At 37.6% G+C, this 72,089-nt stretch overlaps 3 protein-coding genes and 1 long non-coding RNA gene across 4 annotated transcripts; 2 read left to right on the top strand and 2 right to left on the bottom strand.

The window, feature by feature from the left end:
- Nucleotides 1-8,679: 8,679 nt before the first annotated feature.
- LOC133856793 (uncharacterized) lies at nucleotides 8,680-9,486 on the top strand. The gene has a single exon (XM_062291841.1). The coding sequence runs from the start codon at nucleotides 8,680-8,682 to the stop codon at nucleotides 9,484-9,486; it is 807 nt and encodes a 268-aa protein (XP_062147825.1).
- Nucleotides 9,487-28,549: 19,063 nt separating this feature from the next.
- On the top strand, nucleotides 28,550-29,338 carry LOC133856954 (uncharacterized). Its single transcript, XR_009898264.1, has 2 exons — nucleotides 28,550-28,657; nucleotides 28,873-29,338. It is a non-coding gene; the product is annotated as an uncharacterized LOC133856954 (long non-coding RNA).
- Nucleotides 29,339-31,119: 1,781 nt separating this feature from the next.
- LOC133856953 (serine/arginine-rich splicing factor SR45) lies at nucleotides 31,120-47,267 on the bottom strand. The gene is made up of 13 exons (XM_062292017.1): nucleotides 46,956-47,267; nucleotides 45,647-45,715; nucleotides 36,403-36,491; nucleotides 35,820-35,866; nucleotides 35,637-35,717; nucleotides 35,379-35,544; nucleotides 35,064-35,289; nucleotides 34,916-34,969; nucleotides 33,689-33,805; nucleotides 33,105-33,171; nucleotides 32,991-33,022; nucleotides 31,371-31,440; nucleotides 31,120-31,216 (listed from the first exon to the last, which is right to left on the bottom strand). The coding sequence occupies exons 1-12, from the start codon at nucleotides 47,177-47,179 to the stop codon at nucleotides 31,371-31,373; spliced, it is 1,242 nt and encodes a 413-aa protein (XP_062148001.1). The 5' UTR covers nucleotides 47,180-47,267; the 3' UTR covers nucleotides 31,120-31,216.
- Nucleotides 47,268-52,341: 5,074 nt separating this feature from the next.
- Nucleotides 52,342-53,057, bottom strand: LOC133858093 (chaperone protein dnaJ 20, chloroplastic-like). Its single transcript, XM_062293537.1, has one exon. It carries the CDS (start codon nucleotides 53,012-53,014, stop codon nucleotides 52,544-52,546), a length of 471 nt encoding a protein of 156 aa, XP_062149521.1. The 5' UTR covers nucleotides 53,015-53,057; the 3' UTR covers nucleotides 52,342-52,543.
- Nucleotides 53,058-72,089: the final 19,032 nt, after the last annotated feature.

Raw genomic sequence — 72,089 nt, forward strand, 5'->3', positions numbered from 1 at the left:
CAAATGCATATACAGTTGTATTGTGATAGTAGTAATTATGTATTGAGTTCTATGGCGGAGAGAATGATGATGAAGTATAATAAGTATTGGGGAGATTTTAATAAGGTTAATGTGTTTATGTTTCTGTCATACTTGATCCACGAATCAAATTGGGGTCATTGAAATTTTGGTTCAAGGATGTTCTTAATGAAGAGCAATGTACTAATATAGTGAAAAAATTGAAGCACTACCTTCATAAATTATATGATCACTTCGATGGAGAGACTTCATCTCAAGTTGAACATGGTAGTGCATGCCTTCAAGGTTCCTCAATGACAGAAAAAACTGAGAACCTTTTACTTCACTTCATGAACAAGTTTCATAAGTACCTAACTTTAAAAAGTGATATTCATAGCAAATCGGAGATAGATTGGTATTTGATGGAGGAGGTTGAAAAACCGACTGTGAATTTTGATATTTTAAACTGGTGGAAGCTAGGTGAACTCAACCAAATTCCCAGTACTTGTCCAAATAGCACGTATTGTGTTGGCCATTCTCATTACTATAGTTGCTTCAGAGTCGGCGTTTAGCACTGGAGGGCATGTGTTGGATCCTTTTTGAAGTTTATTGGCCCCTAAAAATGTTGAAGTATTGGTATGTGCACATAATTGGTCAAGATCAAAACCCCTGAGCAGTGGCAATGGTTATGACGTAGGGATGGTTGATGATCCTGAAAGTTATAAGCTCGATTCAGGTAAGATTTCTATTACTTACTTCTTAATTTATTTTGATATTTAGTATTTACAAATTCTAATTATCGGTTTCAATTGAGACTGTAATTCTTTTCTTTTCTTCTTCTTCTTCTTTTTTTTTTTTTTTTTTTGTTTCATTCTTTGTAGAAATAACTTTGAAGAGAATCAATATGTTGCTTGAGGAAGATTAATGACTTGAAGACTGAAGTTGCCTTTTTTCATTTTGCTATTATCTTTTATTTTATTTTTAATGTAACTTAAGTTTTATGTGTGCTACTAGTTTGGTTTGTTTGTGTTTTACAATTTTACTGCTAAATTTGTTTGTGTTGTACTGTGGTACTGCTGGAGCTATAACTTAAGTTTTTAAGTGTGCTGCTACTACAGCCTGGCTAGTGGCTGCCTGGTAGATTTGTTTGTCTTTGCTACTTAGCTTGGCCGTTGCTTGTTTGGGTGGGTTGCTTTTGCTTGTTATGTTTTTGTATGTTTTAATTAGGATTCAGTTTGATAGATACTGAAGATTTCATGTTAGAATTATTGATCTAATAATCTGTAATTTGTTGATTTCATTAAGTGGATGCTGAAATTGTAATCTGTTGATTTCATTGAATTAGTTTTGTTAGAATTATTGATCTGTTGATTAAATTATTAAATCTGAATGCTGATTTATTAAAAAAAATGTTTTAATTATTGAAATGGGCTTTTAGTTTAGTTTACACGGTTAATTAGGTTTATATTTACAAAAAGAATAATTTTTTTTTTATAACAGCAAAAACCAGTATTATTTTTTTTTATTTTTTACAAATCAATACAAAAATTTACGTAATTACCACTCAATTTAACCCGCCCCGTGCCGCAAACCCACCCTCCGCGCCCCGCCCCACGAGCCCCAGCCCTGCCCAGACCCACACCGCACAAATACCTCTAATAAATTGAGGGTTGCAGGTTCACTATACCCAACCCGCAGGGGCGCAGGGCAGGGCCAAAAAGGGCAAAAAAATCGCCCCGTACCCACCCTTAATTTTTAGATTCAATTAATTTGCAAGTGTTTTTACTTCAGGTCTTTACCATTTCATAAACTCACTAGGATATAATTTTAAACCCGTTTAAGTTTTAGTCCATATCATAATTAATGTTAATTTCTTAATAACATTATTACACTGATGATATTATTATACTAAATAATATTGTGTCAAATAATATTTTGCACAATAAATATTACGCAATAATATTATATAACAATAATATTATTCCACTAAATATTTTCATATACTAATATTAGGAATATTATTATCCCAATTAATTCATATTTAGGTTTGTCTATTTAATTATTAAGCAATATTATTATAGCCTAATAATATTTCACTTTTTATTAAATCAGAGTTTATAGAACTAATGAATATTTATCTTTATAAATATCCATTAATATCAGAGTCATTTTATTTAGTCTTAAATTCTAATTTAAGACGCTCAATTCTGGGGTTTAAAATCTGGGGTGCTACACTAGGGTTCTATTTGACACCTTATTAACTAATAACACCAACTCATAGAGAAGTCTTAGAGTTAGATACACAAATCTTTAATTTACAACACTAAAAGAAAATGTAGAGTTTTAGTCTTACCTTGATTCAACCCGCTTCGAAGTTTCTCAACACAAAATCCTAACCCATAGCTTGAATAGGGTTTAGAACTCTATTAAGCACAAAAGCTCTTAGTGTCTACCCGTCCGGACACGATAATGCCTTGTCCAGACGCCAGTCTAAAATTCAGACTCAACCAAATTTCTAAGTGTTCTTTGTCATTCTTTATTTAATCACTTAATTAGTATAATTCGCATTAAAACTTTCATTTAAGATCTTGGACATTACATAAAATATTGTTTTATATAGAAGATATACTATTAATAGAGAATTATCCATATATGATAAACAAAACAAAATCGCTCTTAGCATCCAAGTTTGAAATGAAAAATATGGGTTCAACTACCTGTGTCTTAGGAATAAGAATTTATTGAGATAGAGATTCTAGGTTACCATACTTAGATCAAGAAAATAATAATAATAATAATAATAATCTAGAAAAGGTGCTTAAAAGGTATAGCATGGACAATTGAAAATGATTAAGCACGCTTGTATGCGAAGATCAAAATTTAAGCAAGAATATTTGTCCATAAGATGAGGCAAAAATTGAAAAAATTAGAACAATTCCCTATGCCCAAGCTATGGGTAACCTTATGTATGCCATGATAAGTACTAGACCTAATATTTGTCATGCAGTGTGACTTGTAAGCAGATACCAATCCAATCTAGGAATGATACATTGGCAATCCATAAAGCGAATATTTAGATATTTGCATGGTACCAAAATTAAACTTAAAGTTTTCTGTTGGATTAAGTGATCGATAAACCACAAGATACAGATATGCATACTTTGCAGGGGATTTCAGATTGTAGAAAGTCAACAAGCGAATATGTGTTCTTGTTTGGTGGAACATTTGTTTCTTGGTTAAGTAAGAAACATAATGGTGTTGCAATATCCAAAATGGAAAGAAAAGTACATAGCGTGCAACACAATGGTAAGTAATGTCGTTTGGATTAAAAAAAAAAAAATCGATAGTTGAAATTTAGGTACATCTATCAGACCAGTCAATTTGTTTTTTGACAATAAGTTTGTTATCTCGTTAATAAAAAATGGATTGCATAGCTCCAAAGGCAAACACAATGATTTAAGTTATCGCTATATTCAAGATAGAGCAGAAAGAGAAGAAATTAAATTTGACTTTATTCCCTCAATCAAGATGGAGGTCAATCCTATGACCAAGGGGTCAACTCTGGATAAGTATGGGGTGCATGTGGTAGCAATGGGACTAAGAGAGACCAGTTGATAGCTACATGGGTTAGCGCATAATCGAAATGATTCAGTGACGCCAGGATGAATGATGCTATGCAATTATCACTACAAGAAATTTTATCATTAGCGGCGAGCGCATTATGGCCGGTAAGAGTACATTATTAGCGGCCAAATTTACAAGTGGTCACTAATTATACCCAATTAGCGGCGAGAAATATCGCACCGCTAATAATTGCCACTAATCATGCACTATTAGTGGCAACATCAATGTGGCCGCTAATAATCGACGCTAATACACAAAAACATTAATATTAGCGTCGAATTTCACGTCGCCGCTAATATGTGGTACCTAATACTTTGGCGGGAATTTTGGGAAGCTATTAGCAGCGACATTGATCGCTGCTAATAATAAATACATTAGCGGCGACGACCTAAAGTCGCCGCTAATAATGTCTAATTAGTAGCCACTTTATGAGGTGGCCTCTAATAGTATACTATTAACGACAACATTTGTCTTCGTCTTTGCCGCTAATACTTAACGAAAAAAAATTAAGAAATAAAATTATTATCAATCTATCGGTGTTTGTGTGAAGTTATTAGCTGCGGCCCAAAGGTTGCCACTAAAAATGTTCATTAGCGGCCACTTTTTTAGGTGGCCGCTAATAATATACTATTAGCAGCGATGCGAATGCCGTCGCTAATAATTCTTTAGTGTGAAGATATTAGCGGCGACGATTTATTCGCCGCTAATAATCTCCCATCAACGACCACCTTTAAAGTTGCCGCTAATAATGTGTTATTAGCGGTCATTTTTATAAGTTCCGCTAATAGTTAACAGAAATATATATATATATATATATAATATAATAATAATAAAAGTGGTATTGTATCGAATATCCGATCAATCCTAATGCATTAGTCCAATAAATCGTGGTAGAGTTCGATCGATCAAATTCAACATAGTAAAGGTTCGATTGACCATCTTATCGATCATAGTTTACTAGTCTGATCGATCATGATAGGATAATTGATCGATAGAAGATTCGATTGATCTTAATGCATTACTTCGATGGATTTAACATTAGATCGATCCTAGTTCATTAGTCTAATCAACCGTGATAGAGTTTGATCGATCAAATTAGCATCAATAAATCCGATCGATCCTAATACATTAGTCCGACCAATCGTGGTAGAGTTCGATTGATCAAATTCAAACCTTCACTAGTGAAGGTTCGATCAAATATCAGATCAATTCTATTGTACTAGTCCGATCGATCCTAGTATGATAATATGATTGACAGAGGATCCGATCGACCCTAGTGCATTACTTCGAACGATCGAACATCAGATCGATCCTAGTACGTTAGTCTGATCAATCATGGTAGAGTTCAATCGATCAAATTTGACATAGTGAAGGTTCAATCAAACGTCTAATCAATCATAGTATACTGGTTCGATCGATCACGATAGGATAATATGATCGATAGAAGATCGGATAGATCTTAGTGCATTACTTAGATGAATCCAACATCAGATCGATCCTAGTGCATTAGTCGGATCAATCGTGATAAAGTTTGATCAATCTATCAAATTTGACATAGTGAAGGTTCGATCGAACGTCTAATCGATCATAGTGTACTAGTTCGATCGATCATGATATGATAATATGATCGATAGAATATCCGGTTGATCGTAATGAATTACTTCGATGGATCGAGCGTCTAATCGATCATAGTTTACTAGTCTGATCGATCATGATAGGATAATACAATCGATAGAAAATCCTATCGATCCTAATGATTACTTCGATGGATTTAACATTAGATCAATCCTAATTCATTAGTCCGATCAATCGTGATAGAGTTCGATCGATCAAATTAGCGGCGACACATCCGATCGATCCTAATACATTAATTCGATCAATCATGGTAGAGTTCGATCGATCAAATTCAACATAGTGAAGGTTCGATCAAATATTGGATCAATCCTATTGTACTAGTCCGATCGATCCGAGTATGATAATATGATCGACAGAGGCTCCGATCGACCTTAGTGCATTAATTCGAATGATCGAACATCAGATCAATCCTATTGCATTAGTCTCAAACAAACATCAAATCGATCATAGTGTACTAATCCAATTGATCGATTCTATAGTACAAAAATCATGTTTAATTGTTAGGATTATATTTGGGTTGATTTTTTAGGACTTTGGTAGGGGATAACCGAATGGTTGTTCTTGAATTTTGTTTATGGGCTGAATGGCTTTGGAAAAATTGAGCACCGAATGGTGCGTTGATGAAGAAAAGAAAATAGTATCAGTTGCTATAATTTTCACTTAGGTCCAATTTTCACTTTAGTTTTGTGAAGATTATAGTTGATTTGGAGTGGTTTATGAAGGAATTTAATCCATGGAAACTAGAAGGGTAAGGTTTGAAGCTTTTCTTTATAGTTTCATTATACCCATTGGATTTGTAGCTTGAAATCATATTGATTTGTGAAACTTCTAGCTTGAAAAGTATTGTCTTTTAATTTTAATTTTGTCAGGACTGTAGAACAATGGATATAACCAATGAGCTAGATCATTCATTTGAATTTTGAAGTTAGAGATCTCCCGTGCTGTTTAGGAGGAAAAGAATTAAACACATAATATATAGGCAAAAGACAACCTTTTCATTGTCAACATTATGTTCAAATGCAAAAAAAATAAAAATAAAAAATAAAAAAAAAATAAAAAATAAAAAAAAAAAAATTCCCTATACATGTTTATCAAGGTTAAAGAACTTTGCAATGGAGTAAAATTATATAATAATTTATTTTTTTTAAATGTATGTAGGATGGCAAGAGAGAAAGATGGGCTAAAAATTGCGGTGCTAAAGGGCTCAAGTGAGTGATGGTAAGTTATTTCAATCTCATTCTCATTTACTTATTGGTGGAAGTATTGTAAGATGTAGCAAGTAGGAGGCTCATTTCAAGGTAAGAGATTAAGACAAATATTTCTTTTAAGAACTTTGAATAGTAAACTTCCCTTGACATGTTTATCAAGGTTAAAGAACTTTGAGTAAACAAAGCGAGTAAAATTATATAACAATTTTTTTTTAAAATGTATGTAGGATGGCAAGAGAGAAAGATAGGCTCAAAATTGCGGTGTTAAAGGGCTCAAGTGATCGATGGTAAGTTATTTCAATCGCATTGTTATTCACTTATTGGTGGAAGTACTGTAAAATGTAGCAGCGGGAGGCTTACATGGAGTTATAAGGATGAGTACAAATTATTTGGAGTGTTTGGCTATTGGCTATATATGTTCAATGGTTGTTGGTTGTTATAACTGTTGGTTGGATATATGGTTCCCAGTTTTGCCAAGTGTCTTAACATTTCACTATTTACAGTTGTGGTTTTGGTGATTTTGTGGCTAGTTTGAACAAGAATATGCCTTTATTATTTATATGTGAATTTTGTTCAATACTCGGTAACTTCATTGTAGTGTACATAAAAAAAAAAAAAATAAATAAAAGTAACTTCATTATTGTGAGCAACAAATGGAAATGTGATATATCTATGTCATCTTAATGCATATCATCAAAATGCACATGTAGGAGTCATGCAAATGTTAACGTATAAGCTGGAGCTCCCTTATCTAGATTCTCTTTCCCTCACAAATGGATTTCTCTTTCACCCCTATTTGGGTTCAGATTCATGATATGCCGTTAGGATGCATGAACCGAGCCGTGGGGATCCAAATAGGCAATTCTATTGGTAAAGTGGAAGACGTAGCCATGGCGGAGGACGATGTAGGGTGGGGCCGCTACCTTCGGGTCCGAGTGGCAATAAACCTATTTCAACCATTGGAGCGAGGGCGAAACCTGAAGGTAGCGGGCAACACATCTTGGGTCTCGTTCAAGTATGAGAAATTACTGGTGTTTCGCTTCAAATGTGGGAGGATTATCCATGGCCCTAGGGGTTGCGTTGAGCTGCAAACGAGGAAATCCAGCCACGATGAGGGGTTGGAGGGTTGGGGAAGCTGGTTGCGAACGAATGATTTCTCAAAGCGTCCTGGTATTAAGGAGGGACAAAAGTTCTCCGGTGCTTCTTCCCCGGCGAACTCAGGCCATGTTCAAACAGAACCGCCCCCGATGGAAGATTTTCCATGTAAGGAAAGCCAGAAACCAAAGGCTGAATCAGAGGCGAGTTCAAAGCAGTACCCACCTTCCAAACTGGCCTTCACAAAAATCTCAGAAAATACCATATAAAGGAAGTCAGTGGAACGTAAGGGGCGTGTTTTTCGGAAAAATCGGGAGTTACGATCTGCAACCCCCCAAATTAAGGTGTCCGCTGTTAATTTGGGCGATGGGATTCTACCACGATCTGAGCAACCTTTTAAAGAAAATAAGGGAGAGATTCTTGGTGCTCAAAAAGGCAAGTCAACTCAAAACCCAAACGTCCAAAAAGAGGAAGGGTTCCGGGTATCTTCAAGCGTTGTGGGCTCTATGGGCCATGGCCTGGCAAAGATGGGCCAGGCTTACATACCTAAAGCAAAGGGGGGCCATGAAATTTATCCATGCAGGAAGCCTCAACCCCTCATCCCACGTGTAGCTTCGTTAAAACTTACTAGTCTACCGAAAACTCCCCATGCAGAAGAAAAGTCTCTGAACAGCTCCAATCCTGGGGAATCTCTCCAGAAATTTCCACACATCACCGAGTCTCCACAGTACAGAAAGCGTAAACAGAGGGAACCTACAGGAACCCAATCCGAGATGGTGGCTTCGTTGAGTCTGATGGAGAGTAAGGGATCGGGAGGAATTCGCTGGTGGAAGCGACAGGCTAGGGGTGGTAGTGGGGACGTCCTAAAGGAACCAGAGAGGTCTCTCTCCCTGTGTGACAAGGAGGGCCCAAGTCTGGAGTCACAAGGTGGGCAAAAACCTTCCATTTCTCCCAACGGAATGGAGGTTCAAGGGGAGGATGGGTCGGACACTAAGCATCAAAAGGAGTCAAGCTCGTCCTTGGAGAATCGAGTCTTTGCTTCATACAGAAGGCATGACTCGATTTCTTCAGGAGGTGAGGGAGGATCGGCGGTTGCTGCCCAGCATCCCCGCCGCTCATTATGAGTATCTTGTGTTGGAACTGTTGGGGGCTTGGGAACCCTCAGACAGTTCTGGAGCTTCACAGTCTGGTGAAGCAAAAGAGACCCCACCTTCTGTTCCTTATTGAAACAGAGGTGAGAATGGGAGTTTTACAACGGTTAAGACAATCGCTGGATTTTGCTGGATTAATTCAGGTTGACCCTGGGGGTCGTAGTGGTGGTCTGGCTTTATTATGGACAACGGGGTTGGATGTGATGCTCCAAAACTACTCACAGAGGCATATCTCAGCGACTATTTCTTTGGCTTCTTCTAATTTTTCTTGGACAATTACAAAGTTCTATGGCAACCCTGACAGGAAGCTTCAGGAAGAATCGTGGAGACTCATCTCCCATTTTGGTTCCCTGAGTCGCCCAGCTTGGTTGTGCATAGGAGATTTTAACGAGATTGTCAACCAAAGCGAGAAAGTTGGGGGAGCGGTTCGACGTGAAATCCAGTTGGATCGATTTAGGACAACTCTGTTGGATTGCAATTTAGGGGACTTGGGCTATTATGGAGCAAGATACACTTGGAGTAGTAAGAGGGACGCTGGGGAGTTTATCAAAGAGAGGTTCGATCGTGCAATAGCTACTACAAGCTGGAGTCTTCAATTTCCGAATGCCTCTGTGGAGGTCCTTCCGGTATGTAACTTAGATCATAAACCCTTGTGGCATAAATTTGATAAAGCTTGTGTGGTATCAGCCCGTCTCTTTTGCTGCGAAGCCAAGTGGAATATTGATGAGGAACACTCATCGATAGTCCAGGGAGAACGTCTTTGGGAGAGGTCATGAGGAAGTTGTCTAGATGCCAGGAAGCTTTATCTGGGTGGAGTAAGGCCAAGTTTGGAGCCTCTTCAAAAAATATTAACCTCCTGACAAAGAGATTGGAAAAAATGCAGAAGGTGGAACATTCTGGCAATCTCTCCTCTATGTACCAGATTCAGAGTGAGTTGAATAAGCTTCTCGAGATGGAAGAAGTAAAATGGCGCCAGCGAGCAAAGCGTAACTGGTTTCAAGGTGGAGATTGTAATACTCAGTACTTTCATGCTTAGTGATGTGCAAATTTTAATACTCGCAAGTGCATGAATTGTTTGTAATATAGTGTGTGTGTAAGTACAAGGTCGAATCCACAGAGAGATGTATTGCAAAAATTAATTTCTATTTAAACTAATTCTATTTTAACCTAGTTCCAAATTTTGTGAATAACAGAAAAATAAAATAAAACTAAGGGGTAATTACCTTTTCCCCCCATGAACAACCAAAAAATGTGCAATGCCCCCGTGAACTACCAACTCGACCAAAATAGAACATTCAACTACCAAAGACAACCATTTTTCCCCCTTCCGTTAGTTAGAGGGGTTAAAAGAAACAGTCAACGGGTCATGTGCCGTTTTACATGGGGGCATGTTGGAAGATAGTGGTAGTTCATGGGGGGAAAGAGGAAGATGGTGGTAGTTCATGGGGGGAAAAGAGGAAGAAAATGAGGGTAAAACGGCTTGTGACGGTCACATGACTCGTTGACCGTTTGTTTTAACCTCTTTGACTGACAGAAGGGGGGGAAAGGGTTGTCTTTGGTAGTTGAATGCTCTATTTTGGTCGAGTTGGTAGTTCATGGGGGCATTGCGCATTTTTTGGTAGTTCATGGGGGGAAAAAGTAATTACCCCTAAAACTAAAGAAAAAGTACTGAGGTTTTGGAATCTACACCCACCAAATCATAGCCACATATTCTCATGGTTGTCAATACATATTCAAAGTTCTCACCGTAAAAATCTTATGTATGTCCTACTATGCCTCAAAAATTAATTAAATCATTCATTGAATCCGTTCTTTGCACAAATCACAAAAGATATCCGGTTTAAAACCGAATCATCAAATGTATCCGTAGAATGAAACACAATGAATATCCAATCTTTTGATAAATGAAAAATCCAAACAATCAATTAAATGAGACTATTCTCAAATCATCACATGTATCCGGAAATCACAATAGATATCTAAGAAATCATCTCAATAATTGAAAAGTAGAACGTTGGAAATATTAAATCCAATAAAATCAGATAGCATAAACTCTCATGAAAATATTGTTGCTCTTCAAAGGTGAGGTTTCATCCTCAATCTTAGTTGAAAAATTAGCTACTCATGGATAAAAATAAAATGATAAATTTTATTAAAAACATAAAGAAAATAGAAGATTTACAAAAGAGAAAATTGCATGAGAACAAAAGCCAAAGACGCTATGTACAAAGAGGGGCTTTTCGTCTCCACCCCCCACCACACCTTACAAAAGAGAAAGACTAACATATATAGTGCAATACTTGGGCTTAGGTACTAATTTTGTTGCTGGCTAAATATGGAAAGCATCGTGTCCTGCTTTGAAAGACTCACGGTTGCTTCTCTTCTCACAATGCCGCATGACCTGCATTGCTTCGTTTAAGGGATTTTCTCATTAGTGTGTCCTAGCTTTAGAAAGAATTAAGTGCTGCCCACACAACACGTTATGTTTTACTGCATGTCCCTTTGCGCCTTTCACATCCACGTACACTGCCAGATATGGAAAGAGCCCGTTCATTTTGGTATTGCCAAATTCAGAGAAAATAGGTATTGGCATACTTCGGTGCTGCTCCTTTTGAAAATGTATGCCGAAAGAAAGAGCCAATCTTTTGGAAAGAAATCAAGTACTGCTCTACCAGTTCTGGATAGTTCAACATGTGCTTCTCTGGTGCCTTTGATTCTCTTGGATTTGTGTTGACTCATGTTGTTGCTAAACATGGAAAGAATCATTGATTCGGTGGGTGTCAATTATGGAAGGAAACCGTGTGGAAATAAATCAAATGACGAGCTGCACTTTCCTTTTGTATGATCAATTATGCACGACTGCTATAGGTCTGGCTTCCTAAAGAAACCGTGAAAAGCTTTCCTAAAGAAGTATGATTTGCTGCCTTTCATGGAATTACGTGTATTCAGTGCTTTCAACTTAGGAAAGAATCCATGCTGCAGAAAACTCAGTGCCTTGCTGGAGAACAGCTACTCTCTCTTTGCGTGGAAAGAATTGTGTGCATATAAAGCCCAGCTTTGGAAAGATTTTTTGTCTTGATTCGGTGCCCAGCTTTGGAAGGAATGAGCTGGAGAAGAAAAATCGTTTCCCATCTGCTGCCAGCTTGGAGAAACCCGTGAAGACTGAAGATATCCCACGCCCGTCTGATGTAGGTCCAGGAATATATAATACGCTTAAAACACCTCCACACATCCACGTGTTTGCTGATCTTTTATTTGGAAAGAAATCTCATGGTTCGGCGCTTCCAAAATCTGCTCTGAGTCCAGAAAATAAAAACATTTAACATGCTGGCTCTTCATTTATCTTCCCAATATTCATTTCTTTTGCCAATTTACCAAAAAGACCGTTATTTTCTCGTAATAACCTGCAAAACACTAAGACACTAAAACTAACCAAAAATATTAGAAAATAACAAAACTAAAGGCTTAACAAATGCAAATTAAGGGATCCAAATATACAATATTTGGCACTCATCACTTAGGCCAACCACCAGAGGAAGTCAAACAATATATGTTCCATCTCAGATATTAATGGGCGAGTGTGGTCTAGACCTGAGGAGGTGGGCAGGGCTTTTGTTCAATACTTTCAAACACTTTATGAATCGGAAGGGGTGGTAGAGATTGAGAAGTGTATTTCTTCAGTGCACTCTCAGGTTGCTCTTGATCATAATGCTTTGTTAACAGTAGTGTTCACACCGGATGAAATCAATTCAGACCTGGCTCAGATACATCCACTCAAGTCTCCAGGTCCTGATGGTTATGGAGTCAGTTTCTTCCAACATCACTGGGAAGCTATTGGAGGGTAGATTCGAGAGGCAATCCTGAATTTTCTTAATGGTGGGTCTTTTAACCCTGCCATCAATGAGACTTTTATTGCTTTGATCCCCAAAATGGACAATGTTGTTTCAATTGGTGACTATCGACCCATCAACCTCTGTAATGTGTTGTATAAGCTTATTGCAAAGGTTCTAGCTAATAGGCTTAAGATGGTGCTGCCTTCTATCATCTCTCATCATCAAAGTGCTTTTGTCCCGGGGAGACTTATTATGGATAATGTATTGTTTGCCTATGAAGCTTTGCATACTATGAATTCCCGTATGAGAGGTAAAAAAGGTTATATGGCTGTCAAGGTCGACATGCGCAAGGCGTATGATCGAGTGGAGTGGCCTTTTCTTGAGGCTATGTTGAGGACTATGGCATTTGCAGAACGATGGATCACCCTTATTATGACTTGTGTCAAGAGTGTTTCATATTTTATGTTGATAAATGGTAAACCTAATGGGAAGATTGTCCCCTCGTATGGTTTGCGGCAAGGAGATCCTTTGTCGCCTTAGCTCTTCTTGATCAGGGCGGAGGGGCTGAGTTCTTTAATAGCTAAGGCAGAACGTCAGAAGCGAATTACCGGAGTACCAATTGCAGTAGGGGGCTTTCATCTTAGTCACCTCTTTTTTGCAGATAACTCTCTCCTCTTTTGCAGGGCTAATTTTACAAAATGGAGTAACTTATTCTAGGTTTTGCACCTCTATGAGAAAGCCTCAAGCCAACAATTGAACACTGCTAAGACTTCAATCTTTTTTAGCAAAAACACCCGAGCTGGATTTCTGGAGTTTATTCGCAGCTCTGCTGGGGTTTCAATTAAATCAGGTTTTGATCACTATCTTGGTCTCCCTGCCTTGGTGGGTAGGTCCAAGTATAAAACCTTTGCTGGAATTTGTGGTCGTGTGAAGAAAAAGCTAGATGGGTGGAAAGAAAAGTTTCTTTCTCAAGCGGGAAAGGAAATTTTAATCAAAGTTATTGTCCAAGCAATTCCCACTTATAGTATGAGTGTGTTTCAACTGCCGACCACTCTATGCAAATCTCTCAATTCTCTCATGAGCCGCTTTTGGTGGGGGCATAAATCTAATCTTGGTCGTGTTCCTTGGATGAGTTGGGAAATGCTAGGACGTCCCAAATAGAGAGGAGGCATGGGTTTTAGGGACTTGGTAGTGTTTAATAGGGCTTTGTTGGCGAAACAAGGTTGGAGGCTCATTTCTAAGCTAGATTCTCTGGTGGCAAAAATCATGCAACAAAAGTACTATCCTCGAAGGGCTTTCTTCAGGCTCAAGTGGGACGCCGACCCTCTTTTGCTTGGCGCAGTATTATTCAGGCGAGACCTATTCTAGAGTCGGGAGTGGGCTAGCAAGTGGGAAATGGGGAAAGTATAAAAGTTTGGGGAGATGCATGGCTTCCCCCTCCTCACAAACTGTTTTTTCTTCCACCATGTACTAATCTGGACCCGGAGATGTGGGTAAGTTCTCTAATTGATGGTGATTCAGGATGGTAGAATTTGTCTCTGATCTGGAGCATCTTTGGTCCTAACGACGTGGCTCGAATCGGTAGCATAATCCTCAGTCCCCTTAGACAACCTAACCGTCTTGTGTGGTGTGGTACTCCTTCAGGAATATCCACAGTGAAGAGTGCCTACTATCAGGAAAAGAAAAGGATAGCCCAAACTGAGGGGGAATGTTCAGGTACAGAGGAAAGGAAGGATGTCTGAAAGATTTTGTGGAGTTTGCAAGCTCCACTTGCTCTAAAAAAATTTTGCTGGAAGATGTGTTATAATTTTCTACCTACCAAGGAAAACCTCTTTAGCAAAAGGATTACCCAAGACCCTCTGTGTCCGATTTGCTTGAGTGCAATTGAGACCATTTTTCATAGCTTATGGCGTTGTCCATTGGCTGAAGCTGTGTGGCAGGAATGTGGGAGACGAATCCAAAAACTATCATGTTCAGAAACAGATGGAAAAGGACTTCTCATGTTTTTGGAGGATAAGCTTGAACCTGACGAGTTGTTGGAATCCCTGATGACGGCAAGATCCATATGGTTGCGTAGGAATTTGGTTGTTTTTTTATAGAGGTTTTACTCCTCCAGCCCAGCTAGTACAAGCTGTGAAGCTATCTTTGCAGAACTACTACATGGTTATCTCCAAAGAGCCCGGCCCCTTGGCAAAGGTGGTTGATATTCACCCCATCTGGCACAAACCTCCGGTAGGGTTCTGGAAGATTAACTGGGATGCGGCAACAAGAAAGGACCCGATGCAAATGGGAATTGGGGTGGTCATTAGGGATGAGACGGGGTGTGTGGTGACAGTACAATCCAAAACTTTTCCTTTTATTACCGATCCCACAACAGCCAAAGTAGTGGTAGCGTGGCATGTAGTGATGCTCGGAAGGAAAATGGGAGGGCGTCGGGTTCTTTTGGAGGGTAATTCTGCTGTGGTGGTCACAGCGCTGCGCATGGATGGCTCTTGCAACTAGGTGTATGGTCAGCTTGAGGATGATATTAAGATTTGTCTTGCTCAGTTTCACACAGTTGAAGTTGGACATGTTAGAAGAGATGCAAACAGGGATGCTCATATTTTAGCTAGATGTGCTATTTCTCATAATTTGAACGAAAAATGGATAGACGAGTGCCCCTCCTATATTCATCAGGCTATTCTAGCTGATTGTAACCTTCACGGTTGAATAATACTTTTGACTTATGTGAAAAAATATATATATAGAAGATGGAGCTGATGATTTTGGATGGGGCAAACTCTGTGAATATGAATTATACATGTTGTACTGCAAATCCATCCATCGATACCTAATTCAAGAAAAACAGAGCACGTTCACCAGACCCAGAAGAAAAAGACCAAAGAAAAACAAAAAAAAATAAGAAGACCCCAAAAACAAAACCCATAAAGCAGAAATCATTGGAGTAGAAATCTTGAATACAAACTAAAATCCATCCGCACCCAATTCAAGAAAAACAGAGCGCATTGACCAAACGCAGAAGAAAAAAAAATTCCAATAAAATGTGAAATAAAGAAGATGACAGGACAGTGGTTGTACCATAATTCTTTTATTCAAGAAGTAGAAACAACGATGAAAGATAAAACTTAAGCCAATGAACAAGAGAAAACTAAGAGCCAGGAGAAATGAACAAAAAAGGGCAATCAAGTTATTATTAAAAAGATAAAAGATAAATTAGAAAGAGCTGAAGACACCTTATAAACATCAATGCCCATTAAGACAAACCTAAAAGCCAAAAATTTCCAAGAGATAAAAATTAAAAAATAAAAATAAAAACTATATTTTTTTTGCTATATGACAAAAATTTTGTTAATAATTTTTTAAAAAAATTACAAAAAGAGTGATTTTCTAAAATGATTAAATCTTTTTTTTTTTAAATGAGTTCAAATTTTTATTTCGAGAAAAGATAAAAAAAAATTAAAAATTAAAAATTAAAATAAAAATTAAAAATTAAAAATTAAAAATTAAAATAAGTAAAATAAAATTTTAATCAACTAAGATATAAAATTTTAAAATAAAATAAAAATTTAAGTATAATGTATACATACATACATACATATTACACAATGATCAATTGGACATTTGATCGAATTTTCATTGTGTCAAGTCTGATCGAGTGAACTCTATTATGATAAATTAGACTAATGCAATAGGTTTGATTGGATGTTTGATCGATTGGAGTAATACACTTGGATCGATAAGATATTCTATTGATCCTATGATCCTGTTATGATCGATTGGACTAATACTTATTAGGATCAATCGTACGTTACATGGAACATTCATTGTGTAAAGTTTGATTGATTGAACTCTACCACGATCGATCGGACTAATTAATGCACTCTGATCGATCAGATGGTCTATCGATCATATTATTCTATCGTGATCGATCAGACTACTACACTAGGATCAATCGGACATTCGATCGAACATTCATTGTGGCAAGTCAGATCGATCGAACTCTATCATGATTAATCAGACTAATGCAATAGGTTCGATCGGATGTTTGATCGATTGGAGTAATACACTTGCATCGATCAGATACTCTATCGATGCTATGATCCTGTCATGATCGATCAGACTAGTACTTATTAGGATCAATCGCACGTTAGATCAAACATTCACTGTGTCAAGTTTAATGATCGAACTCTGTCACGATCGATCTGACTAATTAATGCACTATGATCGATCGATCAGACTAATTAATACACTATGATCGAACATGACGAAACTTTTGATTGTATAACAAATAATCATTTAAAATTAATTGTTCAACAATCAATTAATTGAGATTTAAAATATTGATCGATCAGAGTAATATACTTGGATCGATCAGATCTTCTATCGATCCTATGATCCTATCATGATCGATCGGACTAGTACTTAAGATTAATCGCACGTTAGATTGAACATTCACTATGTCAAGTTTTATTGATAGAAATCTATCATGATTGATCGAACTAATGCACTAGGATCGATCAGATGGTCTATCGATCATATTATTCTATCATGATCGATCAGACTATACACTATGATCAATCGGACGTTCGATCAAACCTTCATTGTGTCAAGTTTGATCGATCGAACTCTATCATGATTAATCAAACTAATGCAATATGTTCGATAGGATGTTCGATCAATCTGAGTAATATACTTGGATTGATCAGATCTTCTATCAATCCTATGATCCTATCATGATCGGACTAGTACTTAGGATCAATCGTACATTAGAACGAACCTTCACTATGTCAAGTTTTATTGATAGAAATCTATTACGATTGATCGAACTAATGCACTAGGATCGATCAGATGGTCTATTAATCATATTATTCTATCATGATCGATCAGACTACTACATTATGATTGATTGGACGTTCGATTAAACCCTCATTGTGTCAAGTTTGATTAATCGAATTCTATCATGATTAATCAAACTAATGCAATATGTTCGATAGGATGTTCGATCAATCGGAGTAATATACTTGGATCGATCAGATCTTCTATCGATCCTATGATCCTGTCATGATCGATCGGACTAGTACTTAAAATCAATCGTACGTTAGATCGAACATTCACTATGTCAAGTTTTATTGATAGAAATCTATCACGATTGATCGGACTAATGCCTTAGGATCGATTGGTCTATCGACCATATTATTCTACCATTATCGATCAGACTACTACTACACTAGGATCGATTGGACGTTCAATTGAACCTTTACTGTCTCAAGTTTGATCGATCGAACTCTATCATAATTAATCAGACTAATGCAATAAGTTCAATCGGATGTTCGATTAATCGGAGTACTACACTTGGATTGATCAGATCTTCTATCGATCCTATGATCTTGTCATGATCAATCATGACGAAAAGAATTAATATATATATATATATATATTTAAACAGTGAATATATATTAAATAAGCATAGTAAATCGAAAACTTTACTAATAATATTTTAAAAATTCAATTTTTTTGTATAGGGTTTAATTGTTTGAAAAAAAAATTAATAGGTTAATATGATTTTAAAAGGCTAGAGTATGATTTTATTTTATTTTTTTTATTTATTTATTTTTTTGGTCGGGTCAATAGCGGCAACCCCAATTGTCACCGCTATTGACCTATTATTAGCGGCAACTTTTAGATGTCACCTCTATTGATCTAGCATAATGTCGCCGCTAATGAATATGATTTATTTATTTTTTTTTCTATTTTTTTTAATGTGTAGGGTCAATAGCAGCGACCCCAATTGTCGCCACTATTGACACATTATCAGCGACAACTTTTATATGTCGCCACTATTGATCTAGCATCAACGACGACTTTAACTGTCACCGCTAATGAATATGATTTATTTATTTTTTCTATTTTTTTTTAATGTGTACGTTCAATAGCAGCAACCCCAATTATCGCCGCTATTGACCCATTATTAGCGGTGACTTTTAGATGTCACCGGTATTGATCTAACATCAACGGCGACTTTAACTGTCGCCGCTAATGAATATGATTTATTTATTTTTTTCTATTTTTTTAATGTGTATGGTCAATAGCAGCGACAATTGGGGTCGCCGCTATTGCCCATTATTAGCATCGATTTTTAGATGTCGCCGCTATTGATCTAGAATCAGCGGTGACTTTAACTATCGCCGCTAATGAATATGATTTTTTTTCCTATTTTTTTAATGTATATGGTCAATAGCGATGATCCCAATTGTCGCCGCTATTGGTCGATTATTAACGGCGACCAAGCAATGTCGTCGTTGATGAAGGATCATTAGCGGCGACAAGTGGTCGCCGCTAATGATCTTGTGTATATTTGCAGCAACCTTTTAGAGGTCGCTGCTAATGAGTGATCTTTAGAGGCGACTTTGGTGTCACCGCTAAAAAGTTGGCCGTTAATGTGCAAATTTCTTGTAGTGTGTGTATGCTTTTGTTTCTTTTTACTACTCTTAAATGTCTATCGTATTCTCTATTACAATATTCCATATGAAGATTTTTATTTAAGAAACATTAATGGCAAAATAGAGGATTTTTTCCCATCCACTTTGTCAGAGTATTGGGCCATTTTTTGTGCAAAGTTTAGCATATTTGTTGCTTCTTTTGAGGAAATGTGTTGTCAAAGAGGAAGTTGGGATCGTGGGAAAATTATTTAGCATACTTAGTACTACATTCGATTTGGAATTTGCATATTCAGAAGCCAATATGTTTGCATTGTTTGTAAAGCTTTTTGGGAAATTAAGAAGTTTTGATGTCTCTTCCATTTATCATAATGGAAAATTGGTGGACATTGGATAGAATCATTATCCTTTATGATACAATTTCTTGACTCAATTTTTGTGGTTCTTGGCTCAATTTCAATTTCTTGACAAAAATGAGATTAGTCTAGCTCTTTCACTTCCATATCCTTAATTAAATATAGATATTTTTTACGGCGCACAAAAATATTATTTGCGGCCACGCATCTCGCCGCTATTAAGCCGATTATTAGCGGTGAGCCAAAAATGTAGTCGCTAATAGTCTTTTACGTCCAACTATCGCCAACAAGCAATTAGCGACCAAATCCTGCCGCTATTGACCAATAGTAACCAAAAATTGGTCATTAGCGGCCACTTTTTCCTCGCCGCTAATGACCAAATTTCTTGTAATGTACGTATGCCTGATGGGGACATGATTGGTTGGTTGAAGGCATATGACACTAATGAGATATGGGTATTACAACTCGCATGATGTGAAGTCCACTTAGAAGCATTATGTTAAGACTATATAATATCTATACCCTAAGAGTACTGTAAAAGACACTGGTAATGAGTATCAAGAAAAAATCTCAAGAGCAGTGGCCTAAGAGAAAGTACTTGATAATTTCGACGCAGGATTGACAAATGGACTAGTGTACGGCTGAAGCTGTCAATGTGGAATAGGTGTGGACTATGATCCCAACCACTGATAATTTGATGTTAATCACTAAAAGATAATGTATCAAAAATCACCTGGAATATGTAATCAATGAGATAACATATGGGGAAAGGTGTAGTCAAATATATATGGAAGTGACGAAGTGTGTACACAATGACCAGTCACAATCTGACGCCAATCTGTGAAGGCTCACATATGAGAGTTGGCATGGAAAAGTTATTGGTACAAAAGTAATTATGCTCAACTAAGTTTATCACTCCCTGTTATAATATGATCAAGTGGGAGATTATAATGTAAAGGGGTGATCACACCATAACAATGGGTGTCACCCCTACAACTTATGATCTCCATGGAATGTGATAACTTCCATGGAGGTTACAAAGATGAGGAGGTGCAACTCTTCATAGAAAAGTTCCGTTCATGGGGTTGCAACTCTTCATGAAGATTTGCATGCAAGACAATAAATAGGCTACAGGGGCAGAGAGTTTGTTGTCCGGATGTTTTGCCCTTTTCTCACTTTTTTTCCTCCTAGATTTCCACCCTAACGAGAGAAATCATTCCATAGAAAAACACTTCATCGATCCCTCAGCCATAGCATCAAAAAACATGCGTTATATTCTATTTAGAAAAATGTTAAATTAATCCATGTAGTTAGACCGATTTGCGATAAGTTCTTTGTGGTATAAAAAAAGTTTTGAGAGCTCCATGTGGTATTCAAAAATAACAAATAAGTATTTGGACTTGGCTTCCGTCTAGTTTTTTGACAGAAATCGTCGAACGCTACATCAGCACCAATTAAATTACGGCACGTGTCACCTATAAGACGTGTGTTATTTGACTGTTTCTGCAAAAAAAAAAAACTAGACGGAAGTTGAGTACTATAAGAACCTATTTGTTATTTTTTTAATAGTACAGGGAGCTCTTAGAACATTTTTTAATTACCACAATGAACTTAATGCAAATTGGTGTATTAATTACATGAACTGATTTTGTATTTTTCATATTCTATTTACCGACACTTAGTTTTTCTTCCTCCGTAAATAATTAGGAGGTTAATTATCTTTCTTTTAAATAGCTAGGCTTGAGGTTTGTTCATTGTGGCCATGCATACAGCATCTTCAAACTTGCCGTGGGAATCTCATGCTCCAATCAAGTTTTTGGACGGTTGACCGATACACATACTCAAAATACATATTGAATCTCATAAATATGACACTGTTTAAACAATATCTCAAGAAAGTCCAAATCGATCGTTTGTAATTGGCAGAGTTGTGCTAGCTAGCACATAATAGTTAAGGTTTTATAATATGTGTGTGTCTATATATATATATATATATATATATAGCTACAGCATATATATGTTGTCTTGGACATGTTTTTATTTTATTTTATTTTTTAAGGTTTTTTTTATCTACCTTCAAAGTAGAGTTTAAAATAGAAGCTGAAATATTATTTCAAAAACTTAAGATTTACAATGTGTATTGTTGCCTATATATATACAGGCTTGCTAGAGGCACAAAAGGAAATAGTTTAACAATTACAAGATACAAAAGGGAATGATTGAGCTGAGCGATATCTTCATTAGTGTGATGGAATGTTGCCTTGTATGAAATTCTGCATTGTCTGCACTTTCCTTCTAGGACTTAGCATATCACAGGCTGTACATTAGAGTGCTGTACTTTCCTTAGATGCTTTATATGCTGTCTGATCCTCATTATTGGCAGCATGATCTGCTGCTTGAAGCTCTCGGCTGAATGACTTGATTGGCGGAGTGGAGATCATATCAGTATCCTTAACATCCCCCCTCAAGTTGATGGGGAGGGAAGTGACCATTAACTTGCCACGAAGGAGCAGGAATCGGGCTTTAGAGAGACCCTTGGTGAAGATATCTGATGGTTGAGCTGCAGTGGAGATATAATGAGCTTGGATGTCACGATTGAAGATCTTCTCACGGATGAAGTGGTAATCGACTTCAATATGTTTTGTGCGGGCATGGAACACGGGATTAGAGGAGAGGGAGAGAGCACCAAGGTTGTCAACCCATAAACAGGGGACATGCAGTAGAGGAACCCGAAGTTCTTGGAGAAGCATGCGGAGCCAGTACATTTCAGCCACTGCAAGAGCCATCGACCTATATTCAGCTTCGGTGCTGGACTTAGCCACAACAGATTGCTTCTTGGCAGCCCAAGAAATAAGGCAGGGGCCAAGGTACATGCCATAACCGGTGGTAGACCTTCGATCATCAGGGCTGCCAGCCCAATCCGAGTCACAATATCCATTAAGACGCAAGGAACCCCGAGTGTAGCATAGACCAAAGTTGAGAGTACCCTTTAAATAACGTAAGACTCGCTTAGCTGCCGCCATGTGGACAGTAGTGGGCGAGTGCAAAAATTGGCAGAGTTGGTTGACACTATACGCAATATCCGGTCGCGTAAGAGTGCAATATTGTAAGGCGCCGACAATGTGACGGTACTCGGCAGGGTCACCAAGGGGTTCCCCATCAAAGCGAGACAGTTTCCCAGCCGTGGTGCATGGTGTGGAGGCCGGCTTGGCTCCATCCATGTGAGTCCGGTGCAGCAAGTCAATGACATACTTGCTTTGATTGAGGTAGAGAGCTTGGGGCTGCCGAGTTGCTTGAATGCCCAGAAAGTAGGATAATGGCCCCAAATCTTTGACAGCAAAGTCACGATGTAGATGGTTGATGAGACCTGAAACAGCAGCAGGAGAGTTGCTGGAGACTAAAATGTCATCCACATAAATTAGAACAAAAATATGTATTGAGTGCTGGTGAAACAGAAATAAAGATGTGTCCACAAAAGAGTTTGAGAAGCCAAGTTCCAGCAGAGCTTGGGATAGGCGCATGAACCAAGCTCGGGGAGCTTGTTTCAAGCCATAAATCGACTTATGGAGGCGACACACATGATCAGGAAATGTCGGATCTTCGAAGCCTTTAGGTTGTTCCATGAAGACTTCTTCCTCAAGGTAGCCATGTAGGAAAGCATTGGAGATGTCTAGTTGATGGACAACCCAATTGAAATGAACTGCAAGAGCCAGGACTAACCGAATAGTTGCTGGCTTAATAACCGGACTAAAGGTCTCATGAAAGTCCACCCCAGCCTCCTGATCAAAGCCCTTAGCAACGAGGCGAGCTTTGTACCTGTCAATAGTGCCATCAGCCTTCTGCTTAAGTTTGAAGACCCACTTGTTGCGGACAACTTTCTGATGGAGTGGTCGAGGAACCAAGGTCCAAGTGTGGTTGGACAGTAAGGCAGTGAATTCAGCCTGCATTGCATCAAGCCAACATGGATGTTTGGCTGCCTGGAGATAGGTCCGAGGCTCAACAGGGAGGGTGAGAGAGCTTAGGGCCATGAGAGGATACTTGGTGGAGGAAAATAATTTATAGTCAGGGAAGGTTTTGGGAGTGAGGGAATTGGTTTGGGAACGGGTGAGCATTCGGGTAGGGGGCTGTGGAGGAGGTGAAGAGCTAGTGGGAATCTCCGAGGGAACATGAGGAGCTAGTTCAACGGCTAGGGAGGGGTGGTCAGCAGGGGCAGGTTCTATAATGGGGTTGGATGAGGGAAGAGGGGAAGGTGTGTCAGGGGTAGGTCTAGGCTCAGTTGGGGAAGAAGGGAGACCATCAGGAAGAGGGTCCAACAGAAGAGGGGCAGGGGAGGAAGCCTCAAACGCAGGGGGAGAGTCCGGGCAGGGCAGGGGAGAATCTGGAGATAAGATAGCAGTAGGTGGAGAGATGAAAGAAGAGATACCTGAGGGAATGGAGATAGCAACACCAGGACTTTCCACTGCAGCGGGCTTGGAGGCAGGTACTTCTTTTGCTGGAAACTGATTCTCATCAAAGATGACATGGCGAGAAGTGTAGACACGGTTGGTTTGAAGGTCAAGGCACCGATAGCCTTTTTGAGTACTGCTGTAGCCAAGGAAGACACACTTCGAGCTTCTAAAGGACAATTTGTGAGGGATGTAAGGTCGGAGGAGAGGGTAGCATGCACACCCAAAGGTCTTCAAGAATGAGTAATCTGGTTGTTTTTGGAGGAGCTTGAAGTAAGGAGATTGATGCTGTAACACAGGAGTAGGAAGGCGATTGATGAGGTAGACTGCTGTGAGGAATGCATCTACCCAATAGTGAGGAGCTAAGTGGGACTGAGCAAGAAGTGACAGTGCTGTTTCAGTGATGTGTCTGTGTTTGCGTTCGGATATGCCATTCTGTTCGGAGGTGTATGGACAAGTAAACCGATGCAAGATGCCATGAGTAGCAGTGAAATGTTTAAAGGCCATGGAAGCATACTCACCTCCATTATCGGTTTGGAGTTGCTTTATGGAACAGGAAAACAGATTTTCAACAAGGATTTTAAATTGGGCAAAGCATGAGAGAACATCACTTTTAAGCTTCAAAGGATAGAGCCAAGAGAACCTAGAATAATCATCAACAAATAGGACATAATATTTGCAGCCTCCAAGTGACAAAATGGGAGAAGTCCACACATCCGAGTGAATGAGCTCAAGTGGATGTGTGGAGATTCTGTGTGAATCAGGAAATGGGAGTTTCTTACTCTTGGCAATTTGACAAGAATCACAAATTTTATTAATTTTATGAGAGCCATTACATGAGATGAGGGCATGCTGTAGCAGCTTATTCATGACAGATTGGGAGGGATGGCCTAATCGGGTATGCCAAATGTCTAGGGGTGCTGTGACTCCAAGGAAGGCAGTGAAGTGAGACAGGAAAGCTGAAGAGGAGAGAAAGGCAGCTCGGTGCTTGACTTTATTGGATTGAAGCTGCTTGAGATAAATCGGGTAGAGACCTGCTTCACTCGGCCCTTGCAGTAGAATGTCCTTGGTCTGCATGTCCTTAATGGTAAAGTGAGTGGATGTGAGAATAAAATAGCAATTGTTATCTCTACAAAATTTCTGTATAGATAATAAATTAGCAGAGGCATTTGGGCAATGTAAAACTTTATGAAGGTAAAATTGAGAGGAAGGTGTAGTGAGAAGAGAGGAACCAGTGTTGGCTATCTGCAGACCGCCGCCATTGCCTACTGTCACCTTGTCATTGCCTTGGTAAGGTTGCTGAAGGCTGAGTTTCTCAAGTTCAGATGTGACATGGTGGTTTGCACCACTATCCAGATACCATGGTTGTTCATCTTCGACAGTTTCAGGGGAATAGGCAGCCATGGCTGCCAGCTGAGCAGGTGGGTGACGCCCTTGGAATGCAAAGTCCATTCTGTGATAACAATCCAGCGCTTGGTGGCTCAGCTTTCCACAGATTTGACAAGGAGGTTTAGTGCTGGGGGAGAAAGGTGCAGAGGCATGTGGAGCTTTCCCATAGGAAGATGTGGTAGGAAACTTGGGCTGCTGAGGTGCGGGTTGCTGTGAGGAGGAGTACTGAGGAGGTGGAGGCCTCCTGGGAGATTGCCTACCATGTTGAGGGGCTCGGTACTTCTTTGGAAAATTGTTGGACTTTTGTCTATTGAGGTGAAAAGCAAACTGACCTCCATCAGTGTGCTGAGGTTTCTGATGTGCCTCAAGGAGTTGCTCATAGTTTAGCAATTCTGTTTGAAAATCCTCAAATGGGATTGCTGTGTCTCGGTTGCCATAGCTGAAAGTGGTAACAAATGTATGATAGGAAGGGTGAAGTCCTCCTATGACATATGAGATAAGATCTTCATCATCCACACCTTTGCCAATTGCTGCAAGGTTATCAGCAAGGTTCTTAGCTGTAAGGAGATAATCGGTGCAATTCTTGGAGCCTTGACTGATGGTTTGCAGCTGCCTTCTGAGATTAGAGATCCTGGTTCGAGAGGTTGGAGTGAACCTTTTTGCTAGATGTGCCCACACCTGTTGGGCTGTGGTGAGTCCATAGACCATGGACAGCACTTTTTCAGAAAGGGTGGCATTTAGCCAGGCCAGCACGAACTGGTCCTTCTTCTGCCATACCAGAAAATCTGGATTGATGGTGGAAGTTGATTTGCCCTCTGCATCAACAGTAAATTTAGAGGGACAAATGTCTGAGCCTTCAACAATGCCTAATAGGTCATGTGTGCTCAGAGCTGGTACAAACTGAGAGGTCCAACTCATGTAGTTGGGACCCTCCAGTTTAATTGTCACCAAAGAGGTGATGTTGGGGACAACAAAGTTGGGTGCTGAAGCAGCCGATGAACTTGCAGAAGCCATTGAAACAATGGAGAGGAAGGTTTTGGATCAAGGAGATGGTGTTAGCCGAATAGGCTCTGATACCAAGTTTAAAATAGAAGCTGAAATATTATTTCAAAAACTTAAGATTTACAATGTGTATTGTTGCCTATATATATACAGGCTTGCTAGAGGCACAAAAGGAAATAGTTTAACAATTACAAGATACAAAAGGGAATGATTGAGCTGAGCGATATCTTCATTAGTGTGATGGAATGTTGCCTTGTATGAAATTCTGCATTGTCTGCACTTTCCTTCTAGGACTTAGCATATCACAGGCTGTACATTAGAGTGCTGTACTTTCCTTAGATGCTTTATATGCTGTCTGATCCTCATTATTGGCAGCATGATCTGCTGCTTGAAGCTCTCGGCTGAATGACTTGATTGGCGGAGTGGAGATCATATCAGTATCCTTAACAAGTAGGACGAGCAGGCAAAGTAGACAGAAAAGCAGAAATGGAGAGAAGGTAGCTAGAGAGAGCAAAGTCTTCCATGAGACCATGCTATCTAAGCTTTATGTCTTCAAAGTCGGAGATGAGATCTTTCGTTAAATCGACCAAGATTCTTGTGGGTAATTCGTGCTTGGATTGGAAAAACAAAAAATTGTGAAAATTCATTTAATGTATATATATATATATATACCTATTTCAATTCCAGCATCGATATATAGCTCAACAAAACAACCTTATGTCCCAAAGAGATAGCTCAATCGGGTGGAGATTACGCCTCTTGAAGCGGAGGTCACTAGTTCAAATCCCCACTCCCCCTCTTATGTGGACATGTCAAAAGAAAAAAAAAAAAAAAAACAAAAACAAAAACAAAACAAAACAAAACAACCCTAGCCTATACAATGCAGGCGTTAAGTAATTAAGTGATCATCGATCTATTCATCGATATAATTAATTAAACTCAAAAAGTTTAACGTATATTTAATTTGTATAAAAAAGCACTAGTTATAGTTTCAACCTTTCTTAGTAATTAGATTAGAGGCCAGAGAACTATAGACATTTCAATATTAGTAATTACTATTTTTAGTTGTTTTATGTTAATATTCTTATGTTGTGAATAAAAGTTTATATATATAAGTTAATATGATTGAACGAAAATATAATAAATATTTTATAATTTTTTGTACAAGCCAAACTCCGTAAAATGTTTTTAGCTAAAATCATTTTACGCCTAGATAAATGAAGCCTTATAGAGTGGTGAGATTACTTATAAATCGGAAAATTTTAAATCAATCTATGAATTGTAAAATCTGTTTTAAATTAGTGGATGCAAATGATTTATTCTTTTAGTTGATTTTTTTTTTTTTTTTATCAATTCTTTTAGCTGAAATTGAATGGTTGATAGTAGCGTATATATATATATATATATATATATATGCAAAATTTATTGGAAAAAGAGTTCAATCATTATGTTTGCCATCTCTTATTCTCTTATCTACTGACTTTTTGTGTATTCCATATACTTATTAAATTGTTGCAAAATCTCATACTATCAGTATTAATTGGTGGAGCATCATGCTATTAACTTCAATTAGTTTATCCAATGTCTAATGTCGTAATTTCGACCAATCACACCAGGCCAGGGTAAAGTAAAAATTAAAAGAGTCTTCTTTCTAAGAGGCCTATAGCTCAAAAACAACTCAACAAAAGTTTAAACGTCTGTGCCTATCATATATCTCCAACCCCTCCTCCCTCCTTCTCCATATGTAGTGGAAAATATTTTCCTCTCATTTTTTATTTTTTATTTTTTTTCACTACTCAATGATGATAGAACAATATCAAAAGTTTTACAATTGCCAGATGGGCCAAGCACCTGAATACGGATATGAACGAAGGTTTAATTATATATTTAGGATTTTTTTGAATTTGCGATTTTAAAAAGTTCGATCTAAAAATAACGATTTTAAAATGTTAAATTTTAAAAAGTGATTTTTAAAAACGCAGTGAAGTGTTTGGCAAAATTGCAGTTTGGTCTTTAAAATCGCATGTTAGCATTTAAAATTTTACGTTTTCAAAAAAACACCAATTTTCTACGTTTTCATATCGCAATTTTTTAAAAACGCAATTTTCAAACGATTTATTTTCTGAAATTTAGTTTAAAATCGCATTTTTTACTTACGAAATTGCAATTCTAAATGCAACCTTAATGTCCAAACACAAATTAATAACAGTGCTTGATTGACAGCTTTGTTTCTACCGCTAATGTGGAATCTTCCTATTTATATATCGTGGCAATAAGGGCCAAAAATTCTCTCAACTTCATCATTTTAATTAATCAAATTCAATTATAATGATATCCCACTTAGCTTTGCCAATTTTGGTGGAGACTCCATCACTAAATTTATAGCGATGAAGTCAACGGTATAAACCCTAGCTTGCCTCTATAAATTGCCCAAACTTGTTCTTGCTCCCCCAGAAGGTCCACAAGCTTTCGACCCTCTAGTTGGGTAAGTAAATATTCTGTATGGCTTTCAGAATATATAGATATTTAATAATCATAATTTCTGGTTTTTTTTTTTTTTTTTTTTTTTTTTTTTTTTGGGTTATGGCATGGCCTTCTCGATCTTTGCTAGGTGATTAATTGTTCTAATTCCCTTAATCATAACAGTGCTTCTTTAAATTTTTAGTTTTTACTTTTTGAGTACTTTTGCATGACATGCAGTGAACATAAAGAAAAGCAGAAAAATGAGGTTTTTAGCGCTTGCTCTAGCCTTGATGATGGTGACTTCTTGTTCGGCAGCAGCTCGGAAGATGTTGACGGTTGAAAATAATGTGCAAGAGCAGGAGGCGCAAGCGCAGAATGTGAACGATGTGAATGATCACCACGCTATTCCGAGAAAGGACTTCGGCAACTATATTGGCAACAATAATGGGAATGGCGGTGGGACAAAACCCTAGTATAATTAGCATGCCATATATAACTTTATATTTATTGTAACATATCAATCTGCGTGGCGACTGGCGAGCACATATATAAATGTTCTCTACTATAAATAATGCCAAATGCTAATATATAACTTCATATTTATTGTAACATATCAATCTGTGTGGCGACTGGTGAATACATATATATGTTACATGTTGCGTGGTTACAATCGTATTACATGTGCTTCGAATTTCCTTGTGAACTCTTCTCTTTGATATATCAACTAGAAGAGATGAATAAATTTAACAGAAGAAAAGAAAATCGAGAGAATCAATGGCTGCATGTACGAAATTAGAGGTGGTGATACACTACCTTGATTAACCATCTCTTGTTTTTTCTTTCATCTCTCGATTTGCTTCGGTAATAAGCCTTTACTTTCTTCCTTTATGTCACTTCTTATATTACCAACCAGGAAGTATATATACGAGTGAATATTAACCGCCCCCGTCCGCTATCTGCGCCTATCCACACATGCAGATGCGAATGCGATTAACAAAAAATTTCGCGAATGCAGTTTGCGAATAATAACCGCACGGATGCGAATGGTAAAAAATAAGGCGAAGGCGAATGCAAATATTTAAAAGTGATGTCCACGTTTTGCGGATGCAAATAGTACAATACTAACTACATCCGCATGTAAAACACCTACTACCAACATGCTTTGGCTTCTTGGGTTTGTATCCCAAATTCAAACACATCTTTACTTTCGCTTACGGGATAGGAAAGCTAGAGGCAAAGGAGGGGATTTCTCTTGACTATTGGCATGTTTCTTGCTGCGTGGTTTTTGTTAGTTTCTGTACTTTCTCTTTTTTGTTTTGTTTTTTTCCCTTTCTAAAATTCTTTGAAAATACGCTTTGTTACTCAAGGGAGATGACAGAGGACGCAAGGAATCAGGAACATTTCGAATCATCCGATTAGAATAAATTAATTCACTAGCGTGCGAGTGCTATGACCAGCATTTTGTCATGCTCTAGAGAGTCGCCTCCCATTAAAGTCCCCCCAAATATAAAGATCGGACGTTACTTAAAATTAAGAAAAGAAAAAACAAGTCCTAAACGTTTTTAACCTTCATAGTTCATAGTCCTATAAATAAACCAAAGGTTTGGACAATTAGACAACAGCTAAGAGCAATTTGCATATTTCTGACTTTGTAGTCATTAAATTCTTTTGAAAAATCTGTAATTTTTCATATCTAAATCAATGAACCAATTATTAATTAATATGAAAATTTTAATTACGCTCTAGAACAGCCTTTCCCACAAGAACATCCACGATAGAGCCAGTGGGCTTGACAAGATCTCATTTTGTATGCTCTAACCCTTCCCCCATCCATAAACCCTACCTGGATGAAAACGAAATTCAATCTTTAATTTCTTGTACCATTTGAGTCAGTTGGCACAATCCTAATTTTCTCTTCTCATTTTCGATAGAACCTAAAAGACCAATAAAAACTATATGATTAATTGTGGGCTTAAATAGGCCCAAATTGAAGAATCCAATACTGTCCATACGGAGGAGTCCAATCTCGTTCAAAAGCTTAAATTATTAATGAATTTGGTATAAACACAATGCCCATTATGTTGCCCATGGACTGACCTTATGGTAACAAAGGGCTGGAAACCGGCTGAAAGGGAAAGGTGTTTGTCATTCATTTTCTCAGTAAATATTGAATAATTCTACATGTACATTCAGTATCCATCAAGTGTCTATAAAAAAAATAAGGTAACTTTTAAAATCATCATTAGGCATGTGATTGATTAAATGAGGATTTTAATCAAATGGTAATTTTAAAAGCCACCTCATTTTGTTATGGACACTTAATGTACTACTAGAATTACTCGTAAATATTAGCTTTGGGTAAATAATCTGCATGTTTCCATACCCTTACCAACCATATCAAACATACAAACTGTACTTCCAAGTAGCCCTAATAAAAGCAAGAAAACACCTCTTGCACGTTTTTTTTTTTTTTTTTTCATAAAGAAGGTCCGACTTAAAAGTACTTTTAAGAAATGAACAAACAACCAGCACAAAATGTAGCCTCCAACATAACTCTGATACAACCCTAAAATGGTAGCACCTACGTAGAGCATATTACAGGCATAATATCATGTTTTCATTCTCAACAAACCTAGACCTTACATCATTCCGAACTAGAGACAGAGAGAGGGAGGGGGGGGGGGGGGGGGGGGGGGGATGATGAAGAGAAAGAGAGAGAGAGAAGCGGTGATTACCTATGGCTTACGAGGTGGCAGTGGTGAACTACTGCGGCTGCTGTTGCTACTGCTTCTTCCTCTCAAAGGCCTACACATAGCAAACAAAAATCCATGAAAGAGTGAAACATTTAAAACTGCCAATACAAGCATTAAACCCAAGTTATTTAGCGTTGTAAGAACGAAAAGGAACAAGTGTCCCTATTATGGAAAGAGAGACGTGTTCCTATTCTAGCTATCACCGTTAGGTGTTCCTATTCTCGAATGGGTTGATAGTAATTGGTTAATCCTACTAATATTAATGGATTATGAGGCTATGTGAAATCTTTCACCGAACCTCTCTTTTGTACATCCCTATAGTCTAATATGGTATCAAAGCTATAGATTTAACAAAAGAGCTTAATAAAACCGATTCTCTTTTCTTTCCCTTTTTCCTCAAGTATCTGAAACTCATGGTTGGAAGCAGATGGCGCCATCACCACAGTGATCGTATTTTGGTAGGATGACAGTGTACTGAGCACTGGGATTGTAGTTTTACCCTTAAAAACCAAATAATTCAGTGAGCTTGTGCTTCGGTTATTGCGGTCAGCCATGTCTATTGGGGGTGGTTGATAGTTTCTCTGATGCTTGTTCGGTAGTGTTGAAGTGTGTTGTCGGGGAGGTTGTAGCGATTTGTTGTTGACTGAAACAGTAAGTGGTCTCTGTACTTGGTGGTGGTTGTCGGCTTTGTCTGATTGATGGCAGCGAATCACCAGCCAGATTCGAAGAAGAAGAAGAGTGGAATTTGGTTACAATGCACCTTGTTCCTATTCGAGATTAAGGATATCCCTTTGCTGGTTTAATTAGTCAACGTTTATTTTGGGCCAAGTCCAGCCCAACACAGATAAGGTCCAAACCATTATCATTAAAATCAAAACAGTCCCAATCCATTATCATCAAATTAAAACCATCAGGATCTGGGACCTTGTCACCATTAAGGGCTTTCACCACCTCAAAGACCTCATCATCCTCGAAGGGTCTCTCCAACCAATTGTGTTCAATGGGAGATTTTTGTAAAAAACAATTGTAGTTCAATGCGGCTGAGTGTGATAGGTGTCAGTTCATGAGGCCAAGTTATAAATGAGTGGTAGTTCATGGGGCAAAAGGTATTTAACCCATTTTATTATAAATGATACAAAGGAAACTATAAACTACAATATATCCATGAAATTCCAAATATACAGAAGCATTCTGGAATAAAGCAAGTTGGTAATCAACAAGAAATGGTAGAATGGAAACTGCAATTAAGCAGTCAAGGTTATACTGAACATAAACCCAGAGAAGAGAAGGGTTTACTGAACTAAAAGTAATCACAACCAAGAAGATGATAATTCATGCTTTTGCGAGAGCACTGAACCATGAATTAACCAACTACCAAAAATATTGTACTCCCTCCATCTGAAATTGAGTCCTATTTGGGAAATCCAACTTTTCATTGGAAACATGAGTTTTATGATTTTGGAGTTTAAGACAGGAAAAATAATATATATATATATATATATATATATATATATATATATATATATATATATATATATATATATATATATATATATATATTCATATGGAAAACAAAAGTAAACACTCATGGAAAGAAATTACCTTCTCGGACTACGACTCGATCTCCGGGCTACCTGTCATAATTAGGCAGATGATGCAATGTTAAATATCGGGTAAGATAAATTCTCTTTTAAACTAAAAGAAACAAACACAAACCTTGCGTGGACTAGGTGATTTAGAGTAGGATGATGACCTCCCACGCCTCAGGACTGGTCCTCGACCTCTGTAGTAGACAATGCACCACAGTAAAATACATGCTTTAGTTAGAAAGTAAACAAAAACTTACAGCGCGAAATAGGGGCAATGGTATTCCGTTATACCCAACAACATATAATGCGTAAAACATTTTAAAAGTTGAAGCTTAAGTAGATAATTGAAAGTCACATAATCTTGCTATCCAACTTCCGCACCTAGAGAAGCTTTATGCAAGAAGGCAAAAGCTTACAAATTTACAGAAAGGAGTTATTTAAGTCTAGCCTTTAGAAAGAAATATCAGTATTGTCTATTAACAAGATAATGACAATACAGACACTTACTTCTGGCTATTGCCAATACCTACAGATATCCTAGATATTCTCGGTCACCCAAGCCAAGAATACAGGGTTAAACAGAAGCAATGAATCTAACATATAAACAGAAGCAAACATAACGAAGAAAAGAAGAGCTGACATTATTCAGAAAACTAGAAGATCAAACACTCGAGATTAGAATTAGAAAAGATCTAGATATCTGAAAGTTACCTGCGCGGGGACACTGATAGTGAACGTGAGCGAGCAGGCCTACGAATAGGAGATCGACTACGTCTACGACCAATAGGAGACCTTCTAGGAGGACTACGAGCTCGTCTTGGAGGTGTACTGAATTGAAATACAATGTCATATTCAAGATACAAGTTAATAAAATTCTAAACATAAGCATACAACAGGCACACGTTTGTGCATTATGAGTATATGAATAAAAGCCAAGAGTACACAAGGGCCCTAGAAAAGTGTGAAAGGAAGATTTTTTTTATATATACAAGTAATCGAAATATCATTAAAAGCATGACAGAGGCTCACAAAACAGTTCAAGTTTAATCCAACTAAAACTTCCCTTTAGCATTGGTTAAAGTCATTCTGTTATTGATTATTTAGAATAATAAAATACAATCTAGAACAAATCATTGGTCTTTGGACTAAATCGCATCACCTTCATCCCTAAAGGAGGCATAAGAAAAAAACCCATTAATAAAATGGCAGTTACTAGTGCAATGTGCGAAGGACATCTATCTCATTCTGGGGATCTCTTGTGGCGCTGGTAATGAGAAAAAGCTTTTGGATCTTTTGACAGTTCTTGAAGAGTAACAGTATCATGAGGTTTTGGTTTCTCCTTCTAAACCGAAAGGTAGAAGGGAGCTTAAAAACTTGGGAGTGTTCTATAAATTTTGATGCTAGAGGTGATTGCTCTAACCGAGGTAAAAAGGCAAGAGGGTTCTTTCGGTGTTCTGATGAAGCCAAGGGCTTTTGTGAGGGGGTCTGCTTATGGGTGTCGTGTTGTAGTTCTGGTAGGGCTTGAGTGTCTTTCTGTAGTCCTTTCTTTTGGGTTTTTGTGGGTGTCCTTGGCTGGGTTTTCTTTGTTGTTTTTGTTTTTTCTTTGCTGTTTTTGTTTTTTCTTTGCTGGTGTTCTTTTTATATACTTCATGTGTACTAGGGGCGCCTTATGCTTTTAATAATATTTATTGATTTCCTATCAAAAAAAAATTGGCAGTTACTAGAAACCACAAAGTTCATTCACCGGTTAGACTATTGCCACAAATACTTCAATAATGATTAGCATCAAGATGTAACCACTAACATTGTCTAGATGGTTGATACAGAATGTACTCAGCCAGTAAAATACTAACAGAATTTTTATATTCATTACTCGACCTGTGCATCGGTTTGCACTAAAGAAGGAAACTTTTAACTATAATTTAACAGCCTAATTACCGGCGTCTTGGAGGAAGTGGGGAACGTCTGCGAATAGGACTGCCACGCATCCTTCTGGAAGAGGCCATATCAAGGAGATAATCAATTGAATGCCTAACAAAATCAGTGTGAAGGCAAGAAAGTAGCAAGATAGTAATTTGTAGCAAACCTTGCAGGAGATCTATTGCGCCTAAGTGGAGATGGACCTCTACCAGGAGATGTGGGCCTCCTCCTTGGAGGTGTATCACCACGTCGATAAGGTGATTCGACTCGGCGACGCACAGGAGAATCTGCACGACGACGAGGAGAATCTGGCTGTCGTCTAGGAGATCCACCCCTTTGAGCAACAGGGGATCTCCTTCTTGGTGAGGCAGGAGGCTTCCGACGTGGAGAAACTAATGTCATCAAAAGTAAAGAACTATTAGAAAACAAAACAAAAAACTGTACAATGTATCACTCCATGAACCTAGAATAAGGGGCACACCTTCCCTCTGCCGCTTGAGTCCATCCTTCTCACCATCAGCACTGACGCCATCAATTTTGGGAGCATCTCTCTTTGAAGCATTGACCATGGCTTTTAGGGGTGGTGACACCTTCTGTCGTGGAGGCAATGTGAACCTTGCTTGAATAACATTCCCATCAATTTGGGCCTGCAATAAGACAAATTGATAGCATCAATTTCCTGACAACACATGTTTCCATACATCTAATAATTTGACTCCAACATTGTACTAAAACCTACACCATCCATATATAATTGGGCCTTTTCAGCATCCACTCTTGCCTTGAACTCCACATATCCATATCCTTTTGGAAGATTGACCTGCAAACATGGAACAAGCTTCAAATGACTTTCCCAGGAAAAAATTACCTGCAAACAGGAAACAAGCTTCAAACCATGATGTGACATCCACAACAAACTTACCGTGCGATCAATTGCCAGCTCCACATTGACAACTTCGCCAAAGAAACCTAGGGAAAAAAAAAAATATGGGTGAGAATATAAAAACCACCAATGGAAATATCAATACATGAAACGTCAACTACTAAAATTATTTATGGCCAATATATAATAATAAGAGGTTCCTCAATAAATTACCAATTCATGCACATTAGAAAAAAGCTCTTTAATTTTACAAATTCAATAACTCTAAAATAACTTCATAATGCCAGGACATATTATCAAGTAAAATGAAAAGAAAATGCCTTCACTGTTATGTGAAAGCTAGCATAGGAACAATCAACTGCAATGCTTTTAGTTGTCGTGTTAAAGCTAGTACAAGTACAGATGGCAGTCACAACTGGCAGCGCTTGGTGAACTCGTAAAATAAGATAGGACAGCATTGTGAAAAAAAAAAGGGGGGGGTCAATGGTCACAGACATGATTCTACTTTTCATTCCAAACTCTATTTCTAATTATATCCTTTGCTTTAGATACACAAATATAGCAGCTAAATTTAACAAAATGTAAACATCATTGAAAATTTAAAAATAAGTGATTAACTTACCGAATATTTCTTTTAAATGGCCTTCATTCACATTCCTGCTGAGTTTGTCAACGTGAAGAACAAGTGACTCTTGAATAGGAGAAGCTTTCCTGAAATAAATGTGTTTTTAACACATGCAAGAAACACACGAGTACTCCTTTTCTTTTTATTTTTTTCTCTTTACTTTTGTTTTTACAGTGGGGAAGTATATGCTATGAGACCGTCAAGGGCATGAATTAATAGTTAGATTTATTAATAAATTCTAGCAGATGCATTCTACACTATGAATGCAAGATATGCAAGTAACAAGTGACCAGCTCTCGAACTACTCAATATAGTCTCTAATTGGCATATGCTCACAAGCCACCTCCAATATATTTCCTCCAATTATTAAGGAAGTAGGGAATCACAGTATGGCCTGCTCAATAGTTGAATAAAGAGTAAAAGAACTAAAAGTTCAACCACATAACTCTTATCAGTCAGATCAAGCACATGCCTAAAACGGAAATACACATTTAAAACAAGCAAAGAGCTGAAAGAAAGCTAAGAAAGCTAAGAAAGCAACAGGGCGAGAAACCAAGTAAACCACTTAAGCTCCGTCACTGTCCTCTCGTGGTCCTCAAAACTTCTATCATTTATTTTCCTCCAAAATGATCTACTAGAAAGCTCTAAACGAACCACTACGAAAGCATCCTTAACGGAAGCAATACTATACAAATCCGGAAAAGCTCCCTTAAGGGTCTGATCCCCACACTACAAGTCAAGCCACAATCTGATCTTGGAGTCATTTCCCAACTCAAATCTGATATGACTAGAAAACACCCCCCAACCCTTCCTGATATTATTCCGTAGCCCCATGCCAAACATCCCAAGAACCTCATTGAAACACCACCCACCCCGCAAACTGCCATATTTAGTATCCACCACAACTCTCCACCAAGCCTGTCTCTCGTGCAAAAAACGCTATAGCCATTTTTCCAAAAGAGCACAATCGAACAAGTTTCGGATCCAAAACCCTCCCTCAACGATCGGAGAACAAACTTTGGACTAGCTTACCAAGTGAAATTTGAACTCTTCGGGTGCTTTTGGGATTGCATTTTCGTAGACAAAAAGTACAACTTTAAATCAAATCACAGAACATGAACCGTTTCGAAATTGCGTTTTTAAAAAATTGTGATTTGAAAATGCAGAAAACTAATTTTTCAAATCACAGGTAAGGGGGTACTTTTTAAAAACACATAATTTTAAAGGCTAGTCTGCGATTTTGACAAAAACTTGACTGCATTTTTAAAAATCATTTTTTCAAATTGCACATTTTAAAATCAGTATTTTTAAATTGCACTTTTTGAAATCACAAACCCAAACGGACCCTTTATTTAGCCTACCCCATTAGAAATCTCGTTGTAGTTTCACTATGTGGTTCACAAAACCAACGGGGAGTGGGAAAAGAGATATAAAATACATAGGTAAATTGGAAAGGGTGTTGTGTGCTCTTGATTAAGGTAATCCGACCATCCTTAGACAAGTACATATTTTTTCAACTAGTCAAACGATGCTCTATGTTTTAACCCTCACCTTAGTTAAAAATCATTTTTTCAAATTGCACATTTTAAAATCAGTATTTTTAAATTGCACTTTTTGAAATCACAAACCCAAACGGACCCTTTATTTAGCCTACCCCATTAGAAATCTCGTTGTAGCTTCACTATGTGGTTCACAAAACCAACGGGGAGAGGGAAAAGAGATATAAAATACATAGGTAAATTGGAAAGGGTGTTGTGTGCTCTTAATTAAGGTAATCCGACCATCCTTAGACAAGTACATATTTTTTCAACTAGTCAAACGATGCTCTATGTTTTAACCCTCACCTTAGTGTATGGGTCTAGTGTGTATTTTTTGGTCCAGAGTGTTGGGCTTTGTTGTGCGGACCAATGATTTTCGGCCTAGTTAGCTTAAATAAAATTGGATCAAAGCCTATAAAGGAGACCACAATGGCTAATGGATTTCCTAGATTAATGTTTTAATTTATGGCATAAGTTAATCCCTAATGGCATGCATATGTTGATAGTTCAATTCATGACACATGGCATACACAAACTTCACCATGTTTGAATAAAAACTAGTAAAGTCCATTAGTAGCCAAAATGCATGATTTCATAAGATGAGGGTTTTTTTTTATAAGTAATAACCTTGTCTTATTAAAAGCGTAAAGCACCCCTAAGTACACTAGAAGTATACAAGAGAAAGCACATAATTAGAAAGCGAAAAACGACAGTCCACAAAAAGAAAGAAACCCAACAAACCCTCAAAAACCAAAAGCCCTCAAACCCGAACCCTCAAGAAACACACCCTTCTACAACATGTGAGCCCTTCTATAAGATGTGTTTTTTGTAGAAAATATTTTAAGAACTACACAATAGTCCATCTAATGATAGTTGTCATGAAAGTGATTTAAGACCTTATACCTAAAACTCATAGTTGTTAAGTGATGTGAAAAGTGACTTTTAAAAATCAGTCATGAGCATAAATTTTGGGTTAGATCAGAAACTTTTATGGTCAAAAAACTCATATAAAATGGTTATTTTAATTTTTAAAACATTTCTAAGCAATAGCCCTTTAAGGGATGTTAAATCTACTCCAATAGATTAAGAGATTTCTCACAAATTGCATCAAGAACAAGCTTTGAATCAATTTGAAAAGTTGCTGTCCAAAACATGTTCAAGAGGCTATTTGATCCAAATTTTACTGTTAAGTTCTAGATGTGTTTTGGGCCCATTGGGTCAAGTTGGCCAAGTGTAATATACTAATTTCGGCCCATTAAGTGAGTTAAGGAAATTAGAAGGTTAACCTAGTTAGGAGAAGGTCCATATGGACCATTTCTGACCCATGTCCCCATAAGAAAATATTTTGAGAATTTAGAAAGAAAAGCTCAAGCATTTTATAAGTGAAATTCCAAGATTAACCCTACTTTAATTATTTTATTCAAATTTTATAGAAATTATAATAAAATAAGTTAAAAGAAAATAATAGAATAAATTATAAGTAAAATAAAACATTATATTCAAACAAAATACCCAAAAAATACTAAGCTTAAGCCTTGAACCTATTTTGAGAAAAGATTTCTATGAGGGGAAAGGTCAGAAACGTCTATGTAAGTTAGGACCGACTTCTAATTAGGCTTTTTGCACTGAGCATAGGACTGACATAGTTGAATCTTATTGTTCAAGTTTTAGCAATCCTTGCCTATACTTCTTAAGTGCAACAACGAGGCAAGTACTATTCCTTACCTCTTCTAAATGAAGTTTAAATTCAATGACTACTACTACCTTATTATGCATTCATTAATAAATAACCTCAAATGTTTAACTATATTGTAATTTATTGTTTCATAATAACCTCAACTTCTTAGAAGTGTGTGCAATTTGCAATATTGATAGTAACATGTTTTACCTTGGAAATACCAATAATCTTGGTATTCACTTTATCATGTTAATCATGTATATGTCCTCAAATACAACTCTCTATGAGGCAGCATGACACACTACAAAATGCCTACAAGTGTTTTAAATATTTACAAGTTATCAATTCAAATCTCTATACCGTGTTTATCATATTGTTAAATGATTTTAAAGTGTGTGAATGCTAACAATTTTTTTCCACATGAGTTTGTCACTCGCAAATGGGCACGAATGCTCGAGTATGAAAGAGAAGGTCCAAACAAAGAAAGTTTCTATATAAAGGTGTCCATTTAAGAGAAGTTTCTATTTAAGGAAACTTCCAAGGAAGGAAAGTTTTATGCAAGGAAATAGTACCCTTCTACACATGCTAAGTTAGTAACACGATACCAGACTAGGATGGAGTGCAACACACTAAAGTTACGGTTACATGAAGGTATAGTCATCACTAAGTTGTCATGTTGAGTGTACCTTGAAGTTAATCAATTGGCCAAAGCACATCCGCGGCCACGAGTGTTGCCATATCCTCGAAAGTTGGATCGCACAAGTGAAAAGAGAAACTCTCTCATTCAGAAATCTTGTTTTTATGTCAAGTCTAATGAAAGAAGTTAATTTACGAAATCTCTTCCAAATCATAGAATTTATTAAGACAGATTAAAAAAAATGTTTGGATTTCAGCAAGGAAAAATTTGTGTTTTTTTTAAATGACGAGGAACGCCTCCAAAACTGCTTGCACCCAAGGGAATTCAAACCTTAGACCTTAATCGAAATGCCACCAAGACCAAGGAACTTGCTACTTGAGCCAACCACTTTGGGTTAGCAAGGAAAAATTGATGTTGTAAGTCGTATTTTCTAAATTCCTAACTCCTTGCTTGAAAGATTGTTCAACCCAACCGTTAAAAACGGTTGAGAATGTTACTTGTTGAGTCTTTTGCTCACCCTTACTTTTCCCTTTTATCAGGAACTAAGGTGTCTAAGATAAAAGGCCAGGATGTTTAAGCTTTCATAAGGGGAATTGCACTCAAGGATTGGGATTAATTCTTCTTATTTTTTATTCACGCAAATCAATAAGAGAATTACAAAGACATAAAATTTTGCTGGAAAAATAGTTTTCAGCAATGCATGGACCATAGTTCTCTCCCACTCTCTCCCTCTCTCAACACGTGAGAGCGCGTCAACCAAGAGTTAGCTCTTTCCTTTCTGTCGACTAGCCTCTCGTTTGTTCTTTGGGGCTAGAACTTTGTTCTGTCCCATTTTTTGGGTCGCGTTTTTCTATAGGGGCGTAAGCCAGTACCATTCTGGTTGGGTGGGTTTTTTCTTCCGGCGACGATGTGAAGCCTTGACGTGGCCGTTTGTGTTTTGGGTGTGTCGCGAGATGGACAAGTGATTTAGAGTAGAAGCCAAGACTTTTGTCTTTTCGGTTTTGGATGGGGCGTCTGTGTTGAGGGTGGAGGAGAAAAGTAAAAACTTCTCTGGCAAGGTCATCTTGAGCTTCCAGTGTTCCGAGTGGCTTGTGTCGACGATGGAAGGGCTTTTGGGTTCCCCGGAAGAGCAAGATTTTGTCAAGTCATTCAGGGAAGGGCCGAAAGTCTTGATTGCTCGGATAGGTGGCAACGAAGCTAGCCGTTTATTAGAGGCAACAGTTTTCGGGATGGGCGGCCAGAAAGGGTTCATTCTAATCCCTGAGGGCAGTGGAGGATGGGGATGGCACAAGTTCTCCGGCGAACTGAGAAAGGTGGCAAATTACCTCTCAGCCATGGTGGGTTGCGAACTCAAGTCATCGTCTGCGTTGGAACAGAAGGTTGGGAAGGTAGAAGGGACAAGTTTGGGTTTGGCTACGAAGTGGACGGGGCTCTCTTTTGCGAAGGTGTTGAGGTCGAACCCGATCACTGCCGTGAAGAAGGCGTCCAGCGTGGGGGATCTTCCTTCCAGATTGAGGGATTCGCCGGCGAAGCCATGTGATTTTCTTCTGGTGGTGAGGTTTGCAAAGGAAGACCAAAGAACGGCGGTAGACTGCTATTCCTTGGAATCACCCCCGCTGGATCCTCTGGACAAAGACCAGAATCATCGACCGCTGGGCAAGAAGTCTCTCCCAAGTTTGAATTTGAATTTCAAATACTATAACTTGCGTACGTGGAAACAGCTGGTAATCAATTACAAATTGGCCATGGGCCGAGCTGCTGGGAAGTTTCTGGGCCGGTTTTTCTGGTCTGGCCTGGGTTGGAAACACACAAGTATTGGCTTGGGATGGTTTCTACCGAGACCCAAAGCCTCCCGTTCGGAGTCGGCCTCTGGGAAGATGTTGGGTCTGCATTTTATTGGGGGTGGGCCGACAAGGCGTTTGAAGACTGGCCCAGGCTTGGATCGGAAACGCACAGGTTGTCGTTTGGGTCGGTTTCTGCCGAACTCCAAAATCACCCGTCCGACGAGAATCATTCCGGAGATGTCACCGGAATCAGCTTATGGGGAGTTGTTGGGGTTGCATTTTACTGGGGGTGGGTCGACAAGGCGTTTGAGGACTGACCCAGTGGGAGTGGATCCAGTGTCGCTGGTCCCTTTGGGGTGTTCTCTTCGGCAGATGCCCTCGTCGTCGACAGCTATTGGGATGGCTAATTTTCTGTCTTCTTCCGGGGATGGGTCTAGTGGATTGCAGGTGATTCCGGTTACTTCAAGTCGTTTTCCAGCCTCTACAGTCTTCGGGTTTCCTCCTTCGCCGGCTCTGGATCCTGATTTTCTGGCAGTTCCGGCCCATTCTCCAGCTGCTATCTTTAAGTTCATTCCGTTGAGGCCACTTCAGATTCCTCAACCAGGTTTTGCCCCTTCGTCTCTTGCTGGAGCGGCTGGGTTGGGAGAGAAGTTGCGTGCATCCCTCCCCGTGGTGGTTTCTAAGCCTTTTCAGTGTTACTATCGGAGGGCGAAGGAACTAAGGGAATGGCACTCTGTGAAATTAAATGATGAGCTATTTTCAGATTCCCTGGAAGCCATGAAGATGTCTGCTGGCTGTGCTGTTAAAAAGTTTACGGTTGCAGAGCCGCTAGTGAAAAAGGTTACAGAGCCTCCAGTGAAGCAGGGTCTAAGAAGAGGATTTCTCAATCCTCGCCCAATGGTGCCAGTTATTTTCACATCGCCGCAGAAGGTCGTCAAGGTCGGGATGGTTGGACCTTCCACCCCCCCCCCCCCTGCGAGAGGTTGCCTATCTCCTTTTTCTCCTTATTCTGCTGAAGGAAATGGATTTTCCCAATCTCGAAATTGGCCTGTCAGTTTTGATCATAATGGGGAGATTGTGGTTTGGCAGGAGGATGAAGATTATTCGGATGATTTACCCTTCGATTGGGCTTTGGATGATTCTTTTGAGGAGGAGGCCTTGGCTATTCGGGACGCCATGGAGGAATGTTTTTGCGAGAGAAGATGATAGCACGCCAAAAGTCAAAAGGCAAGAGAGAGCTACTGAATCTGCAAAGCTCCACAAATTATGGCAACACTTCAGTTTCCTCTAGGCGTAGTAAAGGAAAGGCCCGCATGTGCATGTCGTAGGGTTGTGTGCTTTGGTAGGTTGTGGGTTATCTCTCGGGTCTTTGGGTTTTTGCTCGTGTCTGGTTGGGCTCTTTTGTGGGTTGCTTTGGGCGTTCTTTCTTGGGTTCTGGGGTTCTTTTTTTGTTTTCTGTCAGCTGTTGCGGATTAGCTTTTGGTGTTTCTTGTGTATATTTCTTGTGTACCAAGGGGTGCCTTTACGCTTTTTTAATAAATCATTTCTTACCTATCAAAAAAAGGGGAATTGCACTCATATTTATATCATTATATGTTATGACTTTATTTAAGGCACGTATGGAAAATCATGGTGGCAATTCTAGTTATGTCATGAAATTTTTTATGCACTTAAAATGCTAAGACCTTATGCTTCCACAAAATATTTTTTTTCTCATGATATGCATAGTAGTGGTTTATATGTGCTCTAAGTTCCTAATATGTAACCTTTGCGCCTCTGAGGATGTTGTTAACAAACCGGGCCCCTCTGGCCTAGGGCATTACACTCTATCTTCTCAATAACACCGTTCCAAATAGACTTGGCCTTTATAAGATGCTCCCAACAAAAGACCAAGATACTTCAAAGGCAAAGAAGAAACCCCGCAGCCCAAAATACCAGCCAAACCATCTAAATTATAGACATTACCCACCAGAACCAATTCCGACTTAGCCAGATTAATTTTCAAACCAGAAACAACTGCATAGGATAAAAATAAGGCACGCAGATTGCGAAGGTAGTCAGGAATGGCCCCACAAAAAACCAAACTATCATCTACAAACAAAAGGTGGGATATGTTAACCACACCAGAGTGCCTAGACCCCGCAAAAAAGCCCGAAAGAAAACCCTTGTTAACAGTTGCAGAAACCATTTACTTAAGGCCTTTATAACAAAAACAAACAGAAACGAATAAAAGGGATCTCCCTATCTCAAACCACAAGAACTACTAAAGAAACCGAACGGATTGTCATTCACCAAAACATAGCGCACTGAAGAAACTCAATGTGCTATCCAAGAGCGCCATTTCTCCCCGAATCCGCACCTCCTCAACAAGTATAATAAGAACCCCCAATTGGCATGATAATAGGCCTTCCTGATATCCAATTTGCAAAGCACCCTTGGCTAACCATATCTAATCCTACTATCCAAACATTTATTCGTTATGAGCACGAAGTCAAGGATTTGACTACCTCTAACAAAAGCATTCTCAAGCTTCGAAATAATCTTATCCACAACCCTTCTCATCCTATTGGCTAGGACTTTGGCAATAATCTTGTAAACTCCACTCACAAGACTAATAAGTCAAAAATCTATAGCCCTGAATTTCTTCAAAATGAGAGCAACGAAAATGGCATTAAGACTTTTTTCAAACTTACCTCTAGCATGAAAATATGGAAACCCCCATAATATTTGCCTTCATCACATCCCAGCAAAATTGGAAGAAAGCCATAGTGAAGCCATCAAGACCCAGTGCCTTTTCACCATTCATACCCTTTACCACCTCACGAACCTCACTCTCCTCAAACAGTCATAACCAAGTGGCCACCTCTTCATCAATGGAATCAAAACCAAGACCATCCAGTTTGGGCCACCAACTAAACTATTCCGAAAACAGTCTATCATAGAAATGCACAATGTAATCCCTGATTGCAGTTTGATCTGAAGAAACTAAACCATTTACTAATAGCGTTTCATTGGAATTGTTTCTCCTATTCGAGTGGCCACCCAATGAAAAAACTTCGTGCATTTATCACCCTCTTTTAATAATAGAGCTCTTGACTTTTGCCTCTAACTTATCTCCTCCAATAAAGTAGCTTTTTCCAACTCACTAATAACCAAACTCTCTTCAATTTCTCTTTCCTTCTCTTTTTTTTTATAAGTAATTCAATCTCAGTAAAAATGCAGAGAGGCGCAACCAAAGTACAAAGGAAGTAAAAATATAGTTTGTCCTTTCTAATAAGTGGGTACACCTTAGGCCAACACCCCTCCTAAGTGCAATGGAGGTCACTAACCTACGCCATGGACCTTCTTGATCGCCCATTGACCCCGTCCAGGTAAATATATAAATATAATTTGTACTTTATCAACATTTTATGTTAGATTGCAGCTTTATTCACTTAAAATGTTCATTTTATGCTTTTTTTCTTGATAGGAAGGACTAAAATACATGCTGCAAATTTATGGGATATTGGTATACAAGGTCTAATCAGAAAAACAGAAATTCAATCAAATTCAATTTTTTTTATTGTAAGTTTAATCATAATAAGAAGCTTAAAAAAAAATTCACCTTGGAGGTGGAGAAATCCTTTTCGATTGTGGCGGTGGAGAGCGACCTCTTTTAGCTACCTCAGCAGGACTGTGACGATCATTCCAGAAACACAACAAAATAACATCAAAAGGAGAAAAAAAGGAGAGAGAATCAATCAGGAAAACATGTATTTCCTATAATTAAAATAAGCAGAAGTTCCTATAAATCGATGTGTTGTGTGTTTATATGAAAGTGCATGTTGCTCGTTACATCAAAACTATATCCATTCCCTCACAATTGCAGGCAAAACCTTTTTAAAAGTTGAAATGCAGTCCATTTTGCTATGAGAAAAGAACGAACCATAGGATACATTCTCGAGAAGCTAATCCTGCTGTTAGAGACTTTCTATTCTCCACTTACTTATCTTATGTTTTTAGTACCTAGTCGAACTTTATTCTATTCGAATAAAAACTACAACAAAACGTAGCTACAGGCCTAGACACTTATCTTATGCTTTTAGTAGGGGGTGGCAATTCGTATTCGCATGTCAATTTCAGATTGTGTTGAGGCATGGGTATAAAACTACATCGGTCAACCCTAATCCGACCCATTTAATTAAACGAGTCGGACCCTGCAACCCTAACCTGCTAATTTCGTATCAGTTCGTGTCGAGCTAAGTCGTGTCAAAATTTGACAGTTTTAGTTTTTAGCATCTACTCTTTTCCCAGTCAATAATTACAAAAATAAAAATAATAATAATAACAAAAATAAAAAACTACCCTACATAGCTACACTTCCGCTACAGGGCTCCCCACCCAAGAAAAGTAACAGAGAAAACTTCTACAAATTAGACACCGTTTAGCTCTAGAGATAAAATAAACAATTAAATGGATAAAAATACATAGGGAAGCCCTAACCTGACCCATTTAATTAAACGACTTTAGTCCCGCAACCCTAATCCGCTAATTTCGCTTCGGCTCCTGTCGAGAGGGTAGTTTCAAAATTTGACAGTCCTCGTTTTTAGTATCTACTCTTTTCCCAGTTAATAATTACAAAAAAATAAAAATAAAAAATAAAGAAAATAACCAAAAAAAAAAATTACCCTACACAGCTACACTTCTGCTACAGGGCTCACCCACCCAAAAAAAGTACCAGAGAAAACTTCTACAAATTAGACCCCGTTTGGCTCTAGAGAAAAAATAAAAAATTAAATGGATAAAAATACAGTAAAAGTTGAATTCACTTCATTCCCAAAGTTTTTTTGGATGAATACTTCATTCCCAAAGTTGTACATTCAAAAATTAAATCTCTGGCATATCAAATCCCAAAGGGGTAAAAGCGGACTGACCTCTTCCTCAAAGGAGGCGGGCTCGGGCTTCGAGAACTGACGCTCCGCGACGGAGAGGAAGACGAGGAGAAGGACCTCGAGCGAGATCTGGAACGCGAGAGCGACCGAGAGACGGAGCGAGAGCTGGAGCGGGAGTCTGAGCCCGTGTAGGAACGGGAGCGAGAGGACGAGATCGACACGGACCCCGACGGCGGCGACCGACGGCCTCGGCTTGGCTTCGCCATGGCTACGGCGCGCTAAGTGAGAGAGAGAGAGAGAGAGAGAGAGATCGAAACCCTAGAGAAGTGAACTAGGAAATAAACGGACTGCGTGCTGACGTGATTTGTTCGCCGGTTTTTGAGGGTAAAAATGGCATACCGAAAATATGTGACCCAAAATTTTTGAATAACGGGAGAATTCTGTACAGGCGGCCAAACGTGACACCATGAAATTCCGAAGCGGTCCTTCGCCCTAATCAAGTAAATCGAGTTTTTTTTTTTGTTTTTTTTTTCACTCGAACTAGGACCTTTTCAATTAGAAATAGGGCCGGGCATGGTCAGGCCGAAGTGGGCCGGGTTTTGGCTATTTTGACACCAAAACCTGTACATGCAGGTTTTGAAAAACCCTACTCATGTCGCAGTTACTGTTCATTGTGGCCAGGGCGAAGCCACCTTGAGGCTTAGGGGGCCACCCCAAGCCCCAAGGTTCTCCCAAAAAAAAAAAAAAAATTAAAATTTTATCCCAAAATTTATTATTTTTTCTAATTTTGGCCCCCCCAAAAAAAAAAATTCAATTTGGCCCCCCCAACTTGGGGGGCCTGGCTCCGCCCCTGATTGTGGCCGCTAAGTTGCGGGTTGGGCAAAGCGGGTCAGGTATCTTGTCAAAGATAAAAATTACCAAAATGAAGAAAGAAGGGACTTGAGGGTTCTCACTTCACATGGAGGGAAGGATTTGTGTTATACTTCTTGCCTGCCACAGTTAAGTGGGCAGGAAGCCAGAAAGACAAATCAGTTCATTTGCAACAGATCTTTGAAGAAAATCGAAAGCCAGGATTTCAATAACACAAGGAGAAGGGTTGGTTGTTTTCAGACGACGAAGTATTCGCCAGTGATAGGGAGAAAAAGCCTTTGAACTAATGGAAGAGAGAAAGGCAGACAGAGGATCCAAAGGAGAAAAGGAAGAAGACCCTATTGACGGAGGGATTCTAACTAACAAAAATGAAGAAAGAACTGAGGGGCATAGGGGGTTAGGGTTTTTTTAGGTTTTTTAGGTTTAGATGGGGCGGATTGGGTATCCGGGGTTTTTAAAATTGTATACATGCAATCCACCCTGCACAATTTTGTCAAATTTGGACCCATACCCACGATTTTCAACCTGAAATCCGGTCTTCACAAGTCAGGGTGGGGCAGGAGGGTCGGATTTTGCAGGTTTTGGCGAGTTTTGCCAACTCCTAATTAGAAAGGATACCCTCTCAATAAGAGGTGTCAAAAAGAATAATTTTTTTTTAATAATTCAGTAATACTTTTATAACTCAATCAGAGAAATAGAGCAGATTACTCTAACAAAATAATATCATATATGCATTAAAGAATTTCTTCTATTCAAACTTGAACTATGACTTATTTAACGGTGGCTTGAGCTAAATCATGAGCCATCATATTGGCATTTCTACTAATATGATGAATTTGCCAACTAGATAAAAGAATTTAAAACGATACGAGTGTCATCTACTAGTTATCCAAATTTACACTAATTGCGAGCATTGGAACTCACTGCTCTAACCACTTGGAGCACATCCTCTTCCAAAATAATGTTATATAGGCCTAATTCCTGCAAAAAATGGAGGTTTGGAAAGCTGCTAATGCTTCTGCAGCTACCAGTTATAGGTGACTCAATCTTGTCATACTCCTAGCCTCATGCACATATTCCTTGTGATCCCACGCCACAATACCGATTTTCAGGCGACCAATGACTTTATTAATAGCAGCATCTCAGTTTACCTTATAACAAAACTCAGTTGGCTCTTTCCAATTGGATAGAATGCCACTTCTGTAAGATTTCTGATGTTGGTATGATATTCAGTGCCACATTGCTATGTTGGATTAGCTTTTTGAAGTTCTTGATGAACCCACCTATAAAGTTACCCAAGACTGTCATCTAACTTTTGATGACATCCATTACCCACTGTATTGGGATAATTAGACTAGATTTGTTCTATTTGGGAAGTTTTAGACTTGTTTTGTAATATTTCAATTTTTTTTTATTCTTTATATATGATCGTTCTTAGACCAAAACAATTGATATTATCCTCATATTATGTTATGTTATGACGTTTTTAGTTATTGCTCTCATTATTATTATTATTCAGTGTGATGAAGTATTGACGACTTTCTTCCTATAAGAGAGTAAGACTACTGTTGATTATCCTTTGATTTGAGGTTTAAGGGATCTCTTGAGACTTATTTACTCAATAAATATGTATTGGGAGGCGCACCGAGTTAATTAATATTGTTAGTGTTACAGAATCTCTCTTATAATTGGTTTGGGGATGGCCAAACCACCCCATGACCATTGAGAATGGGAGGGTACTGCTGAAACCTCTCCCAAACCATTTTGGGGTGACTCAAGCACCTCCATTTGGCTAAGGGGCTAGCTCCACCACCTTTGGCCGATATGGGGAGGTGCGAACAACTCCCAATGGTCACTTTTTTTTAAATATATATATATATATATATATTTTATATTTTATATTTTATATTTTACAATTATTTTTGGTGATTAGAATAGCTTTTGTGGTTTTTGGGACATGTGTCTAGAGGTGTTTAGTTGGATGGTTAAAAATTGTACGCATCCACTACTTGCCTGCCCACATGGGTTACAGGTGAATTTTCAGACCCAAACTTCAAGCGGGTGTGGTGGATACTTTATATACTATCCAAACATATGTGGGCCGATATATATATATATATATATATATATATATATATTTTTGTTTCGGTATAAAATGATTTACGTCGTAAAATATTTTTAAGGAAGTCATTTTTTAATATTTTTAAGGAAGTCATTTTTTAGAAAAATATTTTCCGTCGAAATCATTTTCCTGTTTGGCACATACAAAAAATTGCAAATATTTTTTATATTTTTATTCAATCATATTAATTTATAAAAATCAAATTTTATTCACGACATAAAAATATATTAATGTAAAATAATATAAAAATATTTTTTTTTATATTTGGCGCATACGGATTCTAGCTAGATCCAGGCCAAAACGGCTGGATCAGTCTAGAATCTGGCAACGTTAGCTGAACGTCGTCGGATTTCGGCACCAACTAGTGCCAAAATTTAGCTTGTTGGAATCCGGCGATAGTCGATTGCTTGAATGTAAAGGTTGATTGAGTAGTTTAAAAGAGGGTCGATTACGTCCGCCATTTACAGAAAATGATTTACGCTTAAAAAAAGCATAAATCATTTTCCGAAATTTACTAAGCATTTTTAATCAAACGAAAAATCATTTTTCGGTTTATCATTATTTTCGCCCATACCAAATATTAGAAAATGTCAAAATCATTTTTTAAAAACTATTTTATGTTGAAATAAACAGAACATTAATCTCAAAACAACGGCGTTTCATCTAAAGAAATGAGTAAAAAATAAAACTCTAATACCTCATTTTCTTTCTTCTTTTCTCTCTCAACACCCACAACTCCCCCTTCATCCCTTTCTCTCTCTAAATCTCGCGTTCCCAGGCTCTCTCTCTTTCTCTAGAGTGTTCTCTGTCTCCTTGAATGTCATCAAATGGCTCTCTCTGTCTCGAACGCTTTATATTTTATAATTCTTTCTCCAAAATAAGCACAGACCTTGTAAAAAGTTATTTGATTAATTCTCTAGTAGTTGAACGGTTTACATGCAGAAGAAGAAATATTCGCCATCTTCAATATAAGCCCATCTAAAAATCTCATAAAATGCTTTTAAAATACAACATGCTCATGTAAATTTATTTATTTATTTTTTTTTTGTGCGATTTTTTATATCCTTATTTAGTAGAGTCTGTAAGTTTTGTGGTTTTTTTTTTTTTTTGGTAAGGTAGTGCAGATTTGAAAGTAATGTGTTGTGTTAATTTCCAACATCACATGACATAGAGAAGCATTGATCAAGATAGGCCGATAGCCATATGGTGCCCGACCTGAGTTTCAATTCTCTTCTTCCCAAAAAAAAATAAATAAAAAATAAATAAAATCTTAAGTCAATTAAAATCTTTGTGCAATAGTTAAGATGTAGATTAATTTTCTTGTAACTAAATTGGAGGAACAACTTATAAAATGATAGTTTAGTCCGTTTGAGTGTTGAATTTTTGAAATTAGAATTGAATTCTTATTTTGTTTGCGTTTTAGAATAAGTTGAATAAAATATAGTTTGTTTAAAAAAAGTTGAATAAAATATGATTTGTTTTTTTTAAAAAAAAGTAGAATCAGAATCATATTTTGTTTCTAAAATTCTGTTGTCAAATAGATCAATACACGTGTCCTATTAACTTTCGGAAAGGAAAGTGATGAAAGAAAGCTCGGAGAGAGAAAAGTGTTTGAGAAGAAAATTCTTATTAAATTGATAAAAGTGCGTAAATGAATTACAAGAAAGAGTCAAATATTTATACTAAGACTAAGGATCTAACTCGACTATACAGTTATGATCCAGCTCATACAAAACTGAATAACAGAAAATAAAACTAATTAACAAAAGCTTAACTAAATAACAATTAGTCTAAGTTAAACTGATAAAATATATCGTAATATGTCCTTCAAACATATAAAAAATGTTAGAATAATTCAATATATAAGACTTATCAATTAAGCACTCAAGCCTGGTGACGTACAACGTGATCACATCGGTGCTGCCGGCCTCTGCTTTGAAAATTGGGATGGAGATCGATTCTATCTATTTTTCTTTTCTTCTACTGAATACAAATTGGGCCGAGTTAAAAAATAATTTTGGTCTAGCTTAGACCCACATGAATATATATATATATATATACTAAATAATCACACTACATAGCTAATACGTACATACAACTTACCTTCAGATCGGACGTACTGATGACCTTAGCCAACCCATATCTGGCTAGCAAGTGCGGCGTCGTTTATCACGTAGCATTCCATTAATCCGCCTCCTGGTTCAATTAGGTTTGTACATAGTATAATTGAGATTCATCTTGTCAATAAACCATTGAGGTTGTTTTGTCGAAGGAAAGAATTGGGTGATCACAATTGGGTCTGATTGTTAACATGTTTTAATTTGAAAAGGAGTGTTTCAGCGTGATATAAAAGTGAAAATAACGTTTAAGTGTTTTATATTATAATTGTTTGTTAATATTTTTGTTTTGATAAAGAAAAACAAGAAAGTATTTAATTTCAATTTAGAATATTGACCCATATGGATAGCTAGTAAAGGGATTTAACTTCAATATTGAGGAAGAGAAACACCAATCTATTAATTCCGATCCCCTCAAAACGAAATTTAAAAAGAAAGCTTCGTGCAATATTTTCTTACAAATTACACTAAAAGAAAGAAAATTAAGGTCAACTAATAAATCACTGATCTTTAATTAATTTCTACATGTATCCATATCTCTTCCTATTCATTCTGGCCTGAGACCTTTTCTTCAGTCCATAGAGCTGGCTTTCCCACACTTGCTTGGAAAATTTGGGCTTCCTTTCCTCCGCAAACAGTACTCCGTCGGCGTCAGATCCCATTGACTCAACCAAACCCAACTTATAATCATACACCTTACGTGAAATTGGATCAGAAAGTGTCTCATAAGCCTTCCGAACCTCAACAAATCGTCTGGTGGAATCTTCTTTTGCAGATGGAGGACAGAGATCTGGGTGGCATTGAAGAGCCAAGTTTCTGTAGGCCTTCTTTATCTCATCAAAGCCGACATTCTCAGAACGAAGAGAAAGAACTTCATAAAAGTTTGTGTTCTTTCTTTGCACGGCGAACTCATTAGCTCTGCATGATATAGTTTTGCGCAGCTTTGGAACCAGGGTTGCAATCATCAGATTTGTTCGCAGGGAAATCTCCATGTTGTGCGCGCGCGTGTCGTGAGAGATCGATATCAAAGAGAGACAGGAAGCGAAGTAGGTATATATGGATGAGTTGGCCGCCTACAAATATATATATAGTCGTATTGGACCCTAACTTGTTATGTGCGTAATACACGGTTTCGTAGAAAAACGTTGTTTTGTCATGAAGTCAGCGTCCGTACGTGTCTCTATTTGGTCCTTCCTTGCTATTGCTGTTCGCATCAATGACCATATCGCATTAGGGTTTTTTTTTTTCTTCTTTTTTTTTTTTGTTAATTTATTATTATTATTAATTTATTATTATTATTATTATCCATTTGATTCCAGCCACGTTTGAAACCTGAGGGTGCTATATTCTCTTGGGGTCAGTCACCCGAGCGAAGCCCGCGATTCAATGCTCAATATCTCAAGTGGCGTGGGGTATTGAGCCGGAGATTAGTTTGATGAATCTTGGTTGGGTCTCGACTCTCGGTACTACCTCGCTCTTAGGTGAAACTAGAATACCCCGATAATAAATAAATAAATAAATAAAAAGATCTGTGTATATTGCACACAGCCTGTTTTTCTCTACCAGATTTTTTTATATTGCACATGTTTGTCTCGGCCGGCTATCATTTTTCTCTCCCTCTATATATATATTTTTTTATTTCTAGTAATATTGACTAATGATATTGTTAGCAATTATCTTCCTGGCAACTTTATCCGTTGAGGTTTTATATTCATCAGGTCCATCTGAATCAAGAAGATAAATCCAAACTATCTTTTACTATATTTTATATTAATTTAGCCCGTATTAATCCAATTAACAGGAGAGCAGCTGGTCAACTTTACAAGAGCTACCGGAGATTCCATAGAATGACAAAATTAATTAAAGAATTTGATTTAATTCTTAACCATTAATAATTAATAATGATGGTGGCTAATGGCTGTTGGTCGACTTTTAGGTTAAGTATGTCCCCATGTTATGTGCTATTGAAATAAGTCCAACCAATAGGCCGTGGGGGAGAGATTTGAGAGATTGATTATAGAGCATCGTATCTATTATAGATTTAATTTGGCTCGTCAATGGTCCATAAAACTGTAAAGTTTTGTTTGGTGGGCACAAAACCCATGAATTGATCCACAAGATAGTCCAACGATCATGTGCGTGGGAACATAACTCTTTCATTAATTACCTCATTATTTTTTGATGTGGGATTCATTAGAATCTGAGGCAAATAGCAACAAGAAGATTTAGAGATAAGACCAATTACATATGATCTTAAACCCACCTTTAAATGAGTACTCTAATATTTCAAAAAAAAAAAAAAAAAACAGATCTAAGAGTACTCTAATATTCATCGTTTCAAGTACAAACAATGGAATAATTAATGACAACAAATTGGGCAAATCATGTATCTATAGATAGAAAGTGTTTCAATCATATCTTTTTTAATCCCAATATTATCAATTTTCATACGTCTATGATGGTGGTATATATATTTATATATATACCTTATGTGTACATTCACTTGTAGACACTTTTTCTAGATCAATATCATGTCCAATTACCACCTCTATTAATTTTAGTTCATATATACAAAAGTTGTTCAGGTAACATTTTTCCTTTATATATATAAGAAATGTTTATTTTTATTCTCCTACATATTTCAGTTTATTCATCTCCGTATAAGATATGTGTAATTCACCGTTGAATCTATGTGACTCATATCCAGGTCCCACACATTCAATAATATTTTTTCTTTTTTAGTGTGTGTGTGTGTGTTTTTTTTTTTTTAAAAAAATATGGACAAGATATGTGTAGGAGAATAATACCAAAAACATCAATCTCTCTATATAATTAGGAATAAGGGTGACACAACATTTCGTCTTTAACATGTTTTTGCCACCAAATTAAGCCTTGGACAAGCGCTAAATGCCTCGTCGCTATAAGAATCCAGGTTATCAATGGCATATTGTTTCATCTTAATTAGTGCTCCTCAGGTGACATGGTTATTTTGATTTTGGTGCCTAGTTTAGAGTTGACAGTTTCGAAAATGCCACATGAATACATTAAAAAATAATGTTGATTCACGTTGTTTTTTAAATGACGTGAACGTGAAAAAGTTGAAGTGAATCAGTTTACGTCATTTTTCATGGGCGGTGAAACCCGATTCGAGAAATTTAATTTACGTCGTTTAAATTCCAAACAACAAAAATTGACATTGTTTGTTCTTAAAAGACGTAAACGTTTTAACGTCATTTGTGAAAAAAAGCGATGTTAATTTCTTAACGTCGTTTGTAAAACGACATGTAGATAAATATTTTATTTAAAAGAATAAAAGCCAATATTTACTCAAATCACTTGGTGTCAATAGGGTGGGCCAAACCCCCCCCCCCCCAATTAGACCAGTTCACCCCACCTCGCCCAGCAAAAGCCAGATTTTAGGCTAAAAAACATGGATATGGGCCTAAAAATCCAGGATCCGTGCGGGGCGGGCACATTTTTTATTTTTTAAAAACTCCGGGTACCCGCCCCACCCCTCACGCCTGACCTAAAGACATCTCAAAACTTAAAAACCCTAAAGTTCTAAACATGCTGCACCGCTCACCCCTACTCTCTCAAACTCAAACTAAGATTTTTCTCTCGCTCTGAGATTTTTCGTTGTCTCCGATTCCAAGGCCCAGAGAGAGAGAGAGAGAGAGAGGGGGGAAATGAGACCGTATGGAGTGGATTGGTCTCTGAGAGAGAGGTCCCATACCAGTCTGAACTCAAGGCTGAAATCCCAAGTCCCCTGTGCCTTAGTTGCAGCTCACCAGCTCACCCCCTCTTGTCCAGTAGTCCCTCCCTCTGAAATCTCGAGTACCCTACGCCTCTCACGCCTCTCGTCCAGTCGTCCCTCTGAATTTTCAAGCGTGATTGATCTGAGCTTGAGTCCTTGACCTTGTTGAATCTCAGGTATTTCTTCCACTCTTCAATCTTTGCTCTCCACTTTCATGTTTCTTTTTTGTCATGGAATGTGATATTAAACAATACCTGATCTGTCTCGCACAACCCACAAAACTCGCCTCGCAACCCTGTGGCTACAGTGAACTGTAGTCGGGCCACGGGTAGTGTTTTTGGAACCCGCAAGGTGCGAGTTCGAGTGCCAAATGGTAGAAATCCGCCCCGCCCCAACTCATGCCCACTGTTGTAAGTTTAAAAGAGTACTCGCAAGCGCACGAGTCGTTTGCAATATAGTGTGTGCAAGTGTGATGTCAAATCCACAGGGAAATGGTCAAAAATCAGTGTTTTGTTTAACTAACCTCATTTTAATCTAGTTCCAAATATTGAGGTTTAAACATGCAAAATAACACTAAGTTAAAGATGATGAAACAAAATATGTAAAAAAGAACTAAGGCTAAAGAATCCACCAAACCAAATCCAACAATACACACTCTTGTTTTCTATTTAAACACCCAAAAAACATTTAAGCTTAAGTTGTTATTCAAGTTTTTAACCACAAATGTTAGAACTATTTAATGAATCCAACTTAAAGATAAATCACAAAGAATACCCATTTGAAATCAAATAATCCATTGTATCCATTCAAAGAATAAATCACAATGGATATCCCCTTTCAAACCGATAAATTGATGTATCCATCGGTTGAAACATACTAAATGTCCTACTTCAACTAAACACATCCATTTTAAAAGATAAAGCATTAAAGTGAATGAAACTTGAATAACATATTAATAGAACATCAAATGTACAAATAGTATAACAAGAGTGTGAGTGCTATCAATGGTGAGGTTTCATCCCCAACCTTAGTTGAGAGTTCTAGCCTCCCATGACTAAAAACACTACAAAAGCTTGAAGAAATAACATAAATTTAAAGAAGACTTAAAGAAAAGAGTTACAAAATGTAAAGAGTTTTTGAAACTAAGCTATTATAGAAGAGAAAATTGCCTAAGACTACTGCCCAATTCATTGGGTTTCAAAGGAGAGAATGCTATGGCTTTATAGAGGAGCATTAGGGTTTGAAGGACATGTAGAAAGACTCCTCTACCCTCCTCTAGGGTTTATCTCTTGTAAGAGACAACCAAAGTCACGAAACCAGCGTGCTCTACTGCGAAAATCAGAGGGATTAGTGATTTTATGAAAAGAAATGGTCTGATTGGATTTTTGGTACAAGTCTGCATTTTTGCCAGTTTTGTAGCGCTCGAGCCCAACATGTCTACGCTCGAGCTCACTCGGGCTTGAAAGACTTCTTTGCACTCATCCTGGTGCTCTGATGGCTGTTGGTGGGTAGGCTCTTTGAACGGCGCATTGTTGCGGGCAGATGGCATGCTATGGGTGCGTGCGCTCGAGCCTTGCAGGGCTGTGCTCGAGCCCATTGCCTTAGAATATGAATTTTCAGCCTTTTATCCAATTTTGCCTCAAAACCTCAATTTTTCACTTAATGACCTGCAAAATGCTAAAATACCAAAACTACAAAATACATCAGAAAATAACAAAGCTAAAGGCCTAATAAGTGTGAATTAAGGAGTCCAAATATATAATATTTGGCACTCATCAAATACCCTCAAACTTACATTTTGATAGTCCCTTAGCAAAACAAAATAAAAAACAACATCAAAGCATGAAATATAAATCCTCTTCTATGGGAGAGACGATTGCATTTAGCATATGCAACAAGTCTTTTAAACCTCTAGGACTTCCTAGTGGACGAGTGAAGTCTCGTGAGGATTTGTCAGAAATGATACCCACAAACACTAAAGTGTTATATTTCTTCAATTAAACAAAAAATTCCCACACAAAAATATGATTCATACATCATGAGCAAGTTTAACAAAATGATCATTACATCATCAAAACATAAAAAATCGATCAACTCATAGTTGTAATATTGAGACAACACACGTTCAAATAAGTGTAAGGTGCGATTATCATAGACTCATGAGGTTTCAATTTCTCTCAAAGCATGTGTATCCAAAGACTCACAGGAATTCCATTAGATGAAAATAATCAAGGCTTAAATTATAATGTGTTATATATATCTGTATTGTGTAGGCTGTGCACAATACTTGACTCCCTTAAGCTTTCTAATTGACCTACGTAACGAGTGTTGGGCCAGTGACTCCTAAACCAAGTGGTTTTTGGGCATTAGATGTAGAAACATCCCTAAGGGCTTAATTACTCAAGTCAAAAAGGCTATGGAGTCAAACTAGCCATACAATCAACCAAATTGAATTTCTCATCTTTTTACACGAGTGCTCAATGCTTAATGAGACAAGAGGTCCGGTTACTCAATGAGAACTCAAATTGATGATATTATTCAATATTGTATCTTTCCTTTTTTATTTATTTATTAAGCCAATGTTTCATCAACAAGTCATCCTACTAATCCCAAGACACACATACTCAAATTAAAATTTCATGCTTCACAGACACTATACTAATGTGCTTGTGATAAAATAATTCAAACACATGAAGTCTCTTTAATCCAACAGGTGAGTCAAAAGATTTCAAATTTTTAATGATATGCACAGTTCAACATTTTAAACAAACCAATGATATGCAAACCATAGTAAGATGTAAACATGCTAAATCAATCAACATAACACAAGTTGTTTTTTTCTTTTTTTCTTTTTTTGGTCAAGAAAAACTCACGGGTATGAAGGAAAACTGAATTAAAAACACATTATCAAGACAAGCATCAAATACAATAAAAAGGCAAAAAAGTCAAGGCAAAACAGCAACAAAAAGACAGAAAAGAAAAATATGCCAAAATACAAAACAAGAAAAATGCATGTGGTCCTAATCCACACCCTCAAACTAGGATGACACAGTGCCCTCAATGTGGGCAAATGACGCAAGGGATCACGGGGGTGGTGGGAGCCTCTCCAAAATAGACTACAATAGCTGTTGAGTCTACTACTGTGCTTGCTCGTTTCGTAATTGATCCTCCCTAAAGTCGCGGTGAAGATCAGCGATCTCAAAGTGTAGCTGAGCAACCTCATCACTAAGAATGCGAAACTCAACTTGTGTGATGGGCTCGTGCCCATAAGCGGCATCATCATCCATTTGTTGTGCTGCTTCTTCCTTCGCATTGTCCCTGCCTTGATCTTCTTCCATGGCATCAGGAGCCATGGCGGGGGCTTGTTGACGCATGTGAGAAGTGCTTTGGTTCCACTGCGGCAGACCGAACTGAAGGAAAATGCTATCTGTGTAATCTCCCTCTCGGGGCTCCACTCCATTTTCTAGCAGGATCCGAGTGATAAGGGCGGGGAATGGTAGGGCCCACATGGATGCAACTTGTGTTCTTCGGGAGAGAAATCCTTCCCAACACTTGTACAATTGTCCCCAAATAAGTTCGGGGACTAAGAACCAATGATTGCTGTGGAAGGCATACAAGGCTTCGAGGAACGATCCACGCCTCCGCGTTTTGTGCCCTAAAGGACATGCATTTTTCTGGAAGACGGTGTCCACAAACCAAAGATGTGGTGGCAATAAAGACTTCCTCGTGCAATTGCGGTATTCGTTTGTGAATCTACCATTACACATCCCCTCAACCCTAATTAGAGTGGTGAGGCCAGGAGGGGGGCTACCATAACGGGGTGCCATCCCGCCTAACTTCTTCAGGTTGACACTTAAGGGGCACCCCAGGGCATGAGCAATGTTAAGAGAAGTTACCTCGATGGCGCAGCCATCAAGGTGACTTGAGAGCACACCAGGCCTTTCACAGTCAAAAGTCATATTCTGGAAGAACAACTGCACAAGGCGCTGGTACACCACATTGGTAACTGGGTGGAATAAATAGGACAAGCCCTGCCGCTTGAATTCCCTGACAGCCCATTTTGTGTCATCATTGTGCTTGAACTCCTCTTTTATTATGAAATGAGTCTTGGAATTCAGCTCCCAGCGTCACCACGCCTTACTAATGAACTCACTTCGGGTGTTGGAGGTGCGAGAGGTAGAAGCCCGATTGGTATGCATGCTGGAAATTGGGTCAGGCAATGTATCGAACACCTGCTGGGCGTTGGGTTCCATGGTGGGACAAGTCAAAGCCTTGGGGAAGAAAACCACCAAAAACACACCAAAAAGAGAGGGTTCTAGGGCTTACCAAGGAAGAAGACGGCGAAAGGAAGGAAGAGCACGGCCGGATTTGCTATGTTGGGCTTGGGGAGAAATGGGGGAAATGGGAGAAGTGGGAGAAGAGGACAGGTTTTTTTTTTGGTGGAATAAAGAAGAAATGAGGTAGGGATCTGCTTTTAAAAACAATCATGTGACCTGGACCGCGCAAGTGTGCTTGAGCTCACCAGGGGTGCGCTAGAGCCCATTTTGCCCAAGCCAAATGCCGCGTGATGCTGAGTGCGCTCGAGCACAGTGCCCCAAAGCCTTCAAACCTAACAAAAAAAAAAAACTAAACTAAAAGAGAGGCTGGATTGCCTCCCACAAAGCGCTAAGTTTTTAATCTTCAGCCAGACTTTCCATACCAACGACAATCACTCCAAGTAATTCGGATCCTCCAAAAGGGTCATCTCAATCTCCGAGCTTTGCAACTCCAAGAATGGCTTCAGTCTCTATCCGTTCACCTTGAAAGTACTACCATTTTTTGAATCCTTAATCTCAATGGCCCCATGAGAAAAAACTGACCTAAAAATAAATGGGCCTGTCCATCGAGATCGAAGCTTCCCTGGAAATAGATGCAAATGTGAATTGTAAAGAAGGATTTTTTGACCAAGTTCAAAAGATCGTCTCAAAATGCTCTGGTTGTGAGCCTTCTTCATCTGTGCCTTGTGCAACTTCGCACAGTCATATGCATCATTCCTCAGCTTTTCCAACTCATTGAGTTGGAGCTTTCTCTGTGAGCCAGCCTTCGTGAGATCGAAGTTCAGCTACTTAATGGCCCAGTAAGTTCTATGCTCCAACTCCATCTGCAGATAACATGCTTTTTCGTACACAAGACGGTAGGGTGACATGCCGATCGGGGTCTTGAATGCTGTCCAGTAAGCCCACAATGCATCGTTCAAACGAAGAGACCAATCTTTCCTTGACGGGTCAATCGTCTTATTCTATTTTTGTTTACTATTGCGAACGCACTAAGCAAACTTCCATAAGATATTTAGAGAGGAATATCTCAACAAATGCATGGAATTGAAATCAATAAAAATGGGCGTCCTATTTCACATTTACTAAATGCTGATGACATAATGATATTCAAGAACACGAGCTACTCCGAGAGAAGCAAATTTAATTATGGCTCGTCTAAACAAATATAGATCACACTCTGGTCTATGAGAGAATCTAAATAAATTTGCTATCTTATTTAGCAGAAACACTAGCCAGGATATTCAACATGCAGTTGATGATATTTTGAAGCTTGGCAAAATGAATCTTAGAGCTAAATACTTAGGACTTCCTCCCTTGGTCAAGCTGCAACTCAAGCATAACAAAAAGGAAACATTTGAAGATGTCAAGAATAAAATTCTCAAAAGAGTGTCGGGATGAAAATAAAAAATGGTCTCAAGCCTTAATTAAGAACTATATGCATTGATAAAATTTGTTACTTCAGCCATTCCCAATTTTACAATGTCCAAATTTTTGCCGCCTAAATCATTTTGTCAGCAGATTGATTCTATTTTAAGAAGTTTTTGGTGGGGATTTAAAGAAGATAAAAAGTACAATTATTTCATTCCACTAGCTTGGAATCGTATTTGTACTCCAAAGTATATGGGTGGATTGTGGATTAGATCTATGGCTAGTCAGAATAAAGCATTGCTAGCTAAGTTTGGGATGGTAACTGTTGAAAGGGGAGGATCTTCTTTGAGTAAATGCCCTCAAGAATAAATACTTGAAAAATACAAGTTTGTTGTCAACAAAGTTTAATTCCAAGGCCTCTTGGATGTGGAAAGGCATTATAAATAATAACTATCTAGTTGAAAAGGCAGCTTGTTATGCAATTGGGGATGGGAAAAGTGTCAACATATGGTCTGATCCTGGGATCCCCTCCATGCAAGGATTTAAACCAGCAACTAATCCTTCTTTAAATACACTTCCTCACAATAAGATTGCTAATCTTATTTCCACTCATAATAGAAGCTGGGAAATGGACAAATTAAATCTGTCGTTTGATGCTGATTCTGTAAGCCATATTCAAAAACTCAATCTCAGTCAATTTGCAACTCAGGATACTTGAATATGGCTCCTTAATCTGGTCAATTTATTGTTAAGACAGCTAATGAATTGTAGATTACTGACAACTAGATTCAGAGCTGATGATAGGAAAAAACTATGGGGTCTTAAAATTCAGCGCAGACTAAAGCACTTCCTATGGAAGCTTGCCAGGGACATTCCCCAATTAAAGCAAATCTATCTAAATTTTTTCCTTCTTATGATCAAAAAGCCTGGTCCTGTTCATTATGCATCCTATTAGAATATTCTCAACATCTCTTTTTGGGTTGTGATATTGCTAGAATAGTATGGAGGCAATCTAAATGGCAACTAAACATTGAAGCTTTTGTGGATTTCCTGATTAGTAACTGGGTGAAAATTATCATAACCCATCAAAACATTTATACATCCCTAAAAAAGACACTCATAAAATTTTAAATCTTTACTGTTGTGGTCATGGATTCAATTTGGTTTTTGAAAAACCAGGTGGTGCATAAGTTTGCTAATGTGGATATTCACTCTTTATTAAGTTCTCTGTGCAATCTAATGAGCAAGCTTGGGAAAAGGTGATTGATGAAGACACCTCGAAAGCTCCTCCTTTTGGCTTTTTAAAAACTAATTTTGATGTTGCAATATGAGGTCTTCTTTCTCAGTTATTTCTGCAGTCATCAACAATGACAAAGGAGAAATATTGACTACTTGCATGTTAAATCACCATTTGTCAGCAATAAGAGATTGGAGACAAAACGATAAGGAGAAGACCAGGGCTCAAGCAAGACATGGAGGCAGCTATGAATTTTTTTTTAAATTTTTTTGATCTATGGTCTCCAATGGAGAAGAACTGATGTAGGCAAAAAGAAAAAAAAAAAATATATAGACTCATAGATGGATTTGTTCACTGATATATGTGAATATCAGGCACAAATTGAAGAGGAAAAAAAAAGTGAAAATTTCACTTATAACTCTTGATCTTTCATCATTTTTGCAAAAAAGGTACCCATATTTTAAAAAAGTGTCAATTTAGGGTGTCAATTTAGGGTATCAATCTTTCAATTTTTTTTTTTTTTCAATTTCAACTATCCGTTAGAATTTTTTGTTAAATCCTATCAATTTTTTTTTTTCGTTAAATCTTGTCAATGTTTGGACTTGAGTAGGCTAAAAAAAGACATACAACCTTGGCAAAAACAGCGTTCCACAAAATATATGACTCATGCTCCTTTAAGTTCTTTAAATTCTGTGGGTGACGTAGCTACCGAGATCAATGCAGTCAGTTGTCTTTCCTAGAAGTTGGTTAGCTACCTCTCATTTTATTCTAGGGGTGTTCCAATAAGCCCTCCTGCTTCCCCAGGCATTCCTGAATCCGTAGTAGCAGGTTGGAATGTTGGGGACCTTCAGTTTATCTTTCATCAAGGCTCTTTGTCAAGTGAAGGTTCAGAGGTAGGATTCGAGTGCTAGAGTCTAGCTTTCTCCAACAGGGGGGTCAGTGAACTTCCACTGATTTAAGAGGATCAAAAGCGGCCCAACTCAATGAAAGATTGATTTCTCGATTCAAATAAACATAAAATAGCTTACGTTTTAAACACCTAAAACGAGCATCTCATAACTAGGGGTGGGCGTCGGGTAAGTCGGTGTCGGAAATGGTATTCCGACTCCCGGCCGTACTTGTTGGTAAAGTCGGGTAATTATCCGACTTTATTCTATCTAGAAATATTTTTGAAATTTTTGAAAAAATTGAAAAAATCAAATAAATTGGTAATTGTCGGTCGAGTAAATCAGAAAGAGACTCTGCATAAAATTACAAAAAATAAAATAAAATAAAATAAAAAATCAGTGGCAGCTTCTTTCAGAGTTGGCTAAACCCTAGGCAATTTTCGATCCAAAAGAAAGAAATCAGTGATGAAGATTAACACACATTTTCTAGCTTGAAGAAGGTTCCGACCAGAAGATACGTGAGATCCAAAGATACAATCTGGGAGAGATGTGAAACGCGTGGGCGACGAGGAGGGATTTGGGGAAAAAACAGTAAGCTCCAACTTAGACTTAGACGACGTATAAGGGAATGAAATAATTCTAGGGGGTAATTACCTTTTCCCCTCATGAACTACCGGCCAATGTCATTTTGCTCCCACGAACTACCACTTCGACCAAAAGAGAGCATCAAACTACCATTTTTATACACTTTGCCCCCTTCCGTCAGGAATTCCGTTAATTTTGGATGGAATATGCCATTTTTTACCGTTAATTTTGACTTAAAGACCAAAATACCCTCTGCAATAATTAATAAAAAAATATTAAAATTAATATATTTAAAAAAAAAACAAAAAAAAACCAAAAACCTGAAGGAAAAGAGGTGACCGGGTGGCCTGCGAGCCACCCCCAGAGGTGGCTCCGGCCACCTCTGGGGTGGCTCGCGGCCCACCCCGGCCTTAGGGGTGGCCGCACGGCCTCCCCAGAACCTGGGGGGGCCGCGTGGCCACCCTAGGTCATTTCTAGGGTGGCCGCACGGCCACCCAGCTTTCGGGGTGGGCCGCGAGCCACCCCAGAGGTGGCTCCACCCCTTTTCCTTTAGTCTTCTTCTTTTTTTTTTTTTTTTTTTAAATGAGGGTATTTAAGTCATTTTTGAAATTGAGTTAGGGCATTTACGTCTTTGCATGAATTAGACTGACAGAAGGGGGCAAAGTATGTAAAAATGGTAATTTGATGCTCTCTTTTGGTCGAAGTGGTAGTTCATGGGGGTAAAATGACACAGGCAAGTAGTTCATGGGGGGAAAAAGTAATTACCCTTAATTCTAGGGTCTTGAGAAAAATTCGTACATATGTCATATAGAGTTTGCTAAACGGCGTCATTTTACTCGTTATCAAAACGACGTTATTTTGATAAGGAGTAAAATGACTTCGCCTTACCATTTTCGGGTCGGGTACCGTCAGAAACTATCCATTACCGATTACCGACCCGACACTAAATTCGAAAATATATTTTATTCTGATTTTCATTTTTTTTTTTGGTAGGCGGTTGAAGGTGGTTGACGGGTTTTTTAGTAGTCGGTAATTGAATAATTTGCCCACCTCTACTCATAGCCCTCACCTCAATAAACGACGTATCTCACTCGAGCAACTCACCTAGCTCACTCCAATTTGAGCTAACTAGCTAACTCTAGCACGTAGCTCACTCAACTCGAGTAAAACAGAATGTGTGTGACATGATTCGCACACCTTTTCCTTGTATTGCATAGAAAAAAAAGAAAAAAAAGAAAAAAAAAGAAAAAAAAGAAAAAAAGAAAAAAAAGGCAACTAGCTAGTTTATGAACAAAGAGAAGAAACAAGGAAAAAAATGAAAACTTTTATTTGTAGTTGGCACAAAGAAATCCAATAGAGGCATGTAGACAAGCAAATATATATGTGTAGAGTAAAGCAGATATATATATATATATATATGGGCTTCGAGCCTTCGAAAACAAATGCTTTTAACCAAACATGGTTAGGCCCATAACCAAGTTTGTCACATTGGATGTAAAAAAGGTCGATCATGGAGAGCAACTCGGCCCAATGCCTTTCTTTTCTGTTTCCTTCTCTGCCTCTTTTTTAAAAAAGGCTTAATTAAGTTTGTTTGTTTTTTTTTTTTTTTAAACCAATTCATTCTTCTATTTCTTCGTATATTAATATTAATGGCTTGGTTACAGCTGGGAAAAAGAAATAATTAGAAGTACTGGTTTGCTGTCAGTGATTTTAGTCACAGGTCTCAAGTTTCAACAGTTCTGGTGCATGTAGATGCAAGTAAATATCAAACTATTTTTGTGATTATTTTTTAAGGGATTCTTTTATCAATTGTAGAAAAATTAAAGAAAAAAACATGGTACATGTTTTACCTCCTTATCAAATATACATTTCGGTTTGCAAAAGTGTCATCAATTGTATCTGTTAACTTAGATTGTGCATAAGGAGTAGAGAAACAGTCACTGTTGAAAAGGCAAAATTGGACTTGGCCTCCTTTTATTTCCCTATCAAATTCATGCCAGCCGCCTTGATTGTCAATTAGGGAGAATGGATTGGCCCCCAAAGGGAAAGAAAAAAACTTGTAAATTTGTGATCGATCTAATTCTCAGGACAGAAATCTCTATGGAAAAAACACAAGTCTATTGTTGTACTTGATTATTGAGGGTCCAGAGTTTTGTTCTACAACGATGTATACCAAACGTTCCTGCAGAACACATGCTTTAATTTGGACAAGCATGAAAGAACTAGAGCCTTCCTTTTCATATGCAATGCATTGAATCTTACAGAATAGTCCGCAACGACATTTAATAAGTATAATAAAATTGACCCCCTTACAAGTAAACAAAAATCTTGACCCTTTTCCGGCCAGTGAATTCTAACCGATCAGTGGTTAATCATTATTACCAGTGTGGAATAATTGCACTCTTGTTCTAAATGTGAAAAATGTTCTTGTGTTTTGGATATTTAGAATTACTCTTATTTGTTAACTTGCGTCTTAAGAACAGAAAATAAAAGACAAAACAAAAACACAAACACAAACAAACACCAGCCATTTGACGTGCAAAACTTTTCAACATCAAGAGATCAAGTTGTTCAGCGATTTCACTTTCGATCCAGAACACATCACGTTCGCTATTTTTCTTCTTTCATCTTCAGAGAACACATGATTTCAAAACAAAAGTTATGATAATAGTGCCAAACCCGTCATGATAGCAGTGTGGAATTGCACCCTCGTGATCTAGAATGGAAATGCAAAGCAAATTTAGCTGAGAATGACGTTTTACGACAGGCAAAAAAGTAAGAAGGTACAACTGTGTTTCATGACAAAATTAACAAAGACATATATATATATATATGTATGATAGAGATTCACGGGATTCTACAGCTCCCCAAAGTATGAAGATTTGTCAAGACATAAAAAGGTGGAAGCATCCCTCGCCTTTTCGGTTGCCACCTCTCTCACTTTTTGAAAAGATGCCACTTCGATCTCTCAAGGTTGGTAGACGTGTGACAGGTTAAGGTTAAATGCAGACAGAGGAGGACTTCGGACGTGACATGTTATGTTCTTTGAAAATCGATTAGGCTAGAGTTTTCTCGTCCTCCTCGATCACATTTACCCTAGCTAACACTCAAGGCGCAATTTTCTGCTGGAGTTTTAGTAGGGAGCCTGAATTTTCCGCATCAACCTTCTCCGATGGATCTTAGTTTTTGTGTTTGTTTTTTCTTTTTTTGTAGTCTTCTTTCTAATGTAACTTGCTATGCCTTTTTAGGTCAAATCTAGTCTATAAAAATTATTTTATAACTCAGAATGTGTGTCATCTTTTAGATTAAGTAAAAGTTCATGTAATGTAGAGACATCTTTTATTATCTGGATTATTTTGTTGCAGTTGTGGTAAGACCGTTTTGGTATCTTTTTATATATTGGAAGGAATCTTTGAATAAATAAAACACTGAATTGCTATTTTGACATAAATATTCTAAATTTTCTTTCATTTTTATTTTTACGTAATGGACGAAAAATGAAATCTTGACAAAGTATGCGATCGATGATTCATGAAATCTTCTTATATCTAGTTTTATGTCTTTTATCAGTTCAACAATATGCCGACAACGAGGTACAATCATGCATATAGGTTATTGCGTCATACAATTCGTGCATGTAACTCATATAATGAAGCAAGCAGGCGTTTACATGCCGAGCGGATATTAAATGTTTGTATTTGCTAATTGCACATGTGGATACGAATGTAAAAAGCGACTCTAAGCTATGCAGACGTGGTTATTAACCGAATTCACATGCTCTTTAAATATAATAAATAATTTATATATTATATTTAATAAATTCATTAAAGTGACATCGTTTTGGTGTTTAATATCAACATGACGTCGTTTTAGATTAGGTATAGGCTATGTTTACATTGGTATAGTTGGTTGTATTGTTTTCTTGTGTAACACTTGGATAAAAAGATAAAAAGAATATAAAATCAATATATTTTCAAAAGATTAGACTTTAAAAAAAATTTAAACAAACCCAAAATACTAAGAACCGGCATACATTATTTTCAAAATCATATATAGTTCCTAATTAAAGAGACCCAAAGAAGGCCAAAAATATTAAAATAGACACATTACATAATATGCAGATAGGAGATAATAACCACAATAATCGTGCGGATGCGATTAGTAAAACCAAAATACGGATACGGATATCTAAAAGTGATATCCGTATTTCGTAGATACAATTATGGATATTGTAAATAACCGTATCCGCATGTAGGCCTCTAATTATAAGTAAATATGGAAATATATATTCATCAACATTAGTGCATTAACATATCTATCGATGATAATTCTTCATTCTCTTTTCTTTTCTTTTTTTTTCTTTTTTTTTTCTTTTTTTTTTTAATTTTTTCCTTCCTCATCAATTAAGCTCGGGAAAATGAATACCATGGTAGTAATTGATTTGCAAAATTGTCGCCCATTTATTTCATTGTGCATTATTGTTTCTATATTGTTTCTTTTTTTATTTTTGTCGTTATTCATCAAGTTCTTGGAAATGAAGGCCATGGACGGTAATAATTCATCAAAAAGGAATACCATGGTCGCAATCATTCAGCAGAAAAAGAACAACGCGCTCCAATAATCGAGGGAGATGCTCTGAAATTAGTTCATGTCTTGCGGAAGGAAGTTCGCTAGCTCCAAGACCGTGCCCAAAAGTCTTCAATAATGCATGGTACGTGAAGCACATCAAAAGAGAAAGCAAACAAGACTATTCAACGTTGGACCGCAATTTAGTATTTGTTGGAGCAAATTTAGACGAAAGAATTAATATCCATGTCTTGATTCATAACATTGTACTTAATGAGCCACTTGTGTTCATCATGATTTTTTAATATATCATCATCTCCAATTTGTGATCCTAGCAACTTTGAATATATATATATATATATATATATATTTTATGAATATTGATTATTGTAACAAAAATATAAGTAGTAAAGCATGCATGCTAATATGCTATGAAAAGGCTTTCATATATACCGGGCAATTTTTGTAATTTTGATCCCAACAAATCAGTCAAATTTACCTATAATTTAAAGTGATATTACTTGGACCCAACACGGTGGTGCTAAACTCCAGATTCCCACGAAATTTCCTTCTACTTTCGTGGGAAGACCAGAAAAGAGAAGAAACCTTTTGATGAACAACACAACCATAAATATATGCATATAATTCATTGCACAAGAAAGTTACAGCAGAGAAACCTTTCATGTGATCGTGATCGAGGTGGCCCCAATCAAAATGAAAGTGATTGCCACTATCCACTAGGGACCATGGTCCCTGCAAGTTTTTACTATTTCAAAGAAATAAGTTTAATTAGAATAGTACGTGAAGTAATTAGTATGATTGGATGGAACATTTGGAACGAAAAGGAAAGGAGATCGATGAGATGAGATGAGATGGAACCAAAGACCAAGTAAGGGTTTGTACCTAGCTCTTTAAAATCCCCTTATCATCAATAATATTTCTTGTGAGAGAATTTCAAACAAGAAGAGACAAAATAGATAAATTATAGAGAGTTTGTTGAAATGATTTTTTTGAGATATTCACCAAAATTTAGTGAAAACTTTGAAATGGAGAGCTTGTTGTGGATGCTCTAATATTGAGGGCATTAATTTCGACCGAAAATATTTCGCATGTAATAAAATTTTGATAAATGCTAGAGAAAACTCCAATTACTACCCTTTGATGTTACAATCATATCTTTAAATTTTTAAAAATAACAATTCTATAATAGTTTATTAAATAGCATTACTCTAAATATTTTCTACTTCCTTTTTGCATTATCTATTAAAAATTTATTAACAATCCAAAAATAAGCTCTTAGCACTTTTATAAAGTGTCATATTATACTCTACACTCTTCCTCTTTGAAGATTCACGTCCGATTCAACAAAATTTACTCTTTATTTTAGTTAAAAAATTTCTCTATTTTAACTATCTAATTTTTTAAAGCACTTACATCTGCATCAGCATTTTATCCATCAACTTTCACTATTTCATTTAAATATTTTTTTTAAATGATTTTTTTCTTTTCTTTCATTTTTCATTTCTTAAAGGCAAGTAAGAACAATATTTGGTGAGTGAACAAATTGAGAGCATTTTAGACCCATTTTCACATTTTGACTAGGTAAGATAATATGTAGGCTATTTGTGACGGATTTGGCTTAGGTGCTGTGATTTCAATAGTCAAGATCTAGTTTTAAGTGTTTTATAAAAAAAAGAGAAAATAATGTTAGATCTTGACCATTCAACAAACTACAACACCTATACTATATATATATATATATTTAGAGAAATGCTAGAACTCCTTCTACTGTCCTTCTGGAGTTTTTCTATGCTGACATGACATAGCTTGATCTCTTTCTTGTTTTTATTAAAAAAAAAAAAGGGGTAATTACCTTTTTCCCCCATGAACTACCAAAAAATGCGCAATGCCCCCATGAACTACCAACTCGACCAAAATAGAGCATTCAACTACCAAAGACAACCATTTTCCCCCCTTCCGTCAGTCAAAGGGGTTAAAACAAACGGTCAACGGGTCATGTGCCGTTTTATATGGGGGTATGTTGGAAGATGATGGTAGTTCATGGGGGGAAAAGAGGAAGATGGTGGTAGTTCATAGGGGGAAAAGAGGAAGAAAATGAGGGTAAAACGGCGTGTGACTGACAGAAGGGGGAAAAATGATTATCTTTGGTAGTTGAATGCTCTATTTTGGTCGAGTTGGTAGTTCATGGGGGCATCGCGCATTTTTTGGTAGTTCATGGGGGGAAAAGATAATTACCCCCAAAAAAAAAGAGAAAAGAAACATAGTACCATGTTAACATAAAAGAACCCTAAAAAGACACTAAAAAAAGCTTTATCATTCCTTTTTTTATTTTTTTTTTTTATTTTTTTTTTATAGCACCTAAGCTTAGCCAGATGACAATGCTCGCTTTTAAGATCAAACAACAGGAAGATTGTCTGTTCTCCATCTCTTGGCTGCTAACACGCCGTAGAGGGACTCGCGCCCTTTGGATATGATCACATGATTCTGAAACTTCAACCGTGCATGGTTTTTTCCATTCCAAGGAGCCAATCATGCTACCTTAATTATTTTTAATTTACACACCTCTGTAGTTGCATGGAAGATTAAAAAAACAACGAGAAATGGAACAATACTATATCAACGAACAATGAAATACAAAATAATATTTTTCTTCTTTCAAATTGGCTGGGGTGGTAATTCATATAACATTTATCATGTTAGCCATTAAACTTACCAAGTTTAGAAAATAATGTGACAATTTATGTGACATTTAAACGTTAGTTACTAACATGTGAACTGTTACATGAGAGTCTACGTGACATTCATTTCATAAAATTGAACTAACACATAAATTTATACATAGAATAAAAACTGTTGTACCCAACCATTTTCCTTCAAAAGTTGCGAAACAATTGATCCCAAATGACACATTTGTCAAAACGTCCCACTTGAAATAGAATATAAACCAAGCTAGTACTTGCACTTGCTTAATCTCACCTAAAAAAGAAAAAAATAAGAAAAAGAAAGAGATTGATCTCAAATAGACATTGATCATGAGCTTAAATAGTACAGGCTTTCAATTTTTATTCTACTTGAAAGCACGTTATCTAGGGCTTCCCACAAGGACAAATGTAGTCGTTCATGGCATAAAGTAAAGGATTTGATGATTTGTGAAAGGTCATGTGAGGGTAATGGAACAGAATACTGAATACCAATATATATCGAGTATTAATTATTGATACTCACTACAAGAAAAATGGTCTTTAGCGACGACCCTGAGTCGTCGCTATAGCCCTTAAAGTGGTTGCTATTGACTATTAGCAACGACTTTGGTTGTCGCAAAAGTGGTCGCTA

The sequence above is a fragment of the Alnus glutinosa genome, chromosome 14 (genome assembly GCF_958979055.1).
Source record: "Alnus glutinosa chromosome 14, dhAlnGlut1.1, whole genome shotgun sequence".
Lineage (NCBI taxonomy): Eukaryota > Viridiplantae > Streptophyta > Magnoliopsida > Fagales > Betulaceae > Alnus > Alnus glutinosa.

What these genes read in the sequence shown, in the direction of transcription:
- LOC133856793 (XM_062291841.1), top strand. Translation starts at nt 8,680, where the DNA reads ATGAGTATCTTGTGTTGGAACTGTTGGGGGCTTGGGAACCCTCAGACA.
- LOC133856953 (XM_062292017.1), bottom strand. Translation starts at nt 47,179, where the DNA reads ATGGCGAAGCCAAGCCGAGGCCGTCGGTCGCCGCCGTCGGGGTCCGTG. An exon ending in CCATTTAAAAGAAATATTCG is followed by an intron (nt 35,867 to 36,402) that starts GTAAGTTAATCA and finishes TTTTTTCCCTAG; the next exon opens with GTTTCTTTGGCGAAGTTGTC. An exon ending in AATCACCTAGTCCACGCAAG is followed by an intron (nt 33,023 to 33,104) that starts GTTTGTGTTTGT and finishes TAATTATGACAG; the next exon opens with GTAGCCCGGAGATCGAGTCG.
- LOC133858093 (XM_062293537.1), bottom strand. Translation starts at nt 53,014, where the DNA reads ATGGAGATTTCCCTGCGAACAAATCTGATGATTGCAACCCTGGTTCCA.